The sequence below is a fragment of the Podarcis cretensis genome, assembly GCF_951804945.1.
Source record: "Podarcis cretensis genome assembly, chromosome: 2".
In the NCBI taxonomy this organism is placed as follows: domain Eukaryota; kingdom Metazoa; phylum Chordata; class Lepidosauria; order Squamata; family Lacertidae; genus Podarcis; species Podarcis cretensis.
The window spans coordinates 100,557,461-100,629,549 of NC_137171.1; the positions used below are offsets into that span (position 1 = coordinate 100,557,461).

A 72,089-nucleotide genomic window follows, 5' to 3' on the forward strand; every position below is an offset into this window, starting at 1 on the left:
ACGTTGGTAATCAAGAGTTTGCAAAGGAGAACAGTGGAGTAAAGGAGCTCACATAGCAATTCCTTGTATAGCAATCCTTACTTCATTCATCCGCCGCTCATGTGCTGGAAAAGCACCAACTACGATACTCTCAGGAGTGAAAGTGAACAGGAATAGTGTGAATCGTTGTTCCTGCATAAAATGGGTTTTAGATCACAGGTCTACTAGAACAAAATTTGTGAAAAGCTGGCTATCCAATAATTCACCATGCCACCTGTCTGTAGCAAAGGAAGAAATAAAAAGAGAGGCCCACTACATGGGCTCTCCTGACCTAACCACTCCATTTGGCTCCTCCTTTCCTTGAATTGTTTCCGTGCAACAAGCTTTGTGAGTCCACATCTAGAGTACAGTGGTACCTCGGGTTACATACGCTTCAGGTTACATACACTTCAGGTTACAGACCCCGCTAACCCAGAAATAGTACCTTGGGTTAAGAACTTTACCTCAGGATGAGAACAGAAATCGCACAGTGGCAGTGTGGCGGCAGCGGAAGGCCCCATTAGCTAAAGTGGTGCTTCAGGTTAAGAACAGTTTCAGGTTAAGAACGGACCTCTGGAACGAATTAAGTACTTAACCCGAGGTACCACTGTACTGGGTCCAATTTTGGATTTTGCATTGTAAGAATGGCATTGGCAAATTCACTGGAGTGTATCTGGAGGAGCACATACAAGATGATGAGGGTTCTGGAAACCAAAGTTCTAGGATGAACAATGGCAAATCACACAGATAATTTTAGTTACTGGGCAGTCAAGAAATGAAGCAATAAATAAAGAACCCCTAGAGAACTCTACTGCTGATCAATATTGAGCTAGATGGGCCTAGGGCCCGATTCAGTACAAGGCAAGTTCCTATGTTCCTGATTCATAATCCTAATAGACTTGGCTTAGACCCTGAACCCTAAAAAAAATCCTATTGGAGAGCCATCGTGGTGCACTGGTTAGAGCAGAGCTTTCCAAACTGTGTCACAACACGCTAATGTGTTGCCTGCAGTGTGCAGGTGTGTTGCGTGAGAACTCCCAGTGCAGTGCTCCTTCCGAGGCTGGAAAGGGGTTAGTTTAATCTCTGGTTTGATAGTAAAACTGAATTACTGTGTCACAGAAATGATGCATGTCGAAAAAGTGTGTCACCAACATGAAAAGTTGAGAAAGCTCTGAGTTAGAGTTTCACACTAGGGCTAATGAGACCTTGATTTAAATCAACACTCTGTCACAGAAGCATATATTAAACAATTATATAAGAACAGTTAAAACAATAGCATATATAAAAACATTTCTTTAAAAAGAGTATCGGTTTAGAAAAACAGCATAATAGGTAAAATCAAATCCATTGAGTTTGTAGTGCTGCAGAATCTTGGGTTTTGTACTTTTAAGTTACCTTCTATTTTTTTCTATTAAAAAAAGGCAAACAAGTGAATAGGAGTTTTCCCACAGTAATTATATTCACACTCTTTCTGTCTGACCCTCTCATAAAAATGCACAGTTACTTTAGACCTAATTGCATTGTTAAACCGAAATTAGATTTTACTGCTGCTAGTTCAGTCACCTAGCAGAATTATACAGCTATAAAACATATGCAAGCCTAACAACCATATCATTGTTTCCCAAACATTCAACCCAACTGATGTTGTAATGCTATCAACTCTTAGTGGGAATAAGCCCCATTAAACTCAGTGGGTTTACTTCTGAGCAGACATAAATAAAAATGTATTTCTGTGTTTGTATGTTGTTTTAAACATAATGCTGTGTTTTATTTGTTGTAACCCGCCCTGGTACCTTGGAGAGATGAGTGAGTAAATGTGGGATGTGTCCTTGGATTCTGATTAAGCTTCTTGCTTGCCTTAATGGAGAATAGACAAGACCGTATGAGGATATGTAGAAACTAGCCTATAGAACAAAGGTAACGGCGGCAGTGATTGCTGTGCCTGCTTTTGCCACAGTGACGTTACAGCTTTGAAAAGGTTGCCAAGAAGGGAATGTGGAGGCAAAAGATTCCCCACCCCTGGTATGAACCAAGAAAGCTCAACTCAAAATAAGTGGGCTTGCCATTCTTCATTAAACCCAAACTCTTGTCTCACTCTCTGGAACCTCTGCTCAATGGGAGCAGTCAGAAAACACAAATAAGTTGTCCCTTTTTATTTTGAAGCCAGCAAGAAGAGAGGTTTTATCCTGGATTAAATCACAAACCAACTTTGACTATTTTGTGAATAATATTGAGTAATGGATCTGTTTATGTTAAATACACCTTCCCCAAAATTTAGCTTAATAGGGCCATTTCCATATGACACACATTTGGATTGAAAGCTATCAAGAGGGATTTAAAAGATTTCCCTCCACAGTTTTCAATGCAGCCTCTGCAGGGGGTACTTATTGTTCTGGAAACAAGTAGCACAGCTGAGTAAATCTAGAGGAGCCTGCTTGTGGAGCCTACAGGAGCCAGTGTGATGTAGTGGTTAAGAGCAGTAGTTTTGTAATCTGGTGAACCAGGTTCAATTCCCTGCTCCTCCACATGCAGCTGCTGGGTGACCTTGGGCCAGTCACACTTCTCTGAAGTCTCTCAGCCTCACTCACCTCACAGGGTGTTTGTTGTGGGGGAGGAAGGGATAGGAGATTGTTAGCCACTTTGAGACTCCTTAAGGGAAGGGTGGAATATCAAGTCCAAACTCCTCCTCCTCTTCTTCTTATGGTAAGTTGGTATAAGATCAATTGAGGAAAGCTTGAGCAAGCATCTGAAATGTTAAGAAGGGAGGGGGCTTTTTTGCGGATTTTGAAAACTATGGAGTAAAGCACAGGTGTGCACCTCATAAACATGCTGAATACATCATCAATGAGCCTGGTAAATGACAATCAGCAGGTGGATGCCACATCCCCAAACCTGCCCAAGGTGAACATAAGATCAGCCGGCTGTTATCTATCAAGCCAATCAGAAGCGGCTGGTGGGGCAGCAGAGATGGGACACTGCTGCTCTCCCAGCTTCCATACACAGTTTGTTGCTGGTACTTACTGCAAGGAGGGGGGGCAAGGCATGGAGAACTTGGCATTGTGCACAGAGCCATGCACCCCACAGCTTTCCCCTCTTCCTCCAGTAAGCGCCAATGACACACTGTGTCTGGACGCTTGAGAGCAATGGTGCCCCGCCTCCACCCCACTCCCACCGGCTGCTACTGAGGCCAGTGGCCCGTCTAGTCCAGCATCCTGTTCTCAGTGGCCAGCAGTTTGAAAGCACATCAAAGTGCAAGTAGGTAAATAGGTACCACTCCGGCGGGAAGGTAAACGGCGTTTCTGTGTGATGCTTTGGCTCGCCAGAAGCGGCTTAGTCATGCTGGCCACATGAGCCAGAAGCTGTCTGCAGACCAATGTCGGCTCCCTTGGCCAGTAAAGCGAGATGAGTGCCGCAACCCCAGTCGTCCACAACTGGACTTAATGGTCAGGGGTTCCTTTACCTTTACCCTAGTGTTATCTTCAATACTATTCAGAGGCTGGGACATGCAGAGCTCTTTTCAACAATAACATGCAGATACCAACCCTTATCCTTTCTTCCATCAGTCTAGTGCTAACAATCTCCCGATGCTGCTTAAGATATCATTATTATTATTATTATTATTATACTTATTAGACCCTGACTTTTCCCAAACTGGGGCTCAGGGCGCTAAGGCTTGTAAAGACATATCATGAGTATATAGAACATTGCTGCTTGAGAATGAGAAGAAAGGATTTGACTTCCTAGAAGTAATGCAGAATGTTCCTATTTGGGCAAGTATTTAGAGTCAAACTGCATATGACCCAAAGTCAGATGGATATGTTATTTTATTTATAAGAAAAAAGCTATGGGAAGCTTTAACGTGGAGCTCAGGGCTGTTTTTTCAGGGGCGAATTCTGTATGGTATATTTTACCTATTGAAGCTGGTATCAGCAGCCTGGAGCAAATACAGCTTTTTAAACCTAGGAGGATGGAGTGGGGTGGGGTGGGGTGGGGAAGAGATTACAGAAAACCAAGCAGTTTGACCCTGAAGTACACAGGCTGGTTCACGAGTGATTACTCCTGAGCAGAGCTGTGCTGGCATCAAGCAAGTTATCTAAATCTTTCTGCTTAGCGCAGCAGTGGCAATCCTTTATATAACTAATATAACTTAGGGGTGCTGTCATTATTAGGCTTGTGAAGATGATTAGAATGGAAAGAGGGTGGGGAAGGGCACAATGTAGCTTGCAGGAACCAAACTATGGGATGCCACAAAGCAGATACATTGGTGCTAGGATACATGGCTGCAAAATGGAATTAGGTACCTCTCCTTGCCCTCCACCCTTGGCTCCAGAGTGTTGGGGAAACCCCAGAACAAATTTAGGGGGCACAGGGAATCTGTGTTGCACAGTCATTGTGCTAACACAGGGGTGCCCAAACTTTTTTCAAAGAGCTCCAGATTTGATGAAGTGGACATGCATGAGGGCCAACCAAACTGAGCTTTTTTAAGGATTTTACCCCAGGACATATACTGCCACGGGGGCCAGATTAAATCAACCAGTGGGCCAGATTAGGCCCCCCGAAACGGACTTTGGACATACCTGTGCTAACAGAACTTTGTTGAGTACCACGCACATGTGAATGCTCAGTTTTAATACCAGACCACAGCCTTCCAGAAATGTGCTATGAACTTAAGACAATATTCATGCAAAACAATAAAAAAACGAAACACCGGAACCGGTCATATTTGAACAGGTTTATTATAAGAAAAATTAACATGACATTAAGTAAAAATGCAAAAATTGTGCAATTATGGCAAAATGTTTAAAAAATCCACACATTTGCCCTCAGAGGACTACAGTACTTCTTACTAACATACCTGAGCACTGAACTTCTGATGTCAATTCTAAACAGGTTTTGGAACACAAGGAGTTTTGATATTATGCAAACTACATGCACTGCACACACAACAAAGCCAGCTGTAGTTGGGTAGAGGGGCAGCCCATCAGGCAGTACCACCACACAACACCGCTTTTATTTCTGTGAGGCAAAGCAGTGGAGAATGCACTTGGCGGAGTGTTTCTTCAAATCAAAAAGTTTTGGAATAAAACTTGGATAGTTTTTCCAGCCTGTTTCCCCCCCCCCCAAAAAAAAGCATTTAAAATGGAAAAGTAATGTCTCAAGAAGCTAAGCTAAAAGAACAATAAAAAGGGCAGATAGATCAAACATAGCCCTGCAGAGTTTAGCACAATTACAGTTTTGCCGTCTGTTCTCATGCTGTGCAGGGTTCGTTTTAAAATCAGATTTTTAAAAAGCAAGTTTTATACTGGCAATTTTCACTAGATAATTTAGAAGCATGTAAACAACTAAAATGTCTTGGTTAATATTAACTGCTTAAATTATTCATGCATAAGACTCAGTGTATTTCACCCCCATGGCAAAAAATTCAAGAGTTAGCTTTCAAGCACGCTACGACCAACCCCCCAACCCCCCAGTGTGAATGGTTAGACAAAAAAGATCTTTGTATTTAGTGCAGATAAAAATGAAAATTAAGAACAAACCTACTGTAGAATTAACCACAGCATATTCTATACATCACATGACAGGGTCATTTGCTAACTTAAACTATTTTTTTTAAAATTTCAAGTCAGATTGACATTTCTACTAAATAAATACAGGAGATTGTCAAAAAGCAGCAACAAGTCTTGTAAAGATTTTCAACAGAACTTTTTTTTTTTTAAAGACACATAACACCTTCTTTGTAAAAAATAAAATACTAACAACTTTTATGGGAGGGTGCTTCAGAAAGTTTGCAGCTAAGAGGCTTACAACAGCGCAAATATAGCCAACTAAGGATTAAGAAAAGTTAAATATGTGAAAGCAACTGGATATGTGTGAACAGTATCCCCACCATTAACTTATTTCAGAATTTAGTCACAGCAACTATGCTTTAAACATCGAAGCCATAGCCTTTTAGAGAAGCACTTGAACTCGCATCTAAGGCATTAGACTGACTGCACCTTACCATTTGAAGCATTGGGTTCATGTTCAACTATCAAAGGAACACTTCACTGCCCTTCATTCTTTTTCCATCGCTATTTCTTAATAGCATGGGCACACAAGACAGCCTTGTCATGCTGAATGGAAACTGCTGAGCCATTCAGACAAACTGCAGCACCAATTCACATCTCCAGTTGGCTACACAGAGACTAAGGTGCAGATTAGATGCTGTAGGCATACAGACTATTTTGCATGCAATTCTGCAGTACTGCTACTCCACGGATTAAGCATCATTGTGGCAATGTAGAGTTATGAACTTTTGCAAAGAAAAGTGAAGAAAAGCATTAGTTTTTTAGTTACCCAGCCTATATCGTTTACTAGCCTGACATCTCAATGCTGTTAATAGAGACAACAATGAGGAAAAAAAATATAAACACATCATGACAGATGCGCACATTTTGTCTCTTAAGTTCAGGTCACCGTACCTCAAGCATGGTACATAAAGAAACCCAAAGACAAAAGGCTTCTTGCTGAATCTCTGGAAGATGAGGTATGTAACAGAATGAGGCTTTATTGTCCTTTCAGTTTCACAGTTGTGTTCAATGTATTGTGCAAGATTTAAAACATACAAACTCAAGTGGGATCATGTTAGCACAAACGAGTTGGGGATTACAAGTTGATACTTACTGAATATTCTAAACGTAATCTCTTTAAACCACAGTTTCACTCACATGCGTATCTATAAAGTCAGAAATAGTTATCATCCTTGGGTATAAGGCCGGTCACCATCTTTCAAAGTGGAACTTAAATTGAATCAAGATGAAAGCAGGGCATGTTTCATTCTTGAGCAACCATGCTCCTCAACATGTTCTCCCTGGCAAGTTATCGCCAGTAAGAGGCCTACTATTAATGCTTAGATCCTAAAGAGATGTTAACAAATCCTTAGTCACTCCAAATGAAAAGCTAGAAAGTCTTCTTAGACCTGGTCTGTACTTGACACTAAGCCAATAAAAGAAAAATATCAACTATGGCTTAACATAAATGAGCAGCATGCTTGTACATGGAATTAATGCAGTGCTTCTTTTATTCTCCCCCCATTTCCACGGTGCTGCTGGTAAGTAAGCTAGAGTTATTATAACAACTGAACACAGGCTCCTTGTTTTCTTTCCTCCAAAATAAAGCAGGAGTAGCAAGCCAGTAATAAAACGTTGGCTTCCAATTATTGTTTGTTTGGAGAGAAACCGACCACCAGCCCAGGTTTAGACATCATGACAAACTTGCCTCCCAGTAGCACCGCAGGAGCTCACCAAGTGAAATGGCACAGTGCTCATTCCAATTAAGCCAGAGTTTATTTTTAACCACGGTTTAAAACACCAGGGCTTTGTCTCAATGTACTGGATTCTTACTCTGTTCCAAAAGCTTTTATGTCTGGACTTCCTAAAGTGGCTACCCTTGGAACACAAAGAAAGCTCAGTAGTGCAAACTTTCACATTATTCAACAAGTAACTGGAGTGCTTAAAATCAGGCAACAGTTAGAAGGATCCAACGGTACTGGCAAAAGCCAGAACTGTTTCTACATTAAGCTGACTGGGGGAAACCATTGTTTCATGAGAATGTGTCAGCTGCAAAGACAAGCACATGCCAAAACGGCAACAGAAAGAAACATAAGGTGATGAGTTAATGTGCCATATTTTTGAAGGATGGCTCAGTATTATTTTCCCAACAGCCAGCTCTCACACAATACAATCTTATGCATGTTTACGTGGAATTAAGTTATTCCATGTTAAATGGAGTTTACCTCCCAGGTAAGTGGGAAAATAAGTGCAGCCTAACTCAACTTATTATGGATGACAAGAGAGGTCACAAACTACATTGTTATGTCTTACTGGAGGGTGGACAAAAAAGTGCATTCAGCGCTTAACCTTCTAAAAGCTGGAACAACTCTCCCCAAACTAACAGACATTAATACTTTGCCTATCCTTATTCTATGCAAGAACAAATTTCACAAGAAAAAGTCAAAATAAAATAGAGGCTCATATACAAAGCACTAAGATACATGCTTAAGATTAGAGACATTAATACTAATGGAGTGCTGTAAATTAGCAGTCCCATTTGACCCATTTCAAACTTAACAAGTATTAAAAATGTGCTAGCACCATTGGGTTTAAGCCCTTTATGGAGTGACCAATGTGTTCAACTGCTTTTGAAGCTATATATTTAATTGGCAGAAAATGGTTCTTCTGATGCCACTGGAAGTTCAAGAGTAGACAATCACACACACTAAAACTCACAGAAAAGGAGTGATGCAGCCACCTAATGGAGGCGTTTTTCAAGGTGGTAGCTCATGTTCTGCTGCAAATTTTGATATTTCTGCAGTAGCTACCATAATTTATAAACATAAATATTTCAGTACCTTTATACATATGGAAGAGGTAAAAGGACCAGGAACTTGTCTATTTACTGTCACTGAATCTAAAACAGCAAACTAGTGATATTGCCTCAGATTTTACCCGTATTTTAAATAAGTCACTTCAAACTTGCTCTCTTCACTTCAGCTATTCATGTTAGATTTTTGCTCTCTGCGTTACCCCAATCCACCTACTCTTGCTTTTAGTCAAACTGTCACTCTGAAACAACATGATCAAATGACTCTAGCAAAGAAAATGCTGATAATTGCACTTCGTAACCCACACCTTTCACCGCAGGAAAACATCCATTAGGAAACTAAACTACTAATTCCCTTCTTCCCACTGCAACCTTTAAAGAGCACCCATCCCCATGTAAAAAACCAAAAAAACAAACCACCAACCATTTCAGCTCACATTAAATACTGACAGAATTGAATTGGGTTTTTTCTTTAAAAACTGATTTTTCTGCTACCATTAAATACCAAAGTACTAAGGCCTTTTACCAATGAAAGGAGGAGGGGGTTGGGGACAGAAGAAGTCAAATAACTTTCTGAAGACACTGTGGATACAATTTAGCAACAGCACATTCAAAATGACGTCCAAGATCCCAAAGCTTATCTGGGGTTTCATACACCTTCTGCCACTGGTCAGTAACTTCATCGTACTGATAAAGAGAATTCTTCCTGCTGGTTCTGAAGACGTGTTCTTCAACAGTGACTTGAGTAGCTCGGACAAACAAATGAAGTTTATTTTTGAGGACGACGAGTTTAATGTATGGATTGATGGACTGGTCACATGGGAAATCCCTCTTTCGAGTCCACTTGTTCAACTCAATGTCATAGGCCTCTACGGTAAACATACGCTGATGGTTTCCACAGGTTCCAGCAATATAGTAGATGGAGTTGTTGTAGACAGCTGCCAAACCCTGGATCCTAGGCACAGTCATAGGAGTTAGGAAACCCCAGTAATCTTTTCGAGGATCATAGCAGAGAAAAAATTCTCCTAGGGGGAGAAAGGAAGAGAGACCAAAGCATAAGAACTTACAGTTTGCTCTAAGTCGACACTGGGCAAAGTCCAGAATAAGAGATTTCCCTTTCTGGCTTTCCAAAGGACATCTCATCACAATGTTACCCTAGCTTAAGAGTCTCAAACTTTTAATGCATTTTTAAAATACAATTATTCTAGGACTTGTGTATGGTTACTCTGCAAGAAATGCTGCTTTTATGTTAGATATCCAAATATATACCTAATGCAACCCAACAACAGAGGGCCACAACCTTCAACATGCCCAACTATCCCCAGCCAAGGCCTGTTGAGAGTTTGGAATCTAACCACATTTGGAGGGCTACAGGTTCCACAGTATTGCTTCATACCGTGATAATCTGACTATCTAGGAAGTTGGATGAAACTGAATTTAAATAGTTAAATTTAAACTAAAATAATAATTGTTATGCTTTCCTTATATATTAAACATGCTGGTGAAAACTCATTTGTCCCAATTTTTATTGGTGAGTTGCATTAACTTAGGTGGCAATCTTAAATGGGCTACCTAAATACCACTGAATTCCATGAACACTGCTGTTCATTAAAACCAGTTATCCACTACAGAGAGCTGTCCATCGCAAACCTATCTGAGTGGTGTGCACTGCCATACTTCACCATGTAGAACTTAATAAGGTAGAAAACAGTTATGATTTCCCACATTAATTCACTGTCAGACATGTGACTCCTGGAACAGCATACATTTTGCTGAAACTCACAGGAATATCATCACCACCATCATCATTTGGGATATCTTAGTCGGTAGATCATAAGATTCTTAATCTCAGGGTCATGGGTTCAAGCCCCACGTTGGGCAAAAGATTCCTGCCTTGCAGGGGGTTGGACTAGATGACCCTCGTGGTCCCTTCCAACTCTACAGTTCTATGATTCTATGATCATCTTAATCATGCCTTTTACCTTAAAGTCCCAGGACAGATTGCAACGAGTACAGTATTGAAAACAGTTTAAAACCATTTCAATCAATAATACCAGTACAATAACAGTTTGGGTAAAGCCAATACATTGACAAGATAAACCATGGTTTCTAAAGACATTTACATCAACCTTTTGTACTCCATCAACCTTTTTATTTTTTATTCTGTTCTACATCTACTTTTGAATGTCAGTGTTGAAATAAGTCTCTTTGTACTGTTCTACTGCAGATTTAACAGAGACTGATAATAGCTACTTTCCCACTTGCCTGGGAAAGTTCAAAATACTCCAGGATAACAGGTGCTGACCCAGAGTCTCTATTTTGGAGCACCTCTCCAGCAAGGTCTAACCTCTTTATATCAAAATCAGGCAAATTAGCTTTCAGTACACATGTAGATTATAGGCATAGGCAAACTCTGGCCCTCCAGATGTTTGGGACTACAATTCCCATCACCCCTAATAGGACCAGTGGTCAGGGATGATGGGAATTGTAGTCCCAAACATCTGGAGGGCCGAAGTTTGCCTATGCCTGATCTAGCTGTACTTTCTTTGTCAGAAACTTTCCAATTTGTTTTGCAAACCACATTTCCAAGTGTTTCCTACCATTGGTAGACGTCCTTTGAATGTTTCCCTATTGAAGTGAGCTCTTTATCTCATTTAATTTCTTGACTCCTGGTAACCTGAGGTTCCCCCACTGGCAAAGCCCAGCTACTAATGGGGATAAGTTGTGAGCCATTTAAGTAGAGCACAGGCAGAGAAAAGAGACTGATTAGTATTATTATTTCACTTGTAGGTTTTCAAGAGTCTGATTAGAGGTTTTATTTTCTGCACATTTTTTGCATAAGTGTGAATATTCAGCAGGAAGGACACCTTTCTTAGGCTCAGAGGCCCTCTAGAGTCTAAACCATTACTTGACATGTTCTCAGGCAGAGCTGCAGCAATAAAACATTTAGAATTTTGAACAGGAAGGACATTTAAATGCAACACCCGCCCATAAACAGTTCCTTTCTTGAAAATAGTTCACATCAAGTTTTAAAATGGTTTAAGTTTAAAAACAGTTTCAGGACCCTAGCAATGCTCATCCTCTGGTATAAACTCTCTTGACTCCCTGTTTTGCAGTAGGGAGGGGGAGTTTGAAGTGAAATTTCTTCAGTATAGGGAAAAAATGCCAAAGTATTATTTCTTTCTGGTTATGAAGCCTCTTTACTGTCTGTTATGCACCAATTTGCTATATATGGCAAGATATCTGGATTCACTGTTAACTTCACCAAATCTGTGTTTATGTATATGTACACCCCGCCAAACCTACAAATGCACTGGCACAAACAACTGGCCTGCATCTCTGTAATATCTACTTTAAATACCTGGAAGTGAATATACCTAATCTATCAAAACTAGAAAAATTGAACTTTACTGCCTTGATAAAAGAATTAATAATGCTCAAAAAATCATCTAAGTTTACATTCTTGTAGCCGAGTAGAGTTTCTTTAGCAAAAATGATGCTCTTACTGCACAATCTTTCTTTATTCAGAGCTTAGCAATTCATTTCTCACATTAATTAATTAGCCAAAAAATACTAAATTTTATTCCTGCAAACCAGAGACCTCAATGACCTCATAAAACCCTTTATAGTCAAGAAAGGAGGAGGTATAGCAATACCTAACCTAAAAAGGTAAGGACTTTGCTCCCTTACTGACACAATATTCTTTTGATTTTACAAGGCTCAGACAAGGTCCCATGGTTAAAAAAGGAGGATGATACGTCAAGACTTTATGCATTCACTCCCTTATCAGAAAATGAACAAGAAGACATCAAAAGACATTATTAACCCATTTCTAAAATCAGATTTGACCATATGGGAGACTGAAACATTTACCTTTTGATTTCCTTCAGTCCCAAGAACTCAACATTCTTCCTTGTGCACAGCAGCCAAATCAGGCTCATTTGAAAAGTGGGAAACAGTGGGATTATATAAACTCAGAATCTTCTACATTTATCAAAAGCCCTTATAGCTCCAGAAATAAATTTTATATTGGGAGATATACCAGGTGGCTGGTTGGAGATACACATTATAAATTTTCTAAATCAGCCAAATATAAGGATTCAAGCATTACACAGCTTAAGTAGTTTTGAGCAACTACTCAACTCAACCAACCCTCTGGGAAGGGGAATCAACTTCCAACTATATAAAATCCTCTCACAATTGACTACCCTTCTTCTTACTTCATGAAGACTAAAATGGGAAAGATATTTTTGAGACTTAGAGCAAAAACTCTGGGAACAAATTTGGACTAAGCTACCATTTGGCTCCATCTCAATTAGAACTCGAGAAAAGCACATCACTGGTACATGTGCCCAGACAGATTATATGGACTCCAATACTTTGGCCACCTCATGAGAAGAGAAAACTCCCTGAAAAGGACCCTGATGTTGGGAAAGATTGAAGGCACAAGGAGAAGGGGATGACAGAGGACGAGATGGTTGGATAGTGTTCTCGAAGCTACCAACATGAGTTTGACCAAACTGCGGGAGGCAGTGGAAGACAGAAGTGCCTGGCGTGCTCTGGTCTGTGGGGTCACGAAGAGTCAGACACAACTAAACGACAATAAAATCTTAACACATCAACCTTTGCTGGCAAGAATGCAATTTACCCTGCTCTCTAGTACACGTGGTGGTTTTTGCCCCAAAATTATTCCCTTTTGCTCTTCAAACAATTAATTAGATGTTGCAACAAACACTGCAACCAGACCCAAAATTGGCTTTCTTAATTTTACCCCCTAGATTAAGAACATAACCAATAAAGACCTCATCCTCCATTTATTAAATGCAGCTAATTACTTTAAATGCAAATCTTTTTGAAGCCTCGATTTCACAAGTATGGGGAATCATGCATATGGATAAATTAACCATTTCACAAAAGGAATATTGATCTGAGACTCACACCTTCCACACAACATGGTAGCCTTTTGTTAACTTTGTTAAGACAATTGAACTTGGTTTTCACCCTCCATCTACTCATGGAGCCTCATATAGACACTTTCATATTACTGCCATTCTCGGAACGTCTAAAACTGCAACCATCGGCTGGTATATTTCATTCTTTTCTGTACAACCGCTAAGCTCTGTTTTCCTTGTATGGATATGTTTTATTATTTGAAATGAAAAACCAGTTTTAAAAAATGAAAGATGGGAAACCTTCAGCATCATGGCCCATGAACAGATATGATGGGAGTGCTAAACCAACATCCAGAGGGCCAAGTATGAAGGCAGCTCTGTCTAGAGAAGCTTTTAATATTTGATGTTTTATTCTGTTTTTAATCTGTTGGGAGCTGCCCAGAGTGGCTGGGGAAACCCAGCTGGATGGGAAGGGTATAAATAAATCATCATTATTATTATTATTATTATTATTCAGGTCAAGGAAGAATGAGAAGTATTCGTCTAAATGTCTTTCGCCTAGTCCCAGGCAGCAGCCCCATTGTAATAGGAAAACACAATTTCCCAGGAATTCTGCTTCTTTTTCAACCCTTTCCACCTCACTACAGGAACCACCTCACTACAAACACTTTGCATAATGTGAGAGTACAGAAGAGGTGGGACTGAACCAGATTTTATCAGTAATAAGGACTTAAAATGTTATGTGCTATGAATCCTCCAAGACAGAAAGGAAGGTACGTTACATCTACCTGACCTTTTTTTGCCTGCCCTGCTATTGTCTCTCTTTGAAGCAGCACAATAAAGTTAGGGGGGAAAGTGGGGGTGGGGGGACTGCTGATGCCAAGTGTGGATCCATTTAGAAAGGAGCATCAAATCCCATAAAAATGTCAGATGCATGTTATCCTACTATTAATTTCAGCCATTTTCACCATCCCATTTCCACACACACTCTCATCTTGTTATACTATAGGTCTCCATGAATCTCCAGAACACTCCTACCAAATCCAGGGATTTCCGGGATTAACTAGGTTTGCTTCAATATCCATCACAAGGCTACTCTAAAAGCCATTTCTATAGAGGCAGCCTACCTAGTGATTTGAAACAGAGCAATTCTATTTAAGCCAAGGGTTTGGTGACTTGAGGAAGGTTGTTCTGTTGGTAGGGGCAGCACTGGGGTATATACGCATAAGAAGGATCGGATGGATGGATAGAAGGTAGGGCAAGCAAAGAGGATGACTAGTTTATTCCTTCCCATCCATAACTAGTTATTGCCAGCTCCCCTTATTTATGAATGTGCATATGAACTTAGAAAAATGTGGCACAGATTAGAAAGAAGAATACTTAGGAGTGGGAGCAGAAATCACAGAATCATATTCAGAGTCAAGTGCTGCAAAGAAGATCCAGAATTTCCTTATACCCAGTGATGCAAGGTTTCGGGGGGGGGGGGGGAATCTCAATGCAAATTAGGCTAAATTGCACAAGATAATACGTGCTGATAATTTTCTGAGGCCCTAGAGAGTGACCTAGTTTAGTGTGTTTTACTTGCATTTAACAAAGAAAGCCAACAACTTTGTACTCCCACACTTGTATAATACAGTTGTACCTCGGAAGTCGAACAGAATCTGTTCCGGAAGTCCATTCAACTTCCAAAGCGCAGCTTCCGATTGGCTGCAGGAAGCCCCATTGGACGTTCAGCTTCCGAAAGAACATTCGAAAACCGGAACACTCACTTATGGTTTTTGATCGGAACGTTCGACTCCCAAGGTGTTCGGGAGCCGAGGTATGACTGTATTTTATTTGCAACTGGCATTTGATCACTGTTACTAATGAACTTATGAAATGGAATATTTTCCAAGGAAAAATTAAGCACTAGAGAATTCTGACAAATTGTCCATTTTGGCAAATGTTCCACCCGACGTCAGTGCTTATACCTAATCAGACTAGTCTTTTCTGAATGACAGTAACTTCCCAGGTCCTCACACAGTGACAGGTCTTTGCCAGCCTTGCTACCCAAAGTCCTTTTCACTAGTATTGTTAGGAATTAAATCTAGGACTGTCCACATTCAAGCCATATACTCAACCTCTGAGCTATGGCCCAGTCAATAATGCTGCTCGTGTTTCCTGAAATCATTCACTTTGTGTTGTGGACAGCAATCCCAGTACATTCTACCATGACTCTTAAGTACAGTGGTGCCCCGCAAGACGAATGCCTCGCAAGACGGAAAACTCGCTAGACGAAAGCGTTTTCCGTTTTGGAGGTGCTTCGCAAAACGAATTTCCTATGGGCTTGCTTTGCAAGACGAAAATGTCTCGCGAGTTCCTGCGGGTTTTTCCCCCTTCCCCCCCCCCTTTTTCTAAGCCTCTAAGCCGCTTATCCGCTTATCTGCTAAGCCGCTAAAAGCTGCTAATAGCGCTAATCCGCTAAGCCGTCAATGGGCTTGCTTCGCAAGACTAAAAAACCGCTAGACGAAGAGAATCGCGGAACGGATTCTTTTCGTCTTGCGAGGCACCACTGTAGTGGAATATGTTATAACATCAACTACACACAATACCATTTTTCTCCCCCATCAAGTAATAACTACTGACGGTATGTGTCAAACCAATGCTAAGCAATGGATACAAACTAGCATTATCTAGTATTACCCAAGATAAAAAAGCAGGCAATACATAGGTCACCGAGTAATTATCTTCCCTTTGCCTACAGTTTAGGTGGACATAAGTAGAAACTTTCCTTTATACAAGCTATAACCCTCAATAAAGTTATTCAGAAGTAAAGGCCTGAATGAGAACTTTTCTGTGAAACATTCCACTTGTAGATGCTCCCACACATATACCACAGGGACACAAAGCACCTTACCCTGTAAAACATAGATATTGTCTTTATATTCCACAGCATTATGAAACTCCATTGCTACAGGCATTGGACAGACAGCTGTCCAGCAGTTCTCTCGGCCATCATAACACTCCACAGATTTCAGGGAGTTGCGCCCATCTCCTTCATACACCCGACCACCTATTGCATACAATTTACCACAGCAATGAACCAGTTTGCAGCCTATTCTGGCACGAAGCAGTGGAGTCTTAGGGATCCATCTATTGCCTGAATGATCATACATCCAGAAGTCACTTTCTGCCCTGTGGTCTATGGAGACCTCACTGCTGCTTGGTCTGTACCCTCCAGCAATGTAAATGTCATTGTCGGGAGACACAAGAATCCCCACTTCCCGCAAATCATTGGGTGGTTTGCATAGTTTGAACACTCTCCCTGTGACGGAATCTAAACAAGGCACTGTTTGCTTCTTTCCTGAGTGTTTGTGGGCAGCATCAAAGCAGATGATCATTTCTGAAGCGGTCATTCCAAGCCGTTGGGTATAGCCATTGGCACTACTTTCTCCTTTCTGTACACAGTTTTGGGCTATAGCCTGTGCAAACATGGGAGGAATTTTCTCTACGAATGCTTCATCCAACAGGGGCATGCGGATGCATTTGGCAAAAATTTCCGGCAAGTGGACTTCTCTTTTGTTGGGTTCATGTTCAAACCATCTTATAATGCTTTCATAGACATGCTCTTCCTTGTCGACGTTTAAATCATTGCTGTCCAGTATGCTTATGAGTTGGTCTTTCCTCAGTTGGAGAAACTCTTGTTCTTTGGTGACACTCAGGAACTTTTTACGAATGTAATCTTGTGAGCTCACTTTCAGTTCCTGATGCCCATAATGATCAGCAAAGATAAACACTCCAATGGAGTTCTGAGGATCCAAATGACTGATCATGTATTTAGCACACTGGTCCTGGATAGAAGGGATCTGGAAGATACTAGCTGCAGTGAACAAAGCTTGGACATTGGCCTCTGTCAGTGTTACTCTGGAGGTATATGCATAGTTCAGTACTAAATGCATGGACTCTGCTTCAACACCAACAATCCGAACTTCTTTCTGGGTACTCTCAGTAAGGCCACTAGTGAACATTGATCTACAAAAGAAAAATATGCAGAGTTATTTATAAGGAACTACTGTTAACATGCCAACAGTAAGCTAATCTTTGTATTAACAATTACCTAATGGGTTTGGTTTTTGTAGAATACCAGTCACATTTCTAATCTTAGATTGCTGGCTCAAACAATTAACTCAGACAACTGAACAGACTTCTGACTTCTATTGAGCCACCATCCACTGATGGTATACAAATATGCATGCTATTGCTCAGGGCAGGGATTGCAACACAAGGCAAGCAAGGTTTCTTTTGCAACCACTGCAGTGAATAGCTATATATTATATACCACCTACGTTGCTGTTCCCAGCAGTTCATGCTAAATAGTCTGACTCCTGTGGTAATGAATTAAATGTGCTGCTATAGTTGCATATTGCAGCAATGCAACTTTGTGAAGCTGCATTAGCAGACCACAACTACATACATGACCAGAGTAACTGCCTAACATAGACAAGCAGCCACATCCACACTGCCAAGCCTAGGTTCAGCACAGTGAATGACCCTACAGAAAAAGAGCCTCCCACCCCTGATTTAAACGATTAAGTTAATAAAGTTCTTAAATGTACAAGCAGTTTCTACTGTTCCAAGTTGGATTAGTTTTGATGCAATATAAAATACTCACGGGGCTTGAAAGCAACCAGTTTTGCCATTTTTCTTCCACTGAGGATACCCACAACTTCCTTGAGCTAGGAAGTGTAAGGAGGTAAAAATGGACTGAACTAATTTTCTGTGTAACAAATATTCTTGTAGGAGGAGCTAACAGGAATAATTCAGCTTTGTTGAAATTGCCTAAAGTCATCTTATTTTGAAACTGTTTACAGTGGTGCCTCGCAAGACGAAAAGAATCCGTTCCGCGATTCTCTTCGTCTAGCGGTTTTTTCGTCTTGCGAAGCAAGCCCATTGACGGCTTAGCGGATTAGCACTATTAGTGGTTTAGCGGCTTTTAGCGGCTTAGCGGCTTAGAAAAAGGGGGGGGGGAGGGAAAAAACCCCGCAGGAACTCGCAAGACATTTTCGTCTTGCGAAGCAAGCCCATAGGAAATTCATTTTGCGAAGCACCTCCAAAACAGAAAACTCTTTCATCTAGCGAGTTTTCCGTCTTGCGAGGCATTCGTCTTGCGGGGCACCACTGTACTTTAGTCTGTTTCAACATAATGGGCAGAAGGGGGAAGAAACAGAAAAGAGGCTTCCAGCTACATACCTCTTTATTAGGGATCAAAAAGAAGAAAGGGGGAAAGGGAAGCTCTCAAATCAAAATTGGTATAGTAAACTTAAGGGTAGACAAACTTTCCCAGCCACAAAGAGCCAATGGTGCAAATATCAAATAGGAACTAGGGTGCAGTGGGAGAGCTCTAAGTTTGTATTTTACTTACATGGTCCCCATTTACTCAGTTGCCTCATTTCATCTCCTTTCCTTCATCAGCAATTTCAGACTGGACAGGAATAATGCATTCCTTTTTTGTCTGCAGTTTCGCTCAGTGACAAACCCATGAAGGGATAGAGAGAAATGTGGTAGCACTGGTGCAGAACCTGAAACTGGACAGAGATCTTAGGTCTGTTTTTTTTTTTTTTACACAGATGTACCTTCTCCAGATTTTTAGAGTGGTAGAACAGCTTGGTGGACAAAGGAGGAGACCCTATTTTCCCTAGTGGAAAGCAGCCCTTGGCATATTTTTCTTGGTTTATGTTTGCTGCTGTTCAGTCAGAAGCCTTATTTTTTCATGTGCTATGACCTAACAACTTAGCGCCATAAACAAAGCCTAGGCATGATTTCTGTCAACCAGGCAACTGTCTTTCCATTCTTCAGCATAACACAGTGGCATGCAAAGTTTGCTGGAATGCAAGCAAATATAGTTCCATTCTTCCAACCATGTGCAATATTTTTTAAAATAGTGTATTTCTTCGCCTTTGGGAAGAAGGGCAAGATATAAAATCAAAATAAATAAATAGTAAGGCTATATTCACTGTTGCAACCTATCTGAAATCACATTACACCAGCAACCAATTATAATTGCCTGAGAAACTCATTACTTCTAAGCAAAAACTGTCAATTATTTCTTTTTCTTTTTCTTTTCAATGTATTCATTACATAGTCAACACTAAATAACCCAACACAAGAACTGAATACCACCTCTTTTTTGCCAATTCCATACCTGTCAGATTGAACATTTAAGTTGTGATCACTATACATTTCCCTAGTGGCAAAACTAGACCTCCAGATATAGGGCAGCATATAAATTCAATTAATAATAATAATAATAATAATAATAATAATAGCGGCCTCACTCTGAGCATAATACAAGGCCGAATGCCCAAGGCTGTAAAGCACTCTTGCAAATTAGCAATACTTCATATATTTATAATACCACAGTCTACCTCATTTATTCAACTGGTTAGTAGAACATTTGCCTGGAGAATAAGTTTGGTGAAAATGAATAAATCACATTTCATAGATACGGAAACATGATTAATCAATCCAGAAGTTTGTAATGCACAAACTTCTACTGCCATTATTCCTAAACCTTAAATGAATGTCTGCACATTAATATTGAATGCAACAGCTAAAATGTAATGCATGGAACATTAACACAATGCATTGCTCTCAAAATGTACCTGAAGTAAGGACTGATTGCTGCAAGAACATTCCGATGACAAGAAAAAGTTTTCCCATGATCTACTTCCACCACAATATCTGTCAGCTGTCTTTCATCATACATTGCTTTGAGCTGCTGGAGAATGCTACAAGCATGGGAGGGATCCATCCCAACGCTGGCTGTGCTTGAAACAGGAGTTCCATTCAATATTTGTGAAAACTTGCTTGGTTCTGGTAAAACATTGAAACAAATAAAACTTAGCACAGAGTAAAAAGAAAAGACTCACAATCTTCTTGCATTGTTTTCATGGATCAAGAAACAAGTCATATTTTATACGTTGTGAACACTAGTTCTTACACCTTGAAGGAGACAGGAGCAGATTAAGATGCCTTCCCAAGACTTCACACAAGCTACAACACATACTAGGCCTTACAGATTTCTTTTTTCATCAGTCACCTTGTGGTAGAATTCTATACATCTCTTAGGCAAAAGATTCAGTACACATTAAACCATGGTTTAACATCACATGGATGAGCATGAACAAGCCCAAGCAAAGCATCAGCCTTGCACACTCCCACCCACTCACATCCCTGATACAACAAGAACTGCAACTTTTGGAAGAGTTTCACTTTTCAGTGATCCCAGCTTAGTGCCACATTCGAACCACAGATCTTGTTTTAAAGCAAACTCTGGTAAATTTAATAACACGCCAGCTTCTTAACCCATCAGCACTTCACTGATTTAGCAGCAACTCAAAGGTTGGCAAAGGGTTTCTTCAAAGTACTATTCTGTGAATTTTCTAAAATTAAATTCCTGTACTGAAAGAACTGAAACCATTGTGGACTTTCATTTCTTCTTAAATTTGGGCAATCCTTTATTTATTTTTTTAAATCATATTTGCATGGTGGCAGTGCGACTTTTGCAACCCACCTCAGGTCCAGCAGCAACCCAACAGTTGGTCCTGATGAAGTTAAGAGGGTTCAATTGGTTTTTTACTTATCCCAGTGTATCTAAAACTGAAACACTCACAGACTTCCAGTAACCACGCCAACTGGAATTGAAAGCTGTTTTATATATTGGACATAGTGACACTTTCTCAACAGAGAAGAGTGGGCTGGATGAATTTTCTACAACTTTTTAAAGACATGCCAGAGTTGTCTCACATCAGCATCTAACAATAGGATTAAGAGGGCTAAGCTTCCATTATTACAGAACGACGTTACAGGCGTTAAGAACATACTACACCATGCAATAAAAATAAAAAATTAAAGGTGCTCTATAATAATGAAATCTCATTTTTGTTTTGAAAGCTACAATTTTAACCATCCACAAAAATTTCAGAGAGGAACGCTTCAAACATTTTCTTCATCCTGTCCCCACAGAACACCAGAGTTCTTAGGGTTCAGATTTAGATTGAATGAAACCAGGGTCCATTCTTCCCATATATTCAGATACTATGAACCAGTAATCTTCAGCTGGTGAACAGGGCTATGCAATAAATCACAATATGTTGAATTGTATTGAAATAACATCATTGTAAGTGTTTCAACAAGGCAATATACCATTGAACAAAAGCTGAAGAGTTAACGGCTTCCCACGGGTTGCTCAACTGAACCATACTTTGCAGATAATTTGCAGGCACTGTCCCCAGCATTTTTTGTTCTCTCCCTCACCCTCCTAACCAATAAAAAATGACAATAAGCCCTCACACAAACCAGCAAACTCTTTCAGCTTCACCAGTATCTTTCCACTTAGAGCTCAGCTAATCATGCAGAGCCTGCAAACAATTCCACAGCTAGACAATCAAAGAGGCAAAGTAACCAGAGAACTGGAAAGCACTTCTTTCTTTCCTCACCAGTGAAAAAAAGAGGAAGAGTTTTTATTTTTATTTTCTGGAGGTGTTTAAGTTGTTGGTTTCCTCTTAAGAAGGAGGGGTGCTTTTTAGAATGTAAAGGAGACTATCTTTTTGTTTGCTTGCTTGCCCTCCCTCTCTCCCTCCCTTTGATAAAAAGGGAGAATTGGTGGGATGGGAGCTTTTGGGGGTGCCTTCTGGGGGGGGGGCAGAGGGAAGAAGATTTAGCTGGCTGCCTTATGATGAAATGGGAGGTTGGGTACTGTGTGAGAATGATGAGGAGTGTATTTTCCAGTAACCAGTGAAAGCAAATGTGTGTCTACTCACAAGCAAGTCCTACTGAATTCAATGGGGCTTACTCCCAGGAAAGTTTAGTTGAACTCTGAGACATGCATGCAGATTCCACTTAGACCTCTGAGTGAGGAAACAGATGCAACTTGACTAGTAAATCACTTAAACTACTCATAAATTAGTTGAAAATATAATATATAGAAGTTTATTTAATATCTTTTATTAAATCTACTACTTCCTTACATTTTAAGGCCCTCCACCATCCAGGGAGCCTCGTGAAGGCCCTCAGCTGCTGCAGGGAAGTGTGGTGCACCCTCTGCGAGGAGGTACAGTGGGACGCTCTGCTGCCACGGGAAGGCACAGCAAAACCTGCGCCGGCTGCGGGTAAGCAGGACACACCCTCCGCCGATGCAGGGAGGGATGGCGAGACCCTCTGCCACCTCAGGGAGGCGTGACAAGACCCTCCACCACTGCATATATTGTGATATAGGTGAAAAGGTAAAGGACCCCTGGATAGTTAAGTCCAGTCAAAGGCGACTATGGGGTGCAGCGCTCATCTCGCTTTCAGGCCGAGGGAGCTGGCGTTTGTCCACAAACAGCTTTCCGGGTCATGTGGTTAGCATGACTAAGCCGCTTCTGGTGCAAGGGGACACCGTGATGGAAACCAGAGCACACGGAAATGCCGTTTACCTTCCCGCCACAGCGGTTCCTATATATCTACTTGCACTGGCGTGCTTCCGAACTGTTAGGTTGGCAGGAGATATCAGGAAATTTAGCTGGTGATATATTGCGTTGTTGAAAACAAGATATCACCCAGCCCTACTGGTGAAACAGGATCCTGTAACATTAATCTGACCTAAGGTGGGTGCAAAATTAGAGCTACCACAGTACAAATTTAATATAGAAAAGGTCCCCAAATGCATGTCTGGGCTAAAGGTGGGTCTCAGGTCTGAAAAGGTTGAGAACTACAGCTCTAAACAATTTTTAAAAATCACTCCATAATTATTAATCACTTTACACAAAGCAGTCAAACAAGAATCTCAACCCCTCTCATGCCTTCAGCTAAAATGAAGCTTGTACAATATATACTTGGGAATGAGAACATTATGAGACTCCACAACAATGTAGATCTACTGGATGTATTCACTTCACTATGACTGCATCATTTATCCATGCCCTACCATTCATTCATTTGCTGTTTACAATGCCCAAGTCATGAATATGTTTTCCTATTTTCATAAAAAAAGAACTTTTTCTTCATAAGCGGAAGAACTTAGAATTAGATCAGCAGAATTAGAAATTGTAACTAACAAAGTAGATCAGCAGAATTAAACACCTGACTGATAAAAACAAGAAGATGCCTTATACAAAGTCAAAACAATGGTCCACCTAGATTTGTATTGTCTACTGATTGGCAGCAGCTGGAACTCAACTGATGCTTAGGGGCCTGTTCTCGAAAATAATCAATTTTCATGGGGGATGCGGCCAGTTGCTTAATCTCCATAAACCTTGCACTCTGTTGTACTCATGCTCTGTCCCTGGACTTCCCAGTAGTATCTGAACAGCCACTGTTAAAAGTAGAATGTTGAAACAAGAACCTTGGCCTTGACTTTTCTTAAACGTAAAAGAACTACTAATTCCTTCATCATGGCAAACTAAGCATTTCTGTCAAAGCCAAAGACACCATGTTCCTAGCTCCTACACTGCTAATTTTTTTTAAAGGGGGGTTGGGGACAGGGATAAGACGTTAGTACTGAGGCAACTAATACTAGGGCAAGGGGATTGATGTAATGGTATCAATTTGTAATCCCCAAAATCAGGAATTTGTATTAAGTGCAGCAGAAGTAATACATTTTTAAAACCCCAACAGGCCATAATAAGACCTCCCCAGGCATTATGTTTGCTTGTCTTCCTCATATTTATTGAAAACAGATAGCCTGATTATAAGGTTGGAAGCAAGAGTTGGGTTTTCTTACCTTACTCCTCTTTCATCTTTAGCTCCAAGTCAGAGCTCTCTGTGTATTGGTAGAGTTTCCAAATGCTTAGATACAGTGGTACCTCGGGTTAGGTACTTAATTAGTTCCAGAGGTCCGTTCTTAACCTGAAACTGTTCTTAACCTGAAGCACCACTTTAGCTAATGGGGCCTTCTGCTGCCGCCGGAGCACGATTTCTGTTCTCATCCTGAAGCAAATCGCCGGAGCACGATTTCTGTTCTCATCCTGAAGCAAAGCTCTTAACCCGAGGTAATATTTCTGGGTTAGCGGAGTCTGTAACCTGAAGCGTATGTAACCTGAAGTATATGTAACCCGAGGTACCACTGTACAGTGGTACCTCAGGTTACAAACACCTTGAGTTACAAACTCTGCTAACCCGGAAGTAGTACCTTGGGTTATAAACTTTGCCCCAGGATGAGAACGGAAATCACGTGGTGGCAGCAGCAGGAGGCCCCATTAGCGAAAAAACACCTCAGTTTAAGAACGGTTTCGGGTTAAGAACGGACCCCAGGAACGAATTAAGTTTGTAACCTGAGGTACCGCTGTAGTAAGTGATTTGCAGTTTTGGTTCATAATTAAAGCTTTAATCATATGCCACTTCTGTACTATGAGAAACAATTCTGTATTGGGGAAGTAAACCTGCTTATGATTCTTCACCATTCAATGCTGGCTAGAGCAAAACTTAATATGGATTGGAAATAGGCTAATCTTTGTAACCAACTGACAAAAATAAAATAAAAGCCCTGAAAGACCTATTATGCATTTTACCTCTGTGATAAGATCTAAAAAAACTGACATAAATTGCATTTAATCTAATTATCTTTAAAATCTATGCCACAACCTTAGTACATAACGAAAAAAGACAACCAAGCATAAAAATCTTGCAAGGAGTGCCAAGAAAAGTAACAATTAAGCAACCTTTTGTTAAAGCAACAAAGCAAGCAGAATTCCCAGAGGGGAAGATTGGGTATTTAAACATATTACAAATCCCATTCTACTATCAAAACACTCTTAATCTGGATACTTCTACTTCCACTATCAAGTCTGAGAATTCTTACATGATACTTCACCTATCTCTTGCACAGTAACTGACTTACCCTGCCCAAGTTTTATGTCTGCTGAGACAACCACTCACACAAACTTTCAGTCTTTGAAGTTCTGCCCTATCGACCCCTACAAGGCGCCTCTGAAGAGTTTATTCCTGATCTCTTCCAGCATTTGTGGGTCAGGGCTGGTTTTTGGGAAGATCTCTCTGCCTTGCAGATTTTTCATTCAATATTTTAAGGAGATGGCTGGTATCAATTTGTATGCTATATTGTATTGCTTGAATACCACGTGGCTGAGGAAATTCAGCCAGATGGGTGGGGTACAAGTAATAATGTTGTTGTTGTTGTAGTTGACCTTTTGGGAGCCTTTTTCTTCAAAAAGTGGGACAGAAATTTAACATGAGTCCACAATTGCCTGTTCTTGGAAAGCAATCCTACAATGGAGACAGTTTGGAAGGTGTTCTACGTGCCCAGAAAGTGCAGCTTGAAATCACAGCCAATCTTCATGATATAGTTGGGGGTTGGGGTTGGGGTTGATAATGCTTGCCAAGCAACTATGGCAACTGCATTTTGTAGATTCTTGACAATAACTGAACAATTCTGCATTTGACAGTGAATTCATCTACTGTCTCAGAGAAGTGTCTAGTCATTTAATGATATCTAGTGCACTCACCAATTGCCTCATCCAGGTCCTCCCTGTTTCCACATGCCCCAGGACCCTACAGAGGAAACATATCTTCAAGCCACTTAACTCAATTTACATGTATAGTGGTACCTCGGGTTAAGTACTTAATTCGTTCTGGAGGTCCGTTCTTAACCTGAAATTGTTCTTAACCTGAGGTACCACTTTAGCTAATGGGGCCTCCCGTTGCCGCCATGCCGCCAGAGCACAATTTCTGTTCTCATCCTGAAGCAAAGTTCTTAACCTGAAGCACTATTTCTGGGTTAGCGGAGTCTGTAACCTGAAGCGTATGTAACCCGAGGTACCACTGTACATTCATGACACAGAAATGCTGCATATTGACAAAGTCCTATGCATTTCAGCTACGCAACCTCCAAATCCAGACCCTGTTGCTCACAGACATTGGCATGTGCGCGCCAGAGATAAGAGATGTTTGGAGAGGCTCCTTCTAATTATTATCATTTTACCTCGTCCCAGCACCCCCAGCCCTCCTTCCTACACAACGGGAAGCGATGCCTCTTCCAAGATGGCACCTGTGGCGAGTCAGACCCCACCCATGCCCACCCCAAAACCCAAGGGCCACTTATCCAATTCAAAACTGCCGCTGTCCTACCCACACAAATGCTTAAATGAATTCAAAACCTGCCTAACTAACTGGGGCTGCTAACCTACACACACACACACAAACACTTACCTGCCAGCAAGCCCTAGTGAGCACAGTGGGGCCTATTTCTGAGTGGGGGGGGCGTGCATAAGGCTTCTTGGCTGACACCTCCCACACTTGTCTATACCCAGCTAATAACACACACACACAGCACAAGGAAGTGCCATGGGCGCTGATGCGTCTTGATTAAGTTGACAACCCTTCCCAGCACATTTGGACTTCGCAAATAGTAGTAGTAGTAGTAATAATAATAATAATAATACCCAACAACACCAATCTCACAAAGATATAATCAGCAACGCCCCCCCCCACTTTGGTGCATCCACCCCCACCCCACCCCACCCCCCGCAATACCCTTGCAATGGAACTGCTGCCCGGCCCCTCCCAGCAGCCAGGCCTCGAAAGCCCCTCGCGGACTACCTCGCGCGCCCACCTCCCCCCCCCCGCGCCCCGCCCCACGCCAACCGCCTTCAGGCCCCGGCCCAGCTGCGCCCACCTCCCACGGCAGCCATACTGCGGGGCGGGCGAGGGGAAGGGTGAGTGGGTGGGCCCACCACGAGGCTGAGGGGGGAGGAGAAAGAAGAAGGGGGGGCTCCGAAGCGTCTCTCTCTCTCACACACACCCTTTATTGCCTTCCTCGGCTACCCTCCCGTCGAGAGCGGGTCACGCCGCCGCCAGCGCGGCCTCCAGTCGGCTCCGCCAAATGACGGGCTCCCCCGCCCGCCCTACTTCACAGGCACGCCGCACGCTCGCGAGCGCGGATTGGCCGGCGAGTGCTCGGTCGCCGCTGGGAGTTGTAGTTTTAATATGTGTGCGCGCGCGTGCGTGTCGCCTGCGTTCTGCCGGGTTGGTTGTGTTTCCCAGTCGCAGCCGCGGGACTCCCGCGCAGTGCACCTCGGGAATCGTAGTTCTGAAGTGAACGCGCGTCTCTTCGCCAAGCGGGTGGCTCGCTGCTCTGAGGAGATCGTGGTGGATGACTTGAGTGTGGACCGGTATATGTGCTTCGGCCAGGGCTGGTGCTTTAGGTCAAAGGGTGCGGTGGTTTATTATTGCTGCCGTTCGTATTAATTTTATTTTATTGGTTAAATTTGTATACACCGCCTTTCATCCCAGGATCTCAGGGCAGTTCACAGCATTATTAATTTATGTATACATAAATATGACATATATTATATGTATGTGTGAATATATATATACACACACGTGCGCGATATATTTGTCAAGTCCACAAGTTTACATAGTTTTAATGAAATAATACATTCTTCTGCATGTGGAAACGTATGTAAAATGTAAGTCGGCGGCTTTTGCTATGGTGCTGGAGGAGACTCTTGAGAGTCCCATGGACTGCAAGAAGATCAAATATATCCATTCTGAAGGAAATCAGCCCTGAGTGCTCACTGGAAGGACAGATCCTGAAGCTGAGGCTCCAATACTTTGGCCACCTCATGAGAAGAGAAGACTCCCTGGAAAAGACCCTTATGTTGGGAAAGATGGAGGGCACAAGGAGAAGGGGACGACAGAGGACGAGATGGTTGGACAGTGTTCTCGAAGCTACCAGCATGAGTTTGACCAAACTGCGGGAGGCAGTGGAAGACAGGAGTGCCTGGCGTGCTCTGGTCCATGGGGTCACGAAGAGTCGGACATGACTAAACAACAACAACAACAATGAAGGTTTTATCCACCCCCATCTCTCAGCCCAGACACTGAGGTCCAGCTCCAAGGGCCTTTTGGCAGTTCCCTCACTGCAAGAAGCAAAGTTACAGGGAACCAAGCATAGGGCCTTCTCAGTAGTGACACCCGCCCTGTGGAACACCTCCCATCAGATGTCAAAGAAATAAACAACTATCTGACGTTCAGAAGACATCTGAAGGCAGCCCTGTTTAGGGAAGTTTTTAATGTGTGGTGTTTTATTCTGTTTTTAATATTTTGTTGGAAGCCGTCCAGAGTGGCTGGGGAAACCCAGCCAGATGGGTGGGATATAATTAATTAATTAATTAATTAATTAATAATAATTTCTGCTAGTGAGTTGAGTGCAGCAAGAGTCTTAGAAGAAAATAGGGATGGTTTTCAATGCAGCGTTCTTTTTCCTTTAGCATAATAGTAGTGATTGCTGTCACAACGTTTTACATAACTGCTGCAGGTGCTGCATCCTACTCGTCCTGAGGATTTGGTTCTGTTTGACATTAGGCAGCCACCTTCACTGCATGCTTTCCATCACCTCAGTCAGTTAGAGCGTAGTTCTGGTAATGCCAAGGTTGCAGGTTCAATTCCCCCATGGGACAGTGGCACATTCCTGCATTGGAGCGGGTTGGACTGGATGATCCTCAGGGTACCTTCCAACTGTACAATTCTGTGATCCTAAAAACACTTTGGTTTAGGCAAGCCAATCCAGACATATGTGATGTTGACCTGTGTTTTAAACTGGTTTTTAGCGTATCCGTTGATTTTAATTAATTTTGTGTGTGTTTAAATATCCGTTTTTAACTTTTTTTTTTCTTTTTGTAAACTGCTTTGAGGCTTTCTTAAAAAACAACAACAAACCAGTCAAGTTAAATATACATAAAAATAAAGCTGGGTCCAAAAGGCTCCCTTTTCTAGATCTCTGCTCACGTATGAAAATTATCAGGACTGACCTGCACGCTTACCTGAGAATAAGCCCTATTCAACACAACACAGTAGAATTTTCTTCCAGATAAACATGCATAGGTTTCAGCTGCATGTGGCCTTGAGATAGCCACTGTATTTCAGTTTCACAAGATCAGGGATGCTGTGAGGATCAACTGTGCTTTGAAACTTTCAGATATAAATAAAATATAATTTTATTTCAATAATAAACAGTGTGTCTCAGGGCCCCTTCAGGCATCCTTTTTACTGTGCTTCCATGATGATTTGTGCTCATGAGGGTATGAGGGTAGTTATTTGTGATCCTGCTTTTAATACTGTTTGGGTCTGCAAAAGCTTCGGGATCATTTCATTTCCAATTGGTGCATGTCCTGTAACTTCCTGCTGAAATCCTATAGCATTTCATACCACAAATGTTCGAGGTCTTCTTTTTTGCTTTTCATCCTGCTTTTGTTGTGTATAGCAGCTGTAAATAAGTTTAGTTATTTTAAAGCATTTATAAACTGCTTAACGTTTCCAAAATCTCTAAGTGTACAGTCTAAAAAACAAACAATATATCATCACAGTATTAAAAGAACAAAAACACAACCAAAACCCATTAAAATAGCCATATAAAAAGGTAAAGGGACCCCTGACCATTAGGTCCAGTTGCGGACGACTCTGGGGTTGCGGCGCTCATCTTGCTTTATTGGCCGAGGGAGCCGGCGTACAGCTTCCGGGTCATGTGGCCAGCATGATTAAGCCGCTCCTGGCAAACCAGAGCAGTGCATGGAAACGCCGTTTACCTTCCCGCTGGAGTGGTACCTATTTACTTGCACTTTGACGTGCTTTCGAACTGCTAGGTGGGCAGGAGCAGGGACCGAGCAACGGGAGCTCACCCCGTCGCGGGGATTTGAACCGCCGACCTTCTGATCGGCAAGCCCTAGGCTCTGTGGTTTAACCCACAGCGTCTCCCGCGTAATAACACATAAAAGCAAATAAATACAAATAAAACACAGAATCAGAAGATTTAAACACATAAAGCAGGGTACAGTCTTATGGGTTAGGTAAAGTCTGGGCAAAAAGGTATATCTTCACAAGACATCTGAAGTGATTGGTGTTTGCTACTTCACATATGGCAGAGGTAGGTACAGAAACAACAGTAGAAAATGCCTCTTTTTGAGCCAGCACCCTACTGTGTTAACATTGGGTCGACATCTTAGGATAGGGATCAGCAGACTTTTTCAGCAGGGGGCCGGTCCACTGTCCCTTAAACCTTGTGGGGGGCCAGACTATATTTTGAAGAAAAAAATGAACAAATTCCTATGCCCCACAAATAACCCAGAGATGCGTTTTAAATAAAAGCACACATTCTACTCATGTAAAAACACTAGAATAACTCATCTGGTATTCTGTACTTTGACTGGGGCAGGTGGGGGGAGATTTGCTGACCCCGCAAGGAGGATTGGTTGCTAGCCGGCAACATGGGGGTGGGAGAGATGTCTGGCGCATTCATGCTCTTGATGATGGGCTTCCCAGAAGCATTTGGTGAGAAAGCAGCATGCTGTGCCTTTCTATGCTCATTTAGCTATATTTTTGTTTCTCTTTTGTTTTATTTATTCAAAACTATTTTTAAAAAAACTTGCTGTTAATTGTACATTGCCTTCAGTTCATGTCCAACAGAAATATCACTAACACATTTTAAAAATAAATGCTTAAATCTAGCACATGAAAGAATGCCAAAGATGGGACGCCCTTCCACATCTGTAGAGTGCCTTGCCCTAGTTCTTGGGTAACTCCATTACTAGCACACCTCCATTTTTAGCAGGAGAGGCTTCCAGGTGCGTGCCAGTATCAGACAGGCTCCTGATGTGAGAACCTTAAGCAATGACCCTTCCAATGTATTATTGACAACCTAAAGAAACATTCAGAACCAGCACCTTTGGGGAGTGTGGCAATGTGGTCCCATTTTTACTTTAAGAGGACGGCTTCAGCCTCTCTTAGCAATTATCAGCAATGCCCAGGCTTCTTTTCGATAATAATACCACATAACACGGGAATGATAGCAACTCTGATGAGAGAGCTGTAAAAGAAAATAGAACCTCACTTCTGCAAATCGATTCTGCTGGTTTCCAATTTCCCCATTCAGCATTGCTATGGGCTGTGAAATTGACCAGCGCTGTATAAAAATGAAAGTGGAGGAAGAATACCCACAACTCCTACCTTGTAGCAAATGACATTTTTGGATATTTGTCCTTCTCAGCCGGCGGGTCCTGCTTCCCTGAAGCCCTCACTGTTTCCTATCTCCTGCTGCAGAGGCTGGCTGGATTAGTGTGCAAAATGAAGCAATGAAATGGTGAGTGTTGTCTAATACAGATATGGATAATTTAATCTTGTCTTTCAGAAAGGAAACTTTTCTTCTCACGGTAGATTTCCTTTGTAACACTTCTGACTTGGATGCAAGGGGATGGGGCGGGGAATTATAACCACCAACTAGATTTTTATCTCCACCTCACTCTGTAGGGCCATCTGTCATCAATGGCTAGGGTAGCCTCTTTACACGGCTGCAAAATAAAAGTGGACAAAGAAGGGCAGAGACTTGCATTGAAAATGCATGTGCTAATTTAAAGGAAGGATGCAAATTAAGAAATAAATACTATAAACATAAATAAAATCCAGCTTATCATAGTGGAGAAGACTGGCCAGGTGACCTGTGTGCTTGTTGAGGCTGCTGTCCTGATGCAAATTTTTGATAAGCAGCTTCAAAGGCTTGACACTCCTTTCTTAACTTCCTTATCCTTAAACTGGGCTTGGACCAGAATGTTCTTAAAATAGAGGCAGTAGAGGGCAGTGGGGCAGTGCAAGTGGGGCTCTGTTGGCCTCTCTGCTTCCCAACACTGTGGTTGCTGCTGCCTTCTGAGATGGGGAGAGGGAGGCTCAGGGTAACCAATGGCAGGAGGGGAGCAAGATTGCCTCTGACACCATGCTGTACCGAGCCTCCTATGACATCATGGGTTTCCCCCCCAAATGAATTGGCATTTTACCAATACTTTGTATAAATCAACAAGATCAGTATATATTTTAGGACCGACCTTATTCTCTTAATTGTAATTTGTTTTTAATATTGTGTTTTATAATTACTGTAACCTGCCCTGGTACCTCATGATGCAGGGCGGGTAAGGAATCTAGTAATAAACAAACATGTACAAAATAAATAATATTGGCAGGATGGCAGCTAGCTTATAAGTCTGGGAGGCGCTCCACCCTAATATTGCCTACATGATTTAAATAATGACATCCATTTGGTTCACTTTGCAATTAACAGTTCCCTTAGACTATGGTTACCAGACGTCCCAGTTTCCCAGGGAAAGTCCCCGGATTTACAAATCTGTCCCTGGAATGTCCCCGGATTTATATTTTAAGTGTTGTAGATTTATTAGTAGGGAATGAGAGCAGGCCAGGGCCCAGAGGAAGGCCACACGACAGAGGAGATCACAGAAGAGATTATTTCTTATTTTTTAAAAAAATAACCTTTTCAAATAACTTTTTTTGTCTCTCTTAAAAAAAGTGTCCCTAGATTTTTTGAAAAACATCTGGTAACCTTACCTTAGACAAGTGTCTCTTTATTTTATCTCTATCCTAGGAGGAGGTGGGATCTTTTTTAGATTGTCAAACAAAACTAACCTTGGCACTGCTTTGATACCCAAGACTTACTGTTACGGTCTCAAGCCAACAATCATGATGATATGGTCAAATGCTTTGTTTGTTGGTTTGCTGAGCTTGGGATATCTTTACTGCTGGCAGAAGCAGAGAACTATTTCTGCCAAGGAGGTTCTTTCAGGGGTCCTCAGCTGCTGCCTCAGGAAACATAGCCATGATGTGCTAGATGCTAATATTTACTAGTACCTTACCTTTCTGGAACTGTAAGGATCCAGGACAAGCTAAAATTGAATTGGAATCTTTCCAAGATCATGCCCTGAGGCCAGTCAAGGGAAGTCAGCACAAAGCACATAATTCACTCCCGCATTCATTGAACCTCTCAGATATCAACAAGTGGAAGAACTTGGTTTCAATAAGTTTATTTCATTATTATTATTCCTGTTGTTATTTAGGCTTGTTAGTTGCTTGTTCCATACCGGTCTCCAAGTGACTTGCAGCATATTTAAAAACATAAGCATAAATAAAATACATTGTAAGTGACAGTATACATTTGACAGAGAACGGCTCCAATCCTGCTCTAGCGCACAGAATGGTGGCCTTAACAGAAGTGCACATCAAATATTATTTATTTGCAAGATCCACATTTATTTGTGGATCTTTAAGGCAGACTGTCGTAACTGGCTCACCAGCTCTGCAGGGTCTAATCATCACAGTGACAGCTGCTTTCACCAGGAGGTTTTCTATGACATGGGAGTCCTCACAACATCACCTCCACACAGAACACCATCCTCCCAGCCAGTATAGGACACCACATCACTGCTCATTCTAATAGTGAATGTGGCTGAACTGCAACCTCAATAGCAATATTTGACAGATCTCAGCCAGCCCCAAAGCCTGATATGCCTCACCCTTTACGCTGTCGAGAAGAACAGCAGAAAGAAGCCTTGAATAATTTGCCATTGTTCAATCTTTCAAAAGCAGATGAAGTGTGTCATTTACTGCAGCAATGCTATCTTTGGGAGATGTGTCCATTAAGTAGCACTACAGTAATTAAATACACTGATACATAGATTTAATTAGCCAGCTTCATATTTAAGGACTCGCTCTGTACAACACTTTGGTGAGGGTGTTTTATGTGTGTGTGTTTCTTGAAGAATCCATGAGTTGATGCTGTTCATTATTGGCTGTTAACTTGATCAGGGAAAAGCAAAGAAGAGAGATCACTGGGGGGTAGTTGCCCTTGAAAGCAAATTAATCTTTTCACACTGAGTGCAAAGCATGTCACATCAGAATCGACCAAAGAATGGCAGGGGGTAATTAATGGGGCAGATAGCCAGGTTGCCATTTCTGATTACCACATGCTGCCCACTGGATTTGATCTCGCTGAGGCAAGCTGTTGGAAACAAGAACCCCTGATGGGCCACAGTGCTGCTAATGTCAAGGGAAAGAAGCCCCATCCTTAACAGGAGGGGCATTTTTTATTGGAACCATTTGTTGTTTTGGGAAGACAGCCCACCCCCAACCACACGTTCCAACTCACACTCGCACACATGCGTGTGACCTCAAGATGTGTAAATTTTGTTCTCTTAAGACCACACCACCACATCTGCATAACTAATACCATTTGCAGTCAAGAGAGCTGGATATGTTTAGCCTGGAAAAGAGGAAACTGAGAGGAGATATGATAGCCATTTTCAAATATCCAAAGGGCTGTCACATGGAAGATGGAACAAGCTTGTTTCCTCCTGCTCCGGAGGGTAGGATTCAAATCAGTGGCTTCAGTCACAAGAAAGGAGGTTCTGACTCAACATCAGGAAGAACTTTCAGACAATGGAGAGCTGTTCAGCAGTGGAATGGACTCCTTTGGGAGGTAGTAGACTCTCCATTGGAGGTTTTATCAGAGTTTCCATGGCCATCTGTAATGGATGCTTTTGATTCCTGCATTGCAGGGGTTGGACTAGATGACCCTCGGGGTCCCTCCCAACTCTGCAATTTTATGATTCTACTGTGAAAGAATAATTTGGTGATTATTTGAAAATATTCCTGCAGAGCAGGGTTGTTTTCCAACCCTTCAGTGCCATTCCACCCCCACCAAAATAAAAATAAAAAGCAGCATTTTGTGAAGCTAGACACATCATGTTTCAAATACTATGCCTTTATCCAGGGCCGCAGTCCTCTGCATAGATGATAATTAGCAATTTGAAAAATCAACTCACTTCGTATGATTCCCCTCTTATCAAAATCCTGGCACATCCCTTTACCTTAAACCCTGTGAGTAGTTCTTTATACCAAGGCTCTTGAACTCCTCTTTGGGCAGAATTCTTTCAAATCCTTTTGGGTGGAATCCTTTCATATCCTCTAAGCTCAGGCGTTTTATGGAAATGAGCAGTGGGATTTAGCTTTTGTTCCTAGTCAAATAAAGTTTTCCAAATCTAAAATGGCAGGATAAAATGGCCATAAGCCAGTGACATCTGGATCATATTTTGCATGTCCTTTTTAAATATTAAGAGGCCAGTGTCGTGCTTTTTGAAAAGAAAAGAAAAGAAAAGAAAGACATGATCCAAATTTTATATACATACTCCTGTTTTCAGCACAGATGCAGGGGGAAAACATTCAGAAAATACCATCAAATAGAAGGACAAGCTTCTTAATGATAATAAACCTTGGTGGCCTTAATCTTTGTTGCTGGAATCTCCTGCTTCGGCAAGTTCACATTCTCACTGAATTCCAAACAGGTTAAAATATGCCATTTGGCATTCCGTTATATCCTCCTTTCAGACTTCCCACGAGCATCCATAAGAACAGGGTGCAGAAATCCTTGGAGCCTTTGGTCTGATGCAGCAGGAATCCTCTTATGTTTTTATAATCTGATTCCAGACTCATGGTTGGATCCTTGTATTAGGTGAGACATACTCTTTTGTCTAATGTAATGTACTTCAATGTGTAATGTAATGTTCAATGCAACAGAATTGATTTGGTTGCATCCCTGCCCCATAAGGCAGGAGAAAAGTCCTGTTGCTCCACCGTGACCTCCCTGCCCATTTAGATACAGTGACTGAACTGGAGGCCCCTCGACTGACTTCAGGTCCAGTGTTGGACCATTTCAATCAGATACTCCCTACTGATGTGGATAGATTCCTCCAAGTTGATATGCCCACCACCTGCCTCCTTGATCTGTGCCCACCTTGGCTGATTATGGAGTGTCCAGATGTTGCGCGGACCCCCCTGGTTGAAATTATAAATTTGTCCCTTGACACGGGGACATTCCCAGGGGAACTGAAGGAAGCAATGGTGTGTCCACTCTTAAAGAAAACTTCATTAGATCCCTTAGACCTATCCAATTACCGCCCAGTTTCAAATCTTCCATACCTGGGTAAGGTAATTGAGAGAGCGGTTGCTGAACAGCTTGGTAGGTTTCTGGAGGAAACATCGGCATTAGATCCATTTCAGTCCGGTTTCCGTCCTGGTTTTGGGACGGAGACGGCTCTGGTTGCCCTAACAGATGATCTCCGTAGACAACTGGATCGAGGCGGGTCAGGACTGCTGATCCTTTTAGATTTGTCAGCAGCCTTTGACATGGTCGATCATGATCTTCTGGACCACCGCCTCGCAGACGTGGGGATACAGGGCATAGCCCGTAACTGGTTGTGCTCTTTTATCTCTGGTCGGGGACAGAGGGTGGCACTAGGGAGCGAAATGTCGTCGCGTCACTCCTTGGTGTGTGGAGTGCCGCAGGGCGCAATTCTCTCCCCAATGCTTTTTAACATCTTTATGCGCCCCCTTGCCCAGATTATCCGGAGCTTTGGGCTGGGCTGTCACCAATATGCTGATGACACTCAGCTCTATCTGCTGATGGATGGCCACACCGACTCGGCCCCGAACACACTGACCAGATGCTTGGAAGCTGTGGCTGGATGGTTTCGTGGAAGCCAATTGAAACTAAATCCCAAAGGATCCTGGGAAGTATAGTTTCTTAGGGGTGCTGAGAGTTGTTTAGAGTCCCCTATTCTTCTCACGGAGCTACAGTTCCCAGAGTTCCTTAGGAAGAGAGCGTGATTGTTAAACCTCATGGGTGGGCTAGGCCTGTGTAGTTCTGTGCTGGGAATAGGGATCACCTAACAAATCTCAGCATCCTTAACACACTACAGCTCCCAGATTTCTTTGGAGGAAGCCGTGGCTGTTTAAAGTGGTATAATACTGCTGACATGGACGTGGCCGTGGTTTGCTTTTTTTACAGCTCTCCTCATTTCCCATAGAAGCAGCCTGACTTGGAAATATATTTGGATTTGGCTGTGTATATGACAACTTTTCTGTCCCCCTGTCTTCAAAGCTGCTTGCAGTCATAAAAAGTAACTTAATAAAAGCCGTAAGTGCATCAAATAGATGGACTTTAAAAAAATGATGTAACATTCGTAATAAGCTGGCTACATCTAAGAACCATCAACCAGCCCACACAGAGAATCAATTAAACATCAAACGCTTGTTTAAAAAGAACAGTTTCCAAAAGGTTAGCCATGTTAGTCTGTTGCAGCAAAAACAAATATTCATGTGGCACCCTCAAGACAAGCAGATTTATTATGGCATAAGCTTTCATGAACCACAGTCCATTTCATCCGGCACACGAAGTAATCCTGAATATGCAAGAAGACACACATATGGTGTTCTGGTGGGTGGGAACATAGAGGAGCAAGTTCAGAAAGAAATGAAGTGCAAAAAAAACCAGGCAGCGATGCTAAATAATTACAGTGATCAGTTAGCAAGGGCCACAGCATTGGTGATGACAAATCCTGGCACTGATACACTAATTAACATGTGCTATTTTTTATTTTGTTAAAATGTAATCTCGATTCAACCTGCAGGTAACATTACTTAATTGCCCCATAAATGGTAATTCGTTCACTTCCTGCTGGAGTTTCTCCTTGAATTTCAATTTATCGGACAATTGTGGCTTAAATAAAATTTTCACTTTTAATCATATTCTCTTACATGTGTCATCTTGCCAATGCCAGGGTGCTTGTGCTACCTACCACCAACCCTGCCTTGTTTAATTGATCACTCTTAACTATTTTGGTTTCCGGTGATCATCATTGTCTGGTTGACATTGATTGAAAGGCAAGGAAGGAATCACAGAGGGAAGGGGATAAGACTGTGCTGCACAGATCCATCCATCCCGTCAAGCACTGCCCACTAGTGGATGGGAAGCAGTGAAATAGATTTCAGAAGTATAGAATAAAAAGTGCTTTTACATGGACAAAAGCGCACACAGAAAAAAATGGAATCTGTGGGACCCACATGCGCATTAATGCTGCATTACGGACACATCCTAGCTAGGTATGACTGATAAGACAGTGAAGGGCACAACCAACAGCACTCCTGCCTTGCCTGCTCCACATGACAAGGTCTGCCCAGGAGATCAGAGACTCACCATCTCCACTGATATTAATTTTTTAAAAAGAGGGCAAATGGACAAGTCTGACATATAAGCTCACAGCCAATGACCCAGCAAGGTGGATCTGACAAGTGTGAAGAAGTGCAAATCTCATGTTTGGCAATCTTCCTTTCAAGAAGGATCTCCAAGGAGTGCATTGATGAATTTTTAAAGTGGCACGTTGGTGCTAAGAGGTCAGTTGCTGAATCAAGGAATTTCATTTCCATTTGCTGATGTACTTTGCTGTCAGAGTGGGTGGTGGCTGATCAAGCATGGTTAGAAATTCTCAGTAGTTGCGTTGTGCTGGAATCAAAAATTCATTTCTTATTTGGCAGATATCCTTCCCACCACACGCCTCTAACAAGACGATCCTACATTCCACTACCACAACCCCTCATCACCCATCATAGGTTGCTATAGTAATTGTAGCCTTTAGTTGAGTGGCCTGGCCTGCTCCCATCTCTGCCGTCCCCCCCCCCCCTTTCCCTTGGATTAAAGGAGAAGATAAGCAGCTTTCATTGTATCACCACCTCTTTCTGATGCTTCACACAACTGAGCGCCTTCACAAATCTGCCACTTGAGACTTAAATGCAAAATGAAGTCACTGATTCCAAAGCAGAAGCTTTTGAGACACATGAGTGGAAGACCATTCAGAAGACAGAGGAAAGGAAGGAAATGAACAGTGCATACTTAACACTGAACAACAGTGGGCTTTACTTCCAAGTGAATGTGCCCAGGATTGCATTGTAATTCTCACTGATTTATCTGCAGGAGTTGTTAGAATTCAGAAAAATTGTTTTTGCCATCATTTTCTCACACACATTTGTTTTTGTTTGTTTTTTTGGTGTGCTTTTTTTGCAGACCTGTGAAAATGACGAAAACCAACCCATGCCAACATATCCTAGGGAAAATTGAAGCATCTGGAAATAAGCTAGCTTTACAGGGAGATGTTTCTAGGTTTTGTTGAATTGCATCAGAGGTGGATATTCTCTGACGCAGATCTGTGGTCCACAATGAATCTGTGAAAAAATGACTTTCCAATTCTAGAAAATTAGGTGTGTTTCCAGGTTGTCACTATTTTCAGGGGGATATTCAAGGGCATGCTGGAAATTTAGCATTGCACATTTGAAGTGGATTAAAGTGCTCTGTCATCCTAGAACAAATCCACTTTTTAAAAGGACTTTTTGCGGTTAGGAAAGGCACTGAAGAGTGTGGGATGAATGAATATTTTATGGGAAGATGCATAAACACCCTGCAAACATATCAAGATCAATGCTCATGGCTATATAACTCCCACAAACAAATTAGAATGAATGCTCAATAAAAAACTGGATATCTATCATCTAACATCCGCGTAAGCTTTGTGCAAGCAAATCAGGATGAATGCTCAATAAACAGGTCATTTGGACAAGCCCTAGGATCCAGTGACATGCTGGGGCAAGCTGATCTGAAAGAGCCAATTTTACACACCAGTCACTATTAGCCATAAGTCAAGCCAGGCAACATTTTCTAAAAATAGCAGCACCATAGACTGCAGTACAGACCGACAAGATATTTGCTCTGCATTTGCAGTGGGGAATCCACAAGGGAATAAATGAGTGCCTTGGTTGTGGCTTAAATACAGATCTCCTGAGCTGGAAAGCCAAAGCAATTAAATTACTTTATTTCCACATTCCATTTTATTCCAGTGCCTCTAGCCAAATCCATGTCTGGCTCAACTCCTAGGGTTTCCCACAGGGGTTGAATTTGGATCAGTAGGGCATCAAAAAGCCAGCTGATGAAGTTATTGAAATAGCTTTTGCCAAGACATTTTATGTGATTATTGATTATGTCATAGGGATTATATTCAGCAGGCAATTTTTTAACACGGCGCCCATAGCCTTCAGATGATGCTGTGGTGATGAAGAAGAAGAGGCATTGTTTATTTTATAGGGTCTACATTTCCTTTATGTGCACAGTCGACTTTCATTGGTTTTATGCATTTCCACCACTCGTTTAAAGAAGGAGCCACCCAAATGAGCAAATGCGATCTCTGAAACCGTGCTATTTTAGCGCTAAGAATAAAACCCAGGTTTTGTACAATCTGGAAAGGATTATCTTCAAAATGGATTTCAGACTTGATTTGAAAGGAGACTAAATATGGGTGTGCTTTCTTCTGTAGAAAGCCTCCTTGACTTGTGCGTGCGGTCAGACTGGTTCTGCTGCTTCAAAGGCACTGCAGATTGTACAATGAGAAAACAATTGTATATTTATCTTTAATTAGGGGGAACGGGCAGGGATGCTACAAGTGCAGGTTCTCTAAAAGCTGCATATATTTTAAGGTTTAAAGTATATATTTTTTCTCCCACTGAAGCTATGGGGAATAGAAACTCATGGCATTATCAAAATAATGCATCCTGTCAGTGCAAGGATTTATGCTTGTATTATGGAACTTTCCATGGTGTACTCCTGGACAGGGAAAAAGTAGCACAGCTCTCAGGTGTCCTCCAAAGACACCGGCACCTTGATGTTAAAAGAACTTTATCTTGGCGAATTCCAGCTGATCTGATCCTCACCTCCCAGATTAATGTCTAATCTTCCATGACTGTCACACTTCCCAGATGTTCAAGTGGATTTTTCAGCCTCCCACAAAAAAAATACAATGTGTAAAATAATAATAATAATAATGAGAGAGTGAAAACACTTAGAAAAGCATGTTTTAAATTTGTATTAAATATGGACTATTATGTGCAATTTTCATGCAGATTAATGGGGAAACAGGGAAAAAAGGATTTACGGGTAAGGCAGATGAAAGAGATATGGATTGGGAATAGATGGGAGGGACCCCTGGACATCGCTGTAAGGCATCTTCCTGTTCTCCTGATGTGACCTGCTTTGGGCAGAGTTCGCTGAGCAAAAGTGGCATATAAATAAACTGACCTTAACACTTTTATATACATGTGCAGATTCATTCTCCACAACAAGCATACTCTCTTCAAGGTGTGAGGAAGGCAACATGTAAGCTGGAGTGAGAGGGAGGTTTCCATTGCCTTCCAACTTAGGGCAGGTGAGTGGGTGAAGCAGGCAGTCTTTCTTAGCAGGATTCCAAACCACACGGGGAGCCCCTAACAAACAGAAATTTCCCTGCCCAATCACTGAAGTCTTCAAGGCAGTCATGGTTGGGATTGATGGTTTGGATCCACCAGGAGCCATGTGTTTAGATTTGGGGGCTCAATTTAAGGGATCTCCCTTCTAGCTGAGCTCAGACAGGCCCCCTTCTGGTTGCACTTCTGGTGCCTACGAAAGACATAAAATTATTATTCCAGGGAGTTTGATTTTAAAGTTTTAACTTATTTTTATTTTTTGTATCATATCTTAATAGACTGCTCAGAGGCTATTGTAGTTAGGCGGCATATAAATAATTTCAGTAAATAATAAAAAGGCATGAGGTAGAGTTACCACAGTCACCCTTGCTGCTGCCCCCCACATGTGTTTCTTTCCCTGTATTGATAATGCCTGGAGAAGGTTTCCATCTCCTCATCTTTTAGGCAATTCTGTTGTATTATTAAATCAGCAGGGAGTCCGCAGCTCTGCCTGGGCATTTACAGAAACCATAAAATATTGTGATTTTAAATATATATATATATATAGTGTGATGTACCAGTTTGGACCTATCGCACCAAAAGCCAGGCAATGTCAAACCAAAGTCATGTTTTGGTCCACCATATTGATTCAAAATGGCGCCCGGCATCCAAACGTCAACATCTGCTGCTGCAACCTTGGGAGGTGTTTTGCCAGGCTAGATGACAATATCTCAAGAGGTGGACAAGCCAATGGAGAACAGACTGACAGACAGACAAACCTATTTCCAAAATATATAGTAGCTACAGAGGGAAAGGTCCTAACATTTAGAAAGGGCACCAAACTGAACATAGGACCGTTGTGGCACAGTCCTGATCACCATCACCTACCCTGTTAGCTGAGCTGCTTGCAGATAGGCAAAGTGTGTGTGGTTAGAACTCTGTTTCACCTTTGCTTTGCAAAGCCTTGAACATTCACCTGATACTGGGCTTATTTCCCTTTGTTCTGTATCTGAAGCCGAATTGCTGGATTAGTTCCACTCTGTAAGTTCAATGCATAACTAAGCATACCTAGCATGGCTTGAGGATATCCACTCAGTGGGGAAGTTTGAAACCCAATAGTGGAACGGGAATAAAAAAAAGGAACTCCCCTGTGACTACGGTGCACCCGCGTGTGAAATCCTGAGCTGTCATTTCAGCAGCCTGTCAGTGTGTGAGCTGCAGATTGTCATTGGGCGAGCTGCGAAGGCAGAATGAGCTGCAGTTCTAACAGAAGAGTTTTGAACAATGCTGTCGCTGGCTGGAATTGCCAGTCAGTAATTCCCCCACCCTGCTGGGTAAGCTGCCTTATGCTCAGTGGGGGCTGGTGCCTATTGAGACTGGTAGGGCAGAAGGCAAGGAGGCCAGCAGTAGGTGGAGAGTCAAAGGTAGGCAGAGCTTCTTGCTGACGGGTTGTAAGAAGGCAGGCGGATGGGGGCTGGCTAAGGGCAGACAGAGGGTGGTGGGGCAGCACCCACTGCGCCCTCAAGAACCAGCCTCCACTGGCCCATCTAGTTTGCCCTGACTGGCAGCAGCTGTCCAGCATTTCAAGTAAGAGTCTTTCCCAGCACTACCCATGGAGTTGAACCAGGCATCTTCTGTGTGCTCCTGCACTGAGCTACGGTCCTTCCAATGTTGTTGGCATCTGTCTGTCTCAAGAGACAATGAAGTCAGCCTCTGGCAGTGAAGTCAAATTGCTGCCTTAGCAGCACCGAAGTGCAAGCCTGGGCAGTGTGTGTGGAGGTCCTGGGCTTCCCAGACAGCCTAGGTGATGTGGTCTCCAAAGGACAGCAGAACAATATGTTTGGCATCAGCTTGGTTGCAGGGGTTGCCAGAGGGAGGCATACAAGCCACCATCCATCTCTCTTTGAGACTCCACTCTGGATTTGTGTGAGGTTTACTCTTTAGCCTTTTCTTCTCCCGAAGATATCATGCAAGGCAGCAGAGTTTTGGACCAGAGTTTTCCTTCTCCTAGATGGGCTACCTTCCCAGGCTGACAAGCCCCATCTGCCCCTCACTTCCCTCTACAGCACATGCAGAAACCACCTTCTTGACCATTGGACCCACTGTTGGTCTCGTCTGCTCAGTCTGCCAGGGCCTGTCTTCTCATGCAGGAGAAATCCCTAATGCAACAAGGTTGGGTTGGGTCCTTCCTAATGAGGTCAGTAGAATTTGCCCTCGTTGAGTTAATGGAAGATCACAGGCTAGTCATCCTTGATAAGAATGCTTGTTTCAGCAAGGAAAACGACTCACAGCTGGGTTTTCATCTTTTGGAGGAAGAGCCAAAGGGGAAGGTTTTACCACAGCCTTAGCAGAGAGATGGAGCAGGACAGAGGACTACACAGTCTGCTCGGCACACAACCCTTTCCGTCTGATCTTTATTTTATAGCCTAAAGAGATAAAGAGATAATAGCTGAGTTGTATGTGACACAGAGGTGGGGGACAAATTCAGCTCAGTTTGCATCTAAAGACAAACCTACCTAATTTGCAATTTCTGAAACAGTGCATTCTGGGCAATTCTCTGAATGTTGCAATGCAGCTCTCCAGTCAAGTAATGTGTACAAAAATGCATATGCTAGGGCAGTGTGTGCATATATTCATGAGAATCATGTTTAAAAATGCATTGCCTTACGGGAAATTGCTTTGCAAAAATGTGTGTATTGGGAGAAATTCATGCAAAAATGCTGATGAACTTTCATGGGGACTTTAAAAATAAATAAAGCATAAAATGGGATGTGTAAAACTGAACTTCAGATTATGAAAACGCAAAACTGAGAGAAACTGAAATCAATATAGCAACATAAAGGTAAAGGGACCCCTGACCATTAGGTCCAGTCGTGGCCGACTCTGGGGTTGCGGCGCTCATCTCGCTTTATTGGCCGAGGGAGCCGGCGTACAGCTTCCGGGTCATGTGGCCAGCATGTCTAAGCCGCTTCTGGCAAACCAGAGCAGCACACGGAAATGCCGTTTACCTTCCCGCCGGAGTGGTACCTATTTATCTACTTGCACGTTGATGTGCTTTCGAACTGCTAGGTTGGCAGGAGCAGGGACCGAGCAACAGGAGCTCACCCTGTTGCAGGAATTCGAACCGCCAACCTTCTGATTGGCAAGTCCTAGCCTCTGTGGTTTAACCCACAGTGCCACCTGCATCCCATAGCAACGTAGGAAGCTACTTTATACTGAGTCAGACCTCCAGTCCATCTAGCTCAGTATTGTCTACTCTGATTGGCAGCAGCTCTGCAGGATTTCAGGCAGGAGTTTCTCCCAACCCTACTGGAGATGCTGGGGATTGAACCTGGGAACCTGGGACCTCTTGCTTGCAAGGCAGATGCTCTACCGCTGAGCTATGGCCCTGGCCCTTCCCCCTCCCTAATGACAGATTCCCCCATCCTTAATGTGATGCTGTCATGTTGTTCATGGCACTGGTGTTGGTACCCTCTTACCATCAACAACCCTTGCTTGCTATATAGGATTATACTGACAGGCATGCCGTACTTTCATTTTCAATCAAATCCTCTTTCTGTGGGAAGAGAACAAAGCAGGTCCATTACATCTGGCCTTTTCGCCATACTTGAAATTACTGAAAAGGGCCCTCAGTGTAGGTCATGATCTTTTGTGGTAAATAGTGTTTCAGGGCAGTGTTAAGGCAATCATGCTAGCCACTGAGAGTAGATATCAGGGGTGAGGAACCTGTAGCCCGTCCATCATTCCCAACCCAGAGGGCCAGTGATCAGGAATAATGGAAGTTCTCCAGCAACATGTGGAGAGCTCCAGGCTCTGTAGCCCTGGAAGAAATGACTTGAGTTTGATTGTGAGGCCTGGCAAAATGTAATTTCTTTTCAAATAATTTTTACTGCTTTTCAAATGAGTCGACAGAGAATTTAAAAGAAGAACAGAAAACTCCCGAAACAGAATGTAGAAAAGCAAGAAGGGAGGATTAAAGCACGTTAAATGTATTTTTCAGTGTTGTCATAAAGGCACATAGTTGTAGAATGAATCATTGGCATTACGTAGAAGGGATATTCCCAGTAATCCTAAAACAACTGTAATTGGAGGGGGGAGGATTTGTTGTGCCAGAGCAACAGAGTATATTAATTCATTTTAATCATATGCAACTGAATCCCTCCCACTAAATGTTGACAGCCAACAGGCTGTGTTTTCTGTGTTTTCCTTTTTTAGAAAGGAGAACCAAAAATCTTGAACAACTTAAAAAAAAATGTGGTTTTCGTTAAGGATCTTTCACCTTGTAATTTTTCAGCTATTAAGATTTTAAGGCTGAGAAGCACGCTTCTCACAAAGTAAACCCCGGTTGAAAACAGTGGGACTTGCTTCAAAGTTTCTAGCATAGGGTTGTAATGTAAAAAAATTATTCTGTCTGTAATCTCCCGGCTCAGTTGTCATCATGGCCTTGGTGCAGCAGTGGCTCAGACTTGGTTGACCAAACACCTGCAGATTCAGCTCACTGTCTACCACATGCCCCAGAAGATGAAACGTCTATTCGGATCATGCCCTGAGCTAGAAAGCTCTTTGGCTGTGTCTGATGTTTTGGCCTAAAGAAACTATTGGACTGGGGGAAAAAACATTATTCTGACATTTCGTATAGTGTTTGCTATGAGATACGATGAGCAGCAATATAGTCATTGAAAGTGCACTTGGGGAATATTGCATTCATTTCCCTGATGATAACGCTTGGGCTTCTGTCCTGTTGTCTCACATTCCTTTCACGCTGCAGTACCTATTGCACCATGTGGCTTTTTGACTGATGATACCAGCACATCAGGCTAAATTTCATTCACAGTGGTGGGCATGGTGTGACACAATAGCAAATGTCAACAACGAACATCATTGGACAATGGTGCTTCTATTCCCCCATGATTCTACCATGAAAATGGCAGGAAATAACTGTGTGCTGGTATACCACCCCAAATTTGGTCACTTTACTCTTACGATTTTCTGGGTTAGCAAGGTCACAAACAGATTTTTTTCTGGAAGCAATTGGCACCGAAATGAGTGCTAGATGTATATACCCACACATGGTATGAAGATAATGGATTAAGAAAAGTGCCCTCCACCTGCATCTAATAACACTAAAACTTAGGGCCGTCCAATGAAGCTGAACAATGAAGATTCAGGACAAAGTACTTCTTCAAACAGTGCATAGTTAAACTATGGCATTCGCTCCCAGAAGGGACATTGATGCCCACCAACTTGGGCTGGATCCACATTGATTTTTAAACGTTATTAGTTCTTAGATAACATTATTAGCAGGTGGCACTGTGGTCTAAACCACTGAGCTTCTTGGGCTTGCCGATCAGAAGGTCGGCGGTTCGAATCCTTGTGACAGGGTGAGCTCCCGTTGCTCTGCCCCAGTTCCTGCCAACCTAGCAGTTCGAAAGCACGCCAGGGCAAGTAGATAAATAGGTAGCACTGTGGTGGGAAGGTAAACAGTGTTTCTGTCTGGTTTCCATCATGGTGTTCTGTTGTGCCAGAAGCAGTTTAGTCATGCTGGCCACATGACCCGGGAAGCTGTCTGTGGACAAATGCCGGCTCTCTCGGCCTGAAAGCAAGATGAGCGCCACAAATCCATAGTCGCCTTTGACTGGACTTAACCATCCAGGGGTCCTTTACCTTTTACTTAGATATAATGTTCTATAATGTTTACTGCAGTTTCCCTTTGCCAGTGGCTCGCTGCTCTGCAGTGCCCTCTAATGTCACATTTTAACTACATTTTTAACGTTCTAAACCATGAGTGTAGATCTGCCTTTGGATGGGTTTGAAAGAGGATCAGACTTATTCACGGAGGATAAGGCTATCTATGGCTACTAGCCATGATGGCTATTCTCTGCTGCCACAGTTGGAGGCAGCAATGCTTCTGGATAGCAGTTGCTGGAACACACAGGAGGCAGGGAGGCTCTCTTCTGCTCAGATCCTGTTTGTGCACTTCCCATAGGCATCAGTGAGAAGCGGATGCTGTCCTAGATGGACCACTGGCCTGATCCAGTAACCACTTCTTATGTTCTACTGAGAAGTAGGCCCTGCTGAGTTCACTGAAACATACGCCGAAATAAGTGTGCCTTGGATTGCAGCCTAAATCCTATAACGGAAACTCAATCACATAGTTTAAAAGGACTCTTTATAAATTGGGGAATATCTTCCTTGGTGGGTGTTTTTGTGTGTGTGTGTTTTTAAGCACTCACCATTTAGCAGAAAGCTCTTGAACTTTGTGGGCTTCAGAACAAGCGATGAGGCTTTTTCCAAAGGCCAAATCAAACCACAAAGGGGGAGAAAAAAGAGACAAAAACCAAACCCAGAGTCAAAATAGTGGAAATACATCTTAGAAGCACTGGAAATTGTTTTAAAAAACACCCTTTGATTAGGAAAGCAACAAAAATGCTAATCTGCGATTTAAGAGGGATGCTTTTAAAGTGTCTCACAAATAGCATGAATTATTCAAGGGCAGGTTATTGTTTCTTTTCAGTTATTTTGCATATGATTGAAGCTTCAAACCTGGTGCAAATACACAGATTCCAGTTAGAGCTGAAGTGGGAAGAGAGACATGCAAGGGTCCCCCCACATGGATTTTCAATTCTCTTTACTCCTGAAAACCTAGGATCGCTTGGCCTCCTACAAGCAGCTCCAATCCTGCTCTAATTGGCACTTGCTTTGATTCGTACAGTTGTAGCACAAGTTCAGCACTGAAGATGCTCTTTGTGTTTCAGATGAAGAAAGCAAGGAGCGGTAAAAGTTGATAATGGGGGATAGAACCGAATGCCAACTTCAAGACTCACTATCCCCACCACGCTCAGTTATAGGGTTGCATAAGGCACCAAGGAGCAGAGCCTCCCAGCCTGGTCCTTAGCACAGAGGTGCCTAACCTGTGGCCTTCCAGATGTTGTGGGACTCCAACTCGCATCAGCGCCAGCCAGCATGGCCACTGGTCAGGGATGATGGGAGCTTCAGCAACCTATGAACAGCAGCACATTAACCATACTGCTGGCACCACCAGCGCTTGGATCCCCACAAGCCAGGCAGCTCAGGATCTCTGGAACAAGTATACCCTCTAGGCTACTGTTCTTCTGGCATGCATGCAGTCAGTTGACCTCACGGGACACACCAAGCCTTATAAAAGCCCTCACAGCTAAATCAGCTTCTTGGTCTGAGCAGGCCAAAATCTCCATTTCTGCAATTAAAGCAGGTTCTCATACACAGAAAAGCAGTTATCAGAATATGATTGTCTCGTGACAAGCACCCCAGCAGGGCACAAATTTCTGCTCATTGTATGGCTTTTTAAACAACCTGTGCTGCCCTTCCGCATTTTGCCTGTCAGTTCTGAGATGATATTTGGGCACTGAAAACCCTCCACTGTCGCTGGAAACCACTAAGTGAGTTTAGCCTTTGGACTGTCCACATCTTACTTCCCTGTCTTTAAATTGGAGGGAAAGCCAGCTTATCGGCAGGACAGCAAGTGAGGATTTGCTTCTTTTGAACGGGGCTCGTTCTTGAAAAAGGGAATGTGTGTGTGTGTGCGTGTGGTGATAAGGGGGAGCTCTGTGGCAAAGGATCCCTTGGTAAAGCTTCTGATTAAACACACAACAGTCAAGCCAAAATTATAGGTGACAATTACTGTAACTCGATTAGGAGCAACAGCAACTGCACTTTCCCTAAATCACTTTTCCGAGTCTCCTAGGAGGCCCCAAAGATGTAGCATATGAGGTTCATTTAATCCCTAATGTCGTAATTATCGCTACCGACTAAAGAAAACTGTGACAAAGCAAGGAAATAAATTTAACACTTGAGATTTTAATGAAAATTTTATAGATAACCCAGTCGGCTAAGACGTGTTTAATCAGTCTCATTGGTTTTGTGAGTGGCTTTGCTGGGCTGTTTGCTCCATGTGACTCGGTGGCAAAATGCCATCCCACCGCCACTACTGGGAACTGTGGCAAATGCCACAATTTTGTGAGTCATGCATGGAGGCACATGTGCTTTCCAACACGTGTGTCTAGGCTTGTATCATTTCTCTCAGCAGTTGGGATTGGCTTCCAGGCACTTGTAGCATGTGTCCATCTGTACATTACTGATAACATGTTAAACTCTGTTGGATCAATCCATCAACGTCTAATGGGTGATTTAAAAGGATTGGGTCCTGCATCACATTTGCTGCATGTGTGTCCTAGTATCCATACTCAGCAGAGTTACATCTCAGCGCAGCTCCTTCCTTGGAAGCTTCTTCGGGGTTGAAGGTACACACAACCCCGTGTGTAAGGCAAGAAACACTCATGGATGCTGTAAAGATTCAGTCAAGTGTAGAGGTTTACTTGACAGGCATAAAAGCATATGGATAGCAAATATGTACAGACATTCACCACTGCCATGGTCAAGGCATGCTTAGAGTCCAACAAGAGTCCAAGACTCTCTCTCTCTGCTTCTCTCACCACAAGGCACAAGCAAGAGACTCGCAACAAGTTACACAGAACTATTGTTATCAGCACTTCCTGTCATACTGCACATGTCCAAAGAACAGTTCCCACAGAAAATGTCCTTGCGTAGACAAAACAATCTCAGCCTTCTGCTGCTTCTTGAAACTTCTTTGTTTCTGGAACAAATGATTCTCACACGCCCAGAGAATATCCAGCAAACTCATATGTAAGGATTGGTATCATCAACAGAATTGTCATGTGAGAAGCAGACCTGTGTTAGTGCATAAGCGACAGGGCAGTTTTGCTGGCCAGTGAGATCAAATAGAGAGAGATGGTCGCTAATGTCCTCAAGTGAATTTCCTATGTGGATATTGCTTCCATGTAGGAGATGGTGTGTACAGTTTCACATATGGGAAGAGCACTCATTTTTATGTTCAAATGGCTTGAAACTCCAGTATTTTATTTGTACTTTCTAATGCTGTACTCTGATTTTTCTCTGCTCACAGAGGCCATATAGCAAGAAATTTGCACTGCAAATTTGCAAAATTTCTTTTGTCTTTCTTTTGTTTTTATTAAATAATTAACAAAACTTAATTTTAAAAAAATATTTTATAACTACAAAAAACACCCTTCTTGTTTTTAAAACATAACAAGTACATGGTTTGCCCATTCTACAAAAAAAGTATGATACATGTGTTGTGGTTTGCGCGCTATGGCCTATCGAACATACCAAGGTAGAACATGACTAAAATTCACTTTGAATAGTCAGTGACCCTTTTCTGTGGCACTTCATACCATTTTTATACCTTATTTTGAAAGAGACCAAAATTAGCTTTATTTTGAAACCAAAATAAGCCCAATTGGTTGAAGAATAAGCAGAACAGGAGGTTTTCTCTAAACAGACACAGAAATTGCATTAGCCTAAATTGTGCAAAAATTGAAATTTAAAAAAAATTCTCCTGCACCCAATTTTGGACCAAAAAAAAATCTTTAAAATTTAATTTGAGGTTATCTCATAAGTATCTACACATAATATTTATTTTATTTTATTTTTTGAAGAAAATCTGAGACATGAGAGCATGGTTGAGTATTAAACCAGATGATTTGGCATGGAATGACCCCCATAGGAAATGTGTGGCATGTGGACTAGCCCTAGATGTGCACCAGAATGGGTATGTCCACTCAGCTCTTCACAAGTCACGCAGACTACCTGTGCAACACAATAGTGCCTCTGCTGGTACATACAATAGAGACAGGTCATCAGAACCTGTGCCCTGGATATGTGGCCAGCAGAGAAAGGAAAGTTGATAGTTCCCAGCAAGCACACATGCAGATTATATCATGCCATTCTTCATTTTCCATAGGTTGTGAAATCAGGGGCCTTTCTATTATGACCCCTGTTATGTATAGAAAGGACCTGCTGGGTCTGCTCCGAGCTTCATTGTCCTGCCTTCCAATGCCTCTGCACGGAGCGTGTAAGCATTTCTCCTCCTCCTCCTCCTCCTTCTTCTGTAAATTTGTATACCACCCTTCATCCAGAGTTCACAGGGTGGTTCACCCAAAAAACCCCAAAATGAGTACACAGAATACAAGAACGAAAACAAACCAATAACCCACCTTTGCTTCCACGCAAGGTGCGGTCCCCATCACACAGGCTTCCAGCTCCTGCAGGGGCCTACACTTAAACACACACACACACACACCCTATTTATTTAAAGTGCAGAATTACCCATTTGGTGCTCTTTGTAATCAATTGCATTTTTAAGTGTTAGGGTTAGGCTGTCTTTGCAATCTACCATGAGAATCTTTATTGCATTTTGCTCATGCCTCCAATGCTAATGGTTTTTGAACTGGCCCAGTAAGTAACAGGTAAAATTGACTGACTCCTATAATCAGTGTGAAAGCTAATAAATATTTAGGGAGTGTCATAAACGCAATGAAAAGCAGAATCAAAATGGTAATAGAAGCAAGTCAATGAATTGCTGACAAGAGACTGAAGGTAAGTTTCTCCTGCTGATTTGGTTTGAAAGGAATACAATGGAGCAATATTTTATCCACCAGCACATAACATACCGGCCTGCCAATCTTTCATAACATTGCCAGCCAAATTAAATATCCTTTATGGGAATTCCCTGGATTGGATTTTATCTTTAAATTGCTCCCCCTTGAGACCACCCTTGCTGGAACAGTAAGACAATAGATTTTACCACCGCCATTATTGTTTCCACTCCCCCCCCCAATAGCTTTGTTTGCTACTAACAGTATGTAAGGTGTCAGACAGGCCAGAGACATATAAGGTGATAGCCAACTTAAGTCATATTCAGAGTAGACCTATTGAAATGAATGGGTAAGTCACTGAAGTTCATTAACATCAGTGGATCTCATCTGAGTATGACAAACATTGGCAAGATCACCTCTAGTCTTAGAGGTGACCAGCCTTAAAATAGGATTGGGGTGACTGACGCAGAAAATATGGTCCAAACCTTGGGAGGGTAGGATGTAACATTTTGCAAGGTCCAAAGCCTTGCTACTTGACTATATATTTAAATATGTGTTGTGGGAAAGCATATTTTAAGAGCATATGTTTATTGTGATCATTTTTCTTCTTCTTACACCTTACTGTAACTACAGCAACGTTATCAGCACAGGAAGACAAGCACAGGAAAGCAAAGGAATGTGCGTTCACCTGGGCCTATTTACCTGTCAATGTCCATAGCTGTTCAGGCCCATTTCACACGTTACACAGCAGCAAACCTGAACATAGAGCTTGGTCAGTTTGGGATGCCTGACAAGCTCAGCATCCCTGTAGAATCTGTATGTTCTCACGAGTTTTTCACATTTACATGTTAAGATTTCTAGCTGTGTGCATAAAACGTTTCAGGTGTACACCTAAAAAAAAAGTTATATGAAAAGTGGCCCTCTGCCTGTAGAACCAATGATCTAACTAGTGATAGATGTGCTCCTGATGAAATAACTGTGGTCTGAAATGCAGGGGAGGGGGCGCCCCTTCCTCCCTCAGAACGACACCCATGCTTGAAAGAAGATAGAGAGCCATAGAAGGCAACTGTAAAACACACTGTCTCTTCCATAGAAACATAGGAAGTTGCCTTATACTGAGATGGACCATTGGTCCATCTAGTTCAGTGTTATCTACACTATTAACTACATCGCATGAGGATCCTTTGGCCTTCCAGATGTTGCTGAACTGCAACTCCCTTCATCCCTTGCCACTGGCCATGCTTGTTGGGGCTGATGGGAGTTGTTGTTCAGCAACACCTGGAGTTCTAATGGATCCCCACCCCTGATGCCCAGGACAACTGCTTTGCAAATTTCAGAGATGTGTGAATGTCAAAGGATGGCTGCATTTCAGCTCTGTCGTTTTTTTGAAAAGGGCAAATTAGGAAGGTGTTCCTTTAAATGCAAACTGAATTGGCTATCTTCTCTCATCTCTAGGTCAGTTCTACAGTGAGAGATCTTGACTCCTCAGCCAAGAAGCTCAAGTTTCTGGACTTGAAATAAATTAGGCAAATCAATTAAAAATTATGAAAGTTTGTTTATTTTGTTTAAATCTCAGTAATAAGCATAATTCGAGATTTAAGGTTTGTTTCTTTCACATTTGTTGGTTTCTTTTGTTGTATTTATATTTTATTTCTCTGGGCAGTTTGCAAAAGAAAAAGTATCAGCGGTTTTTTTAGATGCCACAATGACTTTGCATAATTATATTTTTAAAGCGAGAAATCAGAGATGTGTTGGAAGTTGTTTGGGGAAACCTTGATGGTTTTAGAAGGAAAACATTCCAGCATTTGTAATATCCCATTCCGTACGCATCAAGGTGAGTTTGAATGAAAAGTGCTCTGCTGCCATCTTCTGGGAGCTTGTGTTCAAAAGAGCCCAAAGTGTTGGCAGTTGGGTGAGAAAGTGTTTCTCCATCTCCTCCTCCAGCTTCAAAACAGAGGCACTCTCAGGCACAGAATGAATGAAAACCGGCATGCATCACTTACTGTTTTTTCCTGACAAGATGAAAGCATGTTCCTGATGTGTTTTCCCCACAGGGTAGCTTTAGAACTGCCATGTGTTGGCTACTGCAAGCTGTTATTTCCTTCCCATCTTTTTTTTTAATGTAAATCTTAACAAATGCTACAATCCCACCTGCCTACATGTGAATTTAATCCCAGCTGATCGATAGATGAGCAAAATCACAAAGCATGCAGGCTCTTTGCTGCTGCAGGAACAAATATTCTTCTATCCTTTTCTTCCCAGACGTGCTTTTCTGTCACATTGGAAGGTCAGTTTTGTTGAAATCATCCATGAAGCTGATCACAGGCCACATGAGGCATCCCTTCATTTTCAACACAAATGTCCTGTGACTTTATATACACAGGACCTCATTGCACTTGTGTTGCTTCTTCCCTCTGGCAATAACCTGAATAGGGCTAGTATGTATCACTCACAATGAAAAGTGTCCTCTCAGGTTGTCAAACATAACACCCCACGATTTAATGTTAGAGTGGGAGGTCTTGGGTTCTCCAGAGGTGGTGGTGGTTATTTTTAATTGAATTTATATACCGTCCTATACCTGGAGGTACAACTCCCATCGTCCCCAGCAGGGGCCAAAAGCCCTCCATCTCTGCTTTAATGTTTCATCTCTCCTCTTTGTGCAAGAGGAAGTTTCCATTGTGCAAGAAAAAAACCCTGGCATTGACAGAACTTTCACTTAGCAGCGCATTGTATTCAAACCTTCCCCCTGCACGCCCCCATCCCGTTTTACTGAATATCCTGTCTCTCTGGCCCTTTCACATCCCGCAAGCTGCCTGAGAGTTAAGAATGAAATGAAGCCACAAATAAAATAATGATAATTATTTTATCAGTTCCCAGGGTATCGTCTCGTAGTAAACCGAGCTTCAGTTAATAAGCAGGCAATCTTCAGAAGCACTTTCAAAGCTAATTTAACTACTCCATTAAAAATGAAAACACATTCAATTTAAAACACTCATAAGATATGAAAAGAGGCAGGGAGATGGGAGAAGATGAGTAGAAACACACACACACACACACCCCTTCCTGGAGAAGACATGAAGCACATCAGTAATTCTCCATCAAAATGCAGTTCCTCTAAGTGACCATGGCACTTAAAAAATGAAATAAGAAATGTCAGTATCAAATAGAAACACAAAAGAGAGGATGACCTTTGATCAGGTGTCTGCCTGTACCTTTGACAGGGAGATTTGCATCCAGAGATTTGCAGTTTATGCCGGACAATGACAAGGAAAGTTAAAGGAAGGATGAGGTTGGCTCTTTTTAAATAGCCTGGCAGATGAAAGCCATGTTCCTGAGGCTCATTTTCAAGCTGTTGAGATTTCTTTGGGGAAGGGCTTTTCTCATGCCCTGGAACTGTTTTTCAGTCACCTGTTTTGCCCAACTATCTCCAAGCCAAAGCTTCCATAGAAGAGATTTGGGGAGGGGGGAGGAGGGGGGGTTGGAATTGGAATTGGTTGCCAGTGCACCAAATTATCTGGTCTGCAATCTGCAGAAAACCACCACAGGGCCCTTTTCAAAACATACTGAGATACTGTTGATACTCGGGCACTAATAGACGAGTACAAAATCTATGCCCCTAAAGCCAGTTGTGAAGGGGGAAAACCTGCTTAGGTTGCTGGTTTCCTTGCCAAAATGCAAGAAAGTTATGAAATGGAGCCTTGTCAAACCCAAGAAGGGCACATACACACATTCCATGATGTCAGAGCGGCTCAACCAATAGCTCGAGGGGACAATCTTGGTAAGAGGAAAAGTTTGCTGTTAAGCTATGTAACTGAAATTGTGCCTTTGCAGCGTACAAGCCAACTCAATCAGACGTACTCGAGGACAAAGCTGAAACACATTGCGTTGCTACAGTCCCTGACCAATGAACGCTTCACACACAAGTATCTTAATCCCAGAAGCCTAGCAACTCAGGTTTTAAGGCTTGTGGTGTACTAGAGGCCGTACACAAACCAGTCATTCACTATTGTTTGCTAAGTCCTGTGACCATAAGAATTTGGCCCTTTTTTTAAATAATAAAAAAAGCTAAAATACCAGGAGCAGGAAATTGGGTGGCATAAAAACTGCTTGGATTTATTCCAGGTTCCTTTCAAACAATGACATGCAGGCTAACAAAACAAAGTGATTCGGAACGTGACATCAAGCAAAATGTAGGGCAAACAGCAAGCGTTTTGTCTCCGCAGATAAATGGAGTTCTAGGGAGCAGGTTTCAGCCTGGCGTGCGTTAGAGGACACCATCTGCAGCCTTCAATGTCAGAAGCATTAGGGGTTAGTGGCAATTGTGTCAAGCATAAACATTTTACCAAAGCTCCAGAACCGAATATATTATGCAGGTGTTAATAGTAGAATAGACTGCCTGCCAATCTCATAAATATCCAGATGTTCACATAACTCGGCCACATGTGCAGTAGCTTAAGCCCAAGGCACTGGAAATTCAAGCATGATCTAATGCAAAATCCACGTCAGTGATATTTGGTTCAAAATGGGAAGCAATATTCCTTAAACAATGCTCGTGTTTGGGTTTTCAATGATAGAAAGATAGTGAAGGTGAGAGGGTGCCCTCTTGTGCTCCAAATATGGCAGAAAAGCTGATGGGGGGGGGGGAGAATGTCTATTCCAGAGAAGAACAATGCAGGAAATGGGGTTGGGTCGTCTCATACTCGGAGGAAAAGCTCTAAGGTGAACAGTGATTGCAGGATCCAGCCAAGACAGACATCTTTATGTCCCGATAATACTGCAGTGCCCTCATGCAGATCTATAGTGCAGCCATACTTGGAGTACTGTGTATATTTCTGGTGGATGCCTCTCAAAAAGGATATTGTAGAACTAGAAACTATGAAGAGAAAGGCAAATAAAATGATCAAGGTGCTGGAGCAACTCCCATATGAGGAAAAGATTTAGATTTAGACTGCACTCCATAGCATTTCTGTGTGGATGTACAGTGGTACCTCGGGTTAAGTACTTAATTCGTTCTGGAGGTCTGTTCTTAACCTAAAACTGTTCTTAACCTGAAGCACCACTTTAGCTAATGGGGTCTCCTGCTGCCGCCGCACCACCGGAGTACGATTTCCGTTCTCATCCTGAAGCAAAGTTCTTAACCCGAGGTACTATTTCTGGGTTAGCGGAGTCTGTAACCTGAAGCATATGTAACCCGAGGTACCACTGTATGAGTAAACTATTGTAAGGACAGCCATATAAGTTAAGTAAAAAAAAAAAAATGTGGCTAGCAGATACCTAGATCATGTGATTTACCAGACCTAATCCCACAACGTCCAACAGATCCTTCTGGAAAGCCAGTCTGGTATAGTGAACAGTGAATCAAAGAGGGATCAAATCCCTGCTCTGCATGAAGCTCACTAGCCAGGTCACTAGACCTTGAGCCAGGCCCCACCTCTCAACTTTAAGCTACAAGGCAGGATAGTCATGAAAATGGAATGGAGCAATCCTATGTATGCCATCCCGAGATCCTCACAGGAATGATGAAATACAAATTTTGTATGTAATTATTATTGTTGCTGTTCCTTCCAACAGGGATGGAAAGTGGACGGGTGTAGTAAATTGAAATTATGTCAGAAGTAGTCAGGGACAGATCTAACTGTGTCCCCTAGAAAACAACAGTGGCTTCTCTATTAAATAAATCACATATGGTTAATCCTCTTGCGGCCACTCTTTAATCACAGGCTATGCTGCTTTTTGACAGCGATGTTGCATCGCACTTCTACCAATCAAGCCAACCCGTCCTCGCCAGTCAATAGATGTGTTGGCTTGCTCTTTTCTCGTGCTAATTCCTTGGAGCGAAAGCAGCCTCCAATATTACCCTTCCTGAGATAGGTCATTGCGGAGGGGGCATTGCGATGGTGATGCAGAGCCTCATCATCAGAAAAAGATGCTTAATTTCATCTGGCATCTTATACCCCAAGCCAGCTTGGCTGGAAATTAGAAACCTGGCGCAGCAGCTGTCAGTACCAATGTTTATTGCAGAAAGACCCTACACCTGGCAAATGCCGAGCTGCAGTCTCAAACAAGAAGGAATTATCACTTTGACAAAAGGGGGGAGGATGAAGTGCGACAACAGGAAGCCCATGTGACTTTTCCGCTGACAAATGGCTCGCGTCAAGCTCCTGGGAGATGGCAAATGTATTTATAGCACATTGAGTAGGCTTCTTTCTGGCATGGGTCTCTCTTAAAGCTGTTGGGCTGCTCTGTTCCAGCTGCTCACATTGACCAGATCTGGAGGGGTCAGACCAAAGTCTCCGTGATCCTGTCCAATCCTGTATTTTGTCAGCGAAAGTGGCCTGTGCCAGATGCTAGTTTAGAGAAAGTATGGGGGTAATTACGGCACTGTCTGCTCTGAACGTATGCCGGGGAGGGCTCCTGTGACATCCTGACAAACGACAACGCCGGCACTTACCATCTTGCGAATGCTGAAGGGGTAGCCATGTTGGTCTGTCACAGGAAAAAGCAACCAAGGATCCTGCGGCAGCTTTAAACATTTAAACGCTCAGGGCTGTGTCAGTGTTTCCAATGAACATGTTGATCTGCCAGAGGACTGGGGGAAATTAAGAGTCAACCACATGTTTAGAAAGGCGTTCTTTGTATGTTTGCTAGCGAAGAGCTGTCTGTACTAGTTTCACTGTGCAAAATGGGTTGGGGTGCTTGAAGTGGGTGATCTACACATGAACCCCTGCCAGCCAGATTATTTGGGAAACATTTGCTACAATGAAAACAGCAAATAATTCTGTCAGACAGCTCGCCTTTGAGGATTTAAATTGATCTAGCATCTTTCATAAATCCATGGCTATTACGTTTTGTTGCTGACTTCCCACACTGACTGGGTTTAAATAAATTTGGCCCGAAAAGTCACACTGCCATTTAATCACAACGGCATGTTTTGGATCTACTCAAAAGACAACTATTGCGGCTTCTCATTTTTGATGCGATTCATATTTCTTGGAGCATCATCATAAAATACATTCCCACCCACACCCACTTTCTTATTGGGTGTGTGCATATCAACCTTTAGAAACATCTCTTGTTGTGTATTCAAAATCCATCTGCTGATTAAGGCATTACCTCTTTGATTCGTTGTTTCTGACAGGACATCGTATGCTGTGAGTACAAAATAATGTTCCTGGCATCAGTTGAGAATGGTGCCCTTGTGTTCACGGGTTTCCATTAGAGAAATGCACAAAAGTGGGGAATTGAGCAGTAATCACTGCTTGTTCTCTCTGTGGGTTCTTCACGACACATTCATGGCCCATTGGAAATGTAAAGGGAAGATTGTCTCTAAGGTGCCACTGGAGAAAGGAGATTTACTTACTTACCTGCTTGCTTTCTTTATTTGATACCTTGCCCTTCTAAAGGAGGGCAGAGTAGCCAAAAAAGTGATGAAGCAATAAAAACATCTTTAAAACATCTGAATGACATCTGAACAACAATTCCAGTACTGATGCAGATTGGGAAAGATGGTAACTTTAAAGTCTTGTTGAAAAAGGAAGGTTTTTGGTACTTGCCAAAGACAATGAAGGTGGCACCTGTCTAAATATTAAAGGGAAAGAAATTCCAAAGGGCAGGTGCCGCAATACGAAAGGCCCAATTCTTACGTTGTGTGGAAAGGACATTCTGATAAGATGGCTTCCACAGGAGGCCCTCACCTATAGAGCACAGTGGTCGAATAGGTATATAAGGGGGAATAGGAAATTTCACGTATCCTAATACCAAGCACAGGGCCTTTATACACCAAAGCTAGCACCTTGAACTTAGTCTGGCAGACAAATGTGAAGTCTCACATTTGCTGTAGCAACAGCACGACTCCTAATATCCGAGGTAGCTACTTATGTCACAATTCATAACTACTTAAGTGTTACCCAATTGTATAGTCAGTCTTTTATCTCCTTCAGCCAGTACAAAAGAGTTGAGCGTTGAGAGTTGAGCTCATATTGGAATCCTACTCATGGGACCACATGCCTTCTCACATGTTTTCCACATAGCAATTCCAAAGCACATATTCAGTAATCTGTAATATGCCCACCTGTTTGTTAAATGAGGTAAACAGTAATCCAGGACTACCATGACTGAGCCAAATGGACTGAGCCGATCCATCAGAACTACACAGTCAACCTTGCCTTCCCTTGTTTTCCAGATCTCATTAGATGTCCAAAAAATTGCACATACCTCTTATGTACCAGTCTGTCTATCTGTCTGTCTGTCTGTTGATCTATCTATCTAGGCACAGTGGATACTAGTGTCTAAGAAATATGGTTTATTTTACACATATTTACACCTGGAAGGCCTCAGTGGAGGGGGATGCAGAACATTACACCCCTAGAGCATTGTTGCTTCTCTCACAGCTTTCGCCAGCTCATGTCCAAAGCAGAAGCCAGTTATGGCCCCTGGCTTATTGGTGCAGCCTCCTCTAGCAAGTGCCGCATAGAGTTCTTCCCACTTCCTGTCTTCTTCTCAAGAACCCAAGCCACTCTTCCCCATCTGTCTGCTCGCCCCCACTTATCCCCCACTGTCCCAAGCCTCACTTTTAAAAGAACGCTTTCCTGTTGCTGAATCATGCCTTCTGTAATTTTCCTCCTCCTAGCTCTGCTATTTAACCAGAGCTGGGGCAGAGGGTCAATGGCTGGTCACTGCCCCATAATTACACCTTGATGGCCCTCTCCCCCCACAGGCGATTTCCTGGTTTAGCCTGCATTTTAAATCTAACATCTGGCATCCAGGAATTTTAGGGGATCCTTCCCTCCCGCAAACCCATGAAAATATATATAATCAGCCTGCACTTGATCCAAAATTGTTACCTAATTTTACCAATTGAGAGCACATGCCCAAAACTAAAAAACATACACATTTCATTTGCCTCAAGTCCATTTTTATTGCCTCTTTTATGTCTATCCATACAGAAATTTCAGCCATACATAACATCTTATGAATCTAGGTCAGGCTTCCATGAATTTGTTATTTTTCTTAACCAGACAAATCTGGAATAGTTGCTCTTCAACAGCCATTCTTGTTTTAATTTCCTCATTAGATCTTTAATCCAATATTAACATAATTCTCAGCCATTCCAATATATGACCCTCCCCAATTGATTGCCATCAAACTTAATATATCACTTGGGTACATAATTCATCCCTTAATTGCATTCCTTTGCTCATTAATGATTAGAATCCTGACATTTCTTAGGTCAAATTTAAATCACAGATTCTCTCTGTCATCTTTGAATGATTTAACTCCTCTAGGACACACAGGTCCAGGACAGGGGGGGAAAGAACACACTCCTTCAAACTATTTGGAATCAATTAATTTATTATATTTTATTAATTTATTAAATTTGTATACCACCCTTCATCTGAAGATCACAAGGCAGTTCACAACATAAAAGTAAAAAATGAAAACACAAAATACACAATAAAAATAAACACACACAAGGAGACTTTCTGTGATAAGCAAAGGGCAAGGAAAATGCACTGTAAATTGTGCTTAATAAAACATTGCCTAACTTCCCAACAAACAAATCAGAATGAATGCTCAATAAACTGTGATGGCTGATGCCCATTGGGAGTGGCAGGGAGGAAGGCAGGGAGACCCAACAACAGGTGGCGTCAGAGCCAATGATAAATGGAGCCAACTAATTCAAGTTTTGTCCCCATCCTCCTCCCTGCTGAGTGCTAGAAGGGCAACACTGGCTCTAAGGAGGAAGAATCTGACAGGCAATGTCATCGCTTGCTGGCCGTCTCCCTGGCCTTCTGCCCTACCAGTGCCAATGAACACTGGCCACTGCTGACAGCATCCTTATGCAACCAGGTGGAGGAAAAACCACAATCAAATCACAGAGTCATCCTGGGTTGGTACAGTCTATATGCAACTTCCTTCACAACTTCATACTTTCTTTAAAGATGGCAAATTCATGACTATTTACTATTATTATTTTTTTATTATTCAGTGCCTTTTTCTGGGGGATGCAGGGGGACACATACCCCTAAACATTTTGTGAATCTTTGTCCATTTGTCCATTTACTGTATTTATTTTCCCCAATTTGAATTGTAAAATGGTGATTTTCTTGAGTCAAATGAGAGTACCCCATAACATTTATTGGGGGGGGGGGAGAACTGTTATTATTTATATACCACCCTATTCCCCTCAGGTCTCAGGGTGGTTCACAGTATAAAACCAGAATATAAAACCACAAAATACATAATCAAAATGAAAACAACAACTCCGTAGCATCAAATATTCCCAACGAGTCAGGAAACAAAAGCAGTTTTTTCTGCTGTGTTGTCGTTACAGGTGAGCGATTCCCACCGCCCAAAAAAACCTTTGAGTTCGCTCTCCCTAAAAAAAGTTTGGCTTCCCCCTCCCAGGGTGGCTAAACTAAATTTGCATCCTGGTGGTGCATATGCTAAAGACGGCCCTGATAGGATGTCAGTCAAATCAACCAAAGGCCTGGTTAAAAGGGAAGGTTTTTGCCTGGCGCCTAAAGGTGTATAATGAAGGCGCCAGGCCATCTTCCCTAGGAAGAGCATTCCACAGACAGGGAGCCACTGCAGAGAAGGCCCGTTCTCGTGTTGTGACGCTCCAGACCTCTCAAGGAGGAGGCACACGAAGAAGGGCCCCAGAAGATTATCTCAATGTACTTTATTGTACTGCTATGCATCCTTCCTCTAGGTTGCTCAGAGTTGCTTATATGGTGGTTTTATGAAAAATTGCTGAGCTGGGAGCACGGACAGTTTTTGCAGAGCCAAATCCTCAAAGCACTTGGTCACCCCAGTACTGGTCAGCAAAAAATGGGCACAGACATGCTATTGAAAACAATCAGCCTAAGCAACTCCCTGTGTTTGTTTCCTAACTGAAGTACCAGCAGGAGACCGGCCATGGCCTGTAACTTTAATTACTAATCATTAATTTGTAGGTGGGCAGATTCAGCTCTCCAAGCATCTAATTTAATCATGCTTTCCTGACAGTGGCAATCAATTGTTTAGTAGCCTCCTTTATGCTTAATTACTGTTCCATTACATTATCAATTGTCAGACATCCTTTTTAAGGGGCGTAGGAGACAATAAATCATTTCTGCATGGTGCCTGTAGCAAGGCTGAATTCAAAGACTATTATTCGCTCACACCTGACCTTCTTTACACTGAGGCGAGAAATTGATAATCGTTCAGGGAGGGAGGGAGGGAGGGAGGGAGCAGGTCTAAGCAAAGCACATCCAGTGCTTCAGAGCAAGAGGGTGGTTTTTTCCCCAAGGCAGAGAGTCAAGCAATGGCTCAGTTTAGGTATAATGCAAAACCATGGTTTGTGCTAACCAAATAAAGCATCCTACACCGTGGTTTGAGCTTCCAGTCATAGAACAGGCAAACCTTGGTTCAGAGCTGCTATTTGCCTGATCTCATTCTCCATCTGCTCAGTGCTCAGCCTTGGCTGTCAGACGTTCACTCCTAGCTCCAGGCTACAGAAGCCTCTTGATACAGAAGGTCAGCCTGGACTGTGGTTTGTGTGAATTCAAATATAAAAAGATACAGTTGTACGTCCAGTTTGTATTTTCACCCAAGATTTGTTGGGTTTTTTCAACTAGAGGGAGCGGCACATGTTTAACAAACAAACAACCAAATGCCAACTTGTGTTGGTAAAAAGGTTGATGATATTGGGGAGTACAGTGTGATGAAATACAAAATAGGATAGTTCTGGGAACTGGGTCCAAGATAGAGTTAATACTCTTCCTCTTGAACATCAGTAACCACTGCCAAAATATAGAATTTTGGGCATGCACACATGCAGGCAGACATGCACACACACATACAGTCAAATACTGAGTCAAATGATTGGTCCATCCTGCTTAGTATTGTCTACAGGCTGCCCAGCCATGGTTTTCCAGGAATTTAGGCAGGAGCATTTGCCAGCCCTACCTGGACACACTAGGGATTGAACCTGGGACTTTTTGGGTGCAAGGCAGGTGCTCTGCCACTGAGCTATGGTCCTACACACACACACACACATGGTTTCCCTTGTGGCACTTTGTGGCCTAAATATTGTAGGTGACTAGCGAATACCTGAACAGGCCAAAAACTTGGAGCAGATGGTTCTGAGGTTGTTGTTTGTTGGCAGCCTTGTATCTCATTGTTATCCATTTCCCAGAAACACCAACCCTTCAGTTAAGAGGCAATTGCCGTTTTGCAGTTGAAGCTTTATTTTACAGAACCCCAACTTTATTCTGACACTTGCAATAAATTTATTCAGTTCAGTCACGCTGCCTGCCCCTGAAAAGCAGGCAAATCAGGAGACACAATTGCCAAGATCAAATAAAGGAAAATGGGTAAACATTGCAGGCTACTATTTTGCAGGCCATTTATGGTTTGCCTACAATAGGTTTGTTCATCTGTTTCAATATCTTATTGCTTCGGGCACACATTCCTTTTCTAAGCTGCCGTCATACAACTGAATTGAATGTGATTAGCTGCCACAGATATTTGATTCCATTTTATTTCGGCCACAGATCCCAACCAACCTGAACAATGGCAATTGAAAGTCACAAAACAGATCAGGGCCTGATGCCAATTTGGATGCAGCCCTTTGTAAATCTAGACTGCAGGGCAAATCAAGTGTCCAGATGTTAAGATAATAGCAGCGGCAAGGCCCTGCCTCCGGTGCTCACAATGCCAGCATCCATTAAGACGACTAAGTAAGACACTGCTGGAAAAATGTTATTCCCTTGGAACAATAGGATTCCAGGTTTCCTTGCAGAACGAATCATTCATTTGTTATTTCGTTCCCACAAGAACAGTTTCCCTCCCCCATTGGCACTATGCCATACCATTATCTCATTACATATTGTTGGCATCCGCCTGTCTCAAGAGACAGTGAAGGGCACCACCAAGGGAGAAGCAAAACCTCTGGAGAGTCACGAAATTAAAAGACGCCTGCTTCTTGAGAGAAAAGCAATGACAAACCTAGACAGCATCTTAAAAAGCAGAGACATCACCTTGCCAACAAAGGTCCGTATAGTTAAAGCCATGGTTTTCCCAGTAGTGATGTATGGAAGTGAGAGCTGGACCATAAAGAAGGCTGATCACCGAAGAATTGATGATTTTGAATTATGGTGCTGGAGGAGACTCTTGAGAGTCCCATGGACTGCAAGAAGATCAAACCTATCCATTCTGAAGGAAATCAGCCCTGAGTGCTCACTGGAAGGACAGATCGTGAAGCTGAGGCTCCAATACTTTGGCCACCTCATGAGAAGAGAAGATACCTTGGAAAAGACCATGATGCTGGGAAAGATGGAGGGCACAAGGAGAAGGGGACGACAGAGGACGAGATGGTTGGATAGTGTTCTCAAAGCCACCAGCATGAATTTTACCAAACTGCGGGAGGCAGTGGAAGACAGGAGTGCCTGGCATGCTCTGGTCCATGGGGTCATGAAGAGTCGGACATGACTAAACGTCTAAACAACAACAACGACTGTTGCTTTGATGCATTAGCAGCACTGAAGCGACCTCTCTGGGATGCAAGCCTGGGCAGTGTGCATGGAGGTTCTGGGCTGTTCAGCCGACAGCCCCTCTCGGCTTCACAGTTGTGGTCCAAAGGAAAACCAAGCGATACATTTGGCACCAGCTTGGCTGCAGGAGTTGCCGGAAGGAGACATACCAAATGCCATCCACCTGTCTTGGACACTCCACTTTGGATTTGTGAGGCTCTTCTTCTCCCAAAGATATCCTGCAAGGCAGAGAAGGTTTAGGGTCAGAATTTTTCTTCTTCTAGATAAGCTACCTTCCCAAGTTGAGGAGCCCCACCTGCCCCTCACTTCCCTCTACAGCACGTGCAAAAACTGCCTTCTTGACCATTGGACCCACTACTGGTCTCGTCTGCTTAATCCTCCAGAGCCTGTCTTCACATGCAGGGGAAGTCCTGAGGGATTGAGACCTATCGGATACCCTCACCTGGTTTAGCCAATCAAAGGCATTTCCTGGGGTGTGGCCGCTGTCTCATGCTGACAGCTTCTAGCAGCTACAGGTGAGGGCAGAGTAAGGGCCAAAAGCAGGCAAGCTACCCCAGAAGAAGAAAAACGTGTCCCCCACGAGAGGTTCTAACAGCCCATACACCCCTTCATTACATACACAAATATAAATATTGCCCTTCCTCTAAGGAATTTGGAGAAGTGTCCATAGTTCTTCTCAGCATTTTAAGCTAGCAGATACAGAAAGTGGCTGACCCAAGGTCACCCAGTGAGCTTTGTTACTGTGGGCAGATTGGCTTCTGCCATGGTCCCAACCTGGAAAGGGTCCTTCTACAACAGTAGGTTTGAGAAGGAAGAGATGGCTCTACTCCTTGATGCTTCCCATGTGAATCAGCTGGCACCCCTAAGAGTTCCTGCAACCAGACTCCAACAAGTAGATCACACACACACCTTGGAGGATCAGAAAAAGACTGGAGGAGTTTTGGCCAAACAAGCCCATGAAACTTAAAACTATGCTGCCTAGAAGAAGCCAAGAGCTGGGGCAGGGCGGGCACCAGCCCTTTAAATAGCCAGGCACAGCACTCAGCAGGTCGGTCTTTTGCTTTGACCACCTAGCCTGGCGGATAAAACTTATTCCAAGTTACTCCCAAGATCCGCTTGAGATGACAACTTGCTTTTCTGTCTCACCTACTTGGTTGCTGACTGTGGTCCTGAATCAGCACCTTGGTTCTTGTACAAGGGCCTGGCCTTTGTATCTGCTGCAGAACCCTGGGCCTACCTTGCTTTCCTTGGTGGTGGATATCAGCATGGATCAGGACAATTCCAGTGTGGGAAGTTTCTGAAATTAATTCTGGAATTGGTGTGTGTTTTGCAGCTTTCGGTACCTTTCTTCTAGTCACATATTTCTCTCTTCTCTCTTCTCCCTCTTTTTTCCTCTCTCTCCAGACTACCAATGCACAACATTGCCTTGATATTGTTTTTTGTTTTGTTTCATCAACACACACAAGTGCTTGTGTGCAGTGGTACCCCAAATGGGATAAAGCGATGGCAATTTCACAGAAGAACCTGAAAGGGCAGCTGGGACTGCTCTAAGTTCATATGAATGCATGGGAAGCTGGTAAGGTGTATCTTTGTGTGTGATGCTGGCAGTTTAGAAAGGAACTAGGGGAAAAGACAATTATTATCCTAGTCACCTTTTCTGGAGAGTTTAAACTCAACAGGCCTGTTACAGCTCCAACTAAACACTAGAGGGCAATGCTCTCACATTACGAAAGGAATAATTATAAATGTCGAGTTATGCTCTTGTTGCTGTATCAGTAAGTGCCACATGTACACACACATGTGCATATATAAGTGTGATCTAAACCAGAGGTGGAGAACCACTAGCTACAGGCATGATTAGGGCTAGCAACAAGGCCATTTCCCCCAAACCCATGCTCACTAACCCCACATCCGATGCCCGCTTATCAAAACTACTCCATGGAGGCTGGGCCACTCCTCTGTCTCGCTCTCAGGCTGAAAAATGGTCCCCCACCCCTGTTCTAAACAGACAGTATGACTGTACTTTATATAGTTAATAAGAGTCCTGTGCTTGGAGAAGTGCAAGTAAAGGGAGCTCAGGAAGGGAAGGGTTTAGTGATACAGCACTTGCTTTGCACGCACAGACTCCTGGGTTCAATTCACAGCATCTTCAGGTAGGGCTGGGAATGGCCCCTGCTTGAAATGCAAAACAGCTACTCCCAGTCAGTGTAGACAATAGAGGGATCAATGGTCTGACATCTCCCTATGTTCCTGCGTTCAAGTTTGAGTGAAGCATAAGAATCACCACCATACCGGATTAGACCAAAGGTCTGTCTGGTCCAGAACTTTGTCTCCAGTGGCACCAAAGTCATGTCTTCCAGAATATCCTCAGGTGTATTATATGCCTCTAGGGAAAAAGTTTATAATGCATTGGAGTAGAAGGTGGAAGTTCTGTCCTTAGATAATAGAGAGAACATCTCGGCATAAGTGATATTTCTTCTTCTTTGGTGATCGTCGTGGCCGTGTAAGATTGTTTCCCATGAACACAGTCATAGAATCATAGAATCATAGAATCATAGAATCATAGAGTTGGAAGAGACCACAAGGGCCATCGAGTCCAACCCCTTGCCAAGCAGGAAACACCATCAGAGCACTCCTGACATATGGTTGTCAAGCCACTGCTTAAAGACCTCCAAAGAAGGAGACTCCACCACACTCCTTGGCAGCAAATTCCACTGTCGAACAGCTCTTACTGTCAGGAAGTTCTTCCTAATATTTAGGTGGAATCTTCTTTCTTGTAGTTTGGATCCATTGCTCCGTGTCCGCTTCTCTGGAGCAGCAGAAAACAACCTTTCTCCCTCCTCTATGTGACATCCTTTTATATATTTGAACATGGCTATCATATCACCCCTTAACCTCCTCTTCTACAGGCTAAACATGCCCAGCTCCCTTAGCCGTTCCTCATAAGGCATCGTTTCCAGGCCTTTGACCATTTTGGTTGCCCTCCTCTGGACACGTTCCAGTTTGTCAGTGTCCTTCTTGAACTGTGGTGCCCAGAACTGGACACAGTACTCCAGGTGAGGTCTGACCAGAGCAGAATACAGTGGCACTATTACTTCCCTTGATCTAGATGCTATACTCCTATTGATGCAGCCCAGAATTGCATTGGCTTTTTTAGCTGCCGCGTCACACTGTTGGCTCATGTCAAGTTTGCGGTCAACCAAGACTCCTAGATCCTTTTCACATGTACTGCTCTCAAGCCAGTGTGCCTCTCATTTTTTTTGCCCCAGTGCAATACTTTACATTTCTCCCTGTTAAAATTCATCTTGTTTGTTTTGGCCCAGTTCTCTAATCTGTCAAGGTCGTTTTGAAGTGTGATCCTGTCCTTTGCGGTATTAGCCACCCCTCCCAGTTTGGTGTCATCTGCAAATTTGATCAGGATGCCCTTGAGTCCATCATCCAAGTCGTTGATAAAGATGTTGAATAAGACTGGGCCCAAGACAGAACCCTGTGGCACCCCACTAGTCACTCTTCTCCAGGATGAAGAGGAACCATTGATGAGCACCCTTTGGGTTCGGTCAGTCAGCCAGTTACAAATCCACTGAATGGTAGCATAGTCAAGTCCACATTTTACCAGCTTCTTTACAAGAATATCATGGGGCACCTTGTCAAATGCCTTGCTGAAATCAAGGTAGGCTACATCCACTGCGTTCCCTTCATCTACCAGGGTTGTAATTCTGTCAAAAAATGAGATCAGGTTAGTCTGACATGACTTATTTTTCAGAAATCCATGCTGACTATTGGTGATCACAGCATTCCTTTCTAGGTGCTCACAGACTGTTTGCTTAATGATCTGCTCCAGAATCTTCCCTGGTATTGATGTCAAACTGACTGGGCGGTAATTATTTGGGTCCTCTCTTTTCCCCTTTTTGAAAATAGGGACAACATTTGCCCTCCTCCAGTCTGCCGGGACTTCGCCTGTTCTCCAGGAATTCTCAAAGATGACTGACAGTGGTTCTGAGATCACATCTGCCAGTTCTTTTAATACTCTTGGATGCAGTTCATCTGGCCCTAGAGACTTGAATACATCTAGACTAGCCAAGTATTCTTGTACTATCTCCTTAGTTATTCTGGGCTGTGTTTCCTCTGCTGAATCATTTGCTCCAAATTCTTCAGGTCAGGCATTGTTTTCTTTATTGGAGAAGACTGAGGCAAAGAAGGCATTGAGGAGTTCAGCCCTTTCTGTGTCCCCTGTTTGCATTTCACCATCTTCTCCTCTGAGTGACCCCACTGTTTCTTTGTTCTTCCTTTTGCTACGAACATACCCATAAAAGCCTTTTTTGTTGCTTTTAACCTCTCTAGCAAGCCTGAGTTCATTCTGTGCTTTAGCTTTTCTGACTTTGTGTCTACACGTGCTGGCTATTTCTTTGAATTCCTCTTTGGTGGTTTCCCCCCTTTTCCATTTTTTGTACACATCCTTTTTTAATCTTAACTCAGTTAAAAGTTCTTTAGATAGCCACCCTGGCTTCTTTAGGCACCTTCCATGTTTCCGTCTCATTGGTATTGCCTGAAGTTGTGCTTTTACTATCTCCCTCTTAACAAACTCCCAGCCATCATGAACTCCCTTTCCTTTTAGTATTACTGTCCATGGGATCTCACCCAGCACTTCCCTAAGTTTCATGAAGTTGGCTTTCTTAAAGTCAAGAAATTGAGTCCTAGTATGCTTGGCTGCTCCTTTCCACTGTATAGTAAACTTCAGAAGAGCATGATCACTCGTGCCTAATGATCCTTCCACTTCTACCCCACTAACCAGGTCATCAACACTGGTTAGGACCAGATCTAAAATGGCTGTTCCTCTTGTTGCTTCTCCCACTTTCTGGACAATGAAGTTGTCTGCAAGGCCAGTGAGGAATCTGTTTGACCTTATGCTCTTGGCTGAGTTTGACATCCAACAAATATCCGGGTGATTGAAGTCCCCCATTACTACTATCTCCCTTCCTTTTGCATGCTTGGCCATCTGTTCCAGGAAGGCATCATAGAATCATAGAATCATAGAGTTGGAAGAGACCACAAGGGCCATCGAGTCCAACCCCCTGCCAAGCAGGAAACACCATCAGAGCACTCCTGACATATGGTTGTCAAGCCTCTGCTTAAAGACCTCCAAAGAAGGAGACTCCACCACACTTCTTGGCAGCAAATTCCACTGTCGAACAGCTCTTACCGTCAGGAAGTTCTTCCTAATGTTTAGTTCTTCCTAATGTTTAGAGGACATCATCTATGTCCTCTGTTTGGATTGGGGATCTATAGTAAACTCCCACAATGAGGTCACTGTTATTCTTCTCTCCCTTAATTTTGACCCAAATGCTCTCACTTTGGCTTTGAGGTTCTAAATCTTGGATCTCTTCACAGGTATACACATCCCTGACATATAACGCCACTCCTCCTCCTTTCTTGTCTGGTCTGTTTCTCTGAAATAGATTGTATCCCTCCATTATTACATTCCAATCGTGGGACTTATCCCACCAGGTTTCAGTGATGCCTATTATGTCATATTTAGTTTGCTGTACCAAGAGCTCAAGCTCATCTTGTTTATTTCCCATGCTTTGTGCATTAGTGTACAGACATTGAAGTCCATTAATCATTCCCCCGTGTCTCTTATTTAAGGATTTTTTCCTCCCACCACTAGGTCTGCGTGCTGTTTGCTCCATTTGGTCTTAACGGTGTATCTGTAAGTGGAGGCCAATTCTGGATCCACACGTCCTTCCACAGTGGGGACATAGGTTTGTGGGTGGGAAGTATCTATTCCCTTGGGGAATAGATATATCACTTACACAGTGAATAGATATATCACTATGTAAGTGATATTCTATTTCCCAAGGGAGTCTGTAGGTCAGGGGAAAATGACCAGGCAGTCTAAAGTCTTATACATATGCATATTTTTTAATAAAAAGTGGTTATGCTAGTTGCCATCACAATTTGCTGCAGCAATGAATTCCAAAGTTATGCATTACATGCTGGTGGTTCGCCACCTCTGCTCTAAATTTTTTCCAGCTGGTGTTCTCACTAGGCAGTCTCATTCAATATGGAGCAAGGGATGTCTCTCCCTGATTTCCATGTGTGGATCTTGCCCGTATGTAAGGAGCTGTTTCCATGCAATTCAGAGCCCTGCCCCGGAAAGCACAAAGGGGAGAGAAGGTAAAGTCTGGGGTTTGGGGGCTGTGGGTCACAGTGGCCCTGTACAGGTCATTTTCTGTAGTAGCCCCTGAGTTGTGGAGTTCCCTACCCACAGAGGTGTGTCTGGCGTTTTTAGTTTCTGTTGTGTGTTGAAGGCACACCTCCTTACCCTGGTGTTTTACCTTAGGTATAGATGTGTGTATGTGTGTATCCTAGAAATAGAATCATAGAGTTGGAAGGGATCCGGATTATCTGGTCTAGGCACCCCCAAATTTGGCCCTCCAGATGTTTTGGGACTCCAACTTCCATCATCCCTAGCTAATAGGACCAGTGGTCAGGGATGATGGGAACTGTAGTCCCAAATCATCTGGAGGGCTGAGTTTGGGGGTGCCTGATCTAGTCCAACCCCCAGCAACTGTCTCATACAGGGATTGAACCTGCAACCTTGGTGTTATCATGTTCTAACCAACCAAGATGATGATGATAGATAGATAGATATAGATAGATAGATGATAGATAGATAGATAGATAGATAGATAGATAGATAGATAGATAGATGATAGATAGATAGATGATAGATAGATAGATAGATAGATAGATAGACAGACAGACAGATAGATGGATGATAGTAGATATAGATAGATAGATGATAGATTCTGTTTCTATATTGTTGTAACCTGCCCTGGCTCTGATGATGGGTGGCTTAGATGTAATAGTGATAATACTAATGATTCCTGCTTTGGTTTATGTTCCTTTGCTGCACTTTTCATGGT

At 42.7% G+C, this 72,089-nt stretch overlaps 1 protein-coding gene and 1 long non-coding RNA gene across 5 annotated transcripts; one reads left to right on the forward strand and one right to left on the reverse strand.

Annotated features, from left to right (window-relative positions):
* Positions 1–4,735: 4,735 nt before the first annotated feature.
* On the reverse strand, positions 4,736–27,175 carry KBTBD8 (kelch repeat and BTB domain containing 8). Of its 3 annotated transcripts, none has more exons than XM_079963261.1 (4): positions 27,046–27,175; positions 19,913–20,123; positions 16,168–17,282; positions 4,736–9,404 (listed from the first exon to the last, which is right to left on the reverse strand). In XM_079963261.1, exons 2-4 carry the CDS (start codon positions 20,059–20,061, stop codon positions 8,941–8,943), a joined length of 1,728 nt encoding a protein of 575 aa, XP_079819387.1. In that variant the 5' UTR covers positions 20,062–20,123; positions 27,046–27,175; the 3' UTR covers positions 4,736–8,940. The 3 variants fall into 3 exon arrangements, with proteins under 3 accessions (XP_079819387.1, XP_079819389.1, XP_079819388.1); XM_079963263.1 differs by lacking the exon at positions 27,046–27,175 and adding an exon at positions 26,778–26,837; XM_079963262.1 differs by lacking the exon at positions 27,046–27,175 and adding an exon at positions 25,751–25,792.
* On the forward strand, positions 26,889–51,230 carry LOC307209174. Of its 2 annotated transcripts, none has more exons than XR_013835379.1 (5): positions 26,889–26,959; positions 31,288–31,380; positions 41,058–41,158; positions 50,690–50,802; positions 50,995–51,230. It is a non-coding gene; the product is annotated as an uncharacterized lncRNA (long non-coding RNA). The 2 variants fall into 2 exon arrangements; XR_013835380.1 differs by lacking the exon at positions 26,889–26,959 and adding an exon at positions 29,003–30,865.
* Positions 51,231–72,089: the final 20,859 nt, after the last annotated feature.

What these genes read in the sequence shown, in the direction of transcription:
- KBTBD8 (XM_079963261.1), bottom strand. Translation starts at nt 20,061, where the DNA reads ATGGATCCCTCCCATGCTTGTAGCATTCTCCAGCAGCTCAAAGCAATG. An exon ending in GCAATCAGTCCTTACTTCAG is followed by an intron (nt 17,283 to 19,912) that starts GTACATTTTGAG and finishes TTTCTTTTGTAG; the next exon opens with ATCAATGTTCACTAGTGGCC. An exon ending in CAATATCTATGTTTTACAGG is followed by an intron (nt 9,405 to 16,167) that starts GTAAGGTGCTTT and finishes TTCTCCCCCTAG; the next exon opens with GAGAATTTTTTCTCTGCTAT.